The 72,089-nt window shown below is 35.4% G+C and overlaps 1 protein-coding gene and 1 pseudogene across 1 annotated transcript; both read right to left on the bottom strand.

The window, feature by feature from the left end:
- Positions 1-496: 496 nt before the first annotated feature.
- Positions 497-44,519, bottom strand: LOC139901444 (disease resistance protein RUN1-like; annotated as a pseudogene).
- An 11,104-nt stretch (positions 44,520-55,623) lies between these two features.
- Positions 55,624-60,218, bottom strand: LOC139897837 (formin-like protein 3). Its single transcript, XM_071880549.1, has 6 exons — positions 59,741-60,218; positions 58,971-59,637; positions 58,241-58,838; positions 57,953-58,155; positions 57,026-57,261; positions 55,624-56,681 (listed from the first exon to the last, which is right to left on the bottom strand). Exons 1-6 carry the CDS (start codon positions 59,879-59,881, stop codon positions 55,833-55,835), a joined length of 2,694 nt encoding a protein of 897 aa, XP_071736650.1. The 5' UTR covers positions 59,882-60,218; the 3' UTR covers positions 55,624-55,832.
- Positions 60,219-72,089: the final 11,871 nt, after the last annotated feature.

Raw genomic sequence — 72,089 nt, forward strand, 5'->3', positions numbered from 1 at the left:
TAACAATAACAATACCCAATCCCGCGCAAGCAGGGTATGGGGAGGTGAGATGTAGACAATCATTCCTCTAGCCGAGAATAAAAGAGGAGTCGTCTCTCTACCCACGGATTGGGAGAAAATCCCACCCACCGAAAGAGAAAGTCATCCCCCCCTCTACTCCAGGGTAGAGAGATTGCTTCCGAGAGAACCTCCGGCCCAAAAAAAAAAAAAAAAAAAAAGGCCATGGAAACGGTGGGATCCAATTTTCATGGGTTTCAAAAACCTGTCTGGGGTTCAATTTAGGCTCCACGCGGCAGTCAAGACGTCAATAAGTCGACGCTTGTTGTTGCCTCGATAAATAGAGCCAGAAGTCGTTTAAAAAAAACTCAAAAGGCATGCCAGGTGGAAGTTGTTGCGCAAGCAAAGAGCCAACCACCTGTGACAAACCAAACACCACTCATGCACCTTTACGGTAGACATCCCCGAAATCACACAACTAAGTGAAAACCAACCAAGCTCAGAGGCAAGGAGGATCATCCTCAGCCATAGTGACCCCAAGATGCACCGAACGATGCGAGGCACCTGCTCATACAAACATACATACATACATACATACGTACGTACGTACGTACGTACGTACGTACATACATACATACATACATACATACATACATACATACATACGTGCGTACATGCATACATACATAAGTACATACATACTTACGTACATGTATCCGTCGATAAAGCATACCTGCAAACAAACATACGAACATGCAAACATATAACCATACATATATACCATACATACCTACAAAGCATACCTACCTACGTACCTACATAAATACAAGAATACATACATACATATCTACATAGGCAAATATAAACATTCATGAATGCATAACACATACATACATCCTACCTACCTGCACACATACAAACACATGCCAAGAAGGCTAAAACACAGAATAAATAATAATATATAAAATTTTATACGAACCTGTGGGGACTAAAACGGGTTCAAGAGAAAAGCAAAAAGACTACAATAGAAAGAACGATATCCATGTATATGCATATATAAACATACGTACACAAACATACAGAAACAAACATACATGCATACCATACATACTTACATACCTACATACATACATAAACATCTATACATACATACATGCATACATACATACACCTATAAACAATACATGCCTACATACATTTTATATATATATATATATATATATATATATATATATATATATATATATATATATATATATATATATATATATATATATATATATATATGTACATATACATACTTATACATAGGTAATCATACACACGGACATCCATAAAGCATACCTACATACAGACAGTCGCAAACATAACATACAAGGGCATGCAAAGATATAAGACATAAGCAAACATAAAGAGAAAAGACTGCAATAGAAAGAACGCTAACCATGAATATGCATATATAAACATACGTACACACACATACAGAAACAAACATACATGCATACCATACATACTTACCTACCTACCTACCTACATACATAAACATCAATACGTACATACATGCATACATACAGACAAACATACACCTATAAACAATACATGCATGCATGCATGCATACATACATACATACATACATATAAGACATATAACCAAACTTAAAACATGCATGCATACATACATACATACATACATACATACATACATACATACATACATACATACATACATACATACATACCAACACGACAAAAAACCAAACTTAAACATGCATACATACATACACATTACATGCCATCCTAAACAATAAAATAAACATACAGAAACACATACATGCCCATGCCAACACATACAAGCCCTTCTCTAAAGACTCTACTCTACTATTCTAATTCTAGTCCTCCACGCGTCCCTATCAGAAGTTATGTCCTCGGTCAATAAAATCTCCTTCATGTCTAGCTTTAGTTTATCCTCCCACCTACGTGTTGGCCTACCCCTTCTCCTTACGCCGTCCACCGTGAGTGCCTCGACTCTCCTAACCGGGGCGATACGTGATCGCCTCATCACATGCCCAAACCATCGAACTCGTTCTTCTCTTAGCTTGTCGATGATGCTTCTAACTCCAAGGTTCTCCCTAAACACCCCATTTGGGATCATATCTAACATGGTATTACCACACGTTCACCTAAGCATCCTCATTTCCGCCACCTCCATCCTTCTTTCCTGGGCCTTTGTCATTGGCCAGCACTCTGATCCGTACAACATGGCAGGTCTAATTGCCACCTTGAAGAATTTTCCTTTCAATTTAAGCGGTATCTTCTTGTCGCACAGGACCCCTTTCGCTGCTCTCCACTTCAACCAACCTACCTTAATACGATGAGTCACATCATCGTCTATCCTCCCCGATTTGTAGAGCACCGAGCCTAGGTATCTAAATGACTCTTGTGGATGCAAGATCTGGTCTCCAATGCTGATATTCACTCCAACATTTTGTTCAACACCAAGCCTGTTGAAATCACATCTAAGATATTCCGTCTTTTGTCTACTGATCCGTAGGCCATTTCGTTCTAAGGCCTCCCTCCATTGCTCTAGTCTCCTATTAAGCTCCTCCTTGGATTCTGATACAAGCACAATATCATCGGCAAAAATCAAACACCAAAGGATGCTCTCTTGTATTTCTCGAGACAGCTCGTCCAGGATCAAAGCGAAAAGGAAAGGGCTGAGGGCAGATCCTTGGTGTAGGCCTACTTCTATCGGAAAATACTCTGTGTTTCCCACAGGCGTCCGAACACAAGATTTCGCTCCTTCGTACATATCGATAATAGCTCTAATATATGTACTTGGGATACCTCTACCATTAAGGGTCTTCCAAATCAGCTTTCGTGGAACACAATCAGAGGCTTTCTCTAAGTCTAAGAAAACCATCTCTAGGCTCTTTTGCTTTTCCCTATACTTCTCCATAAGGCTCCTTATAATATGGATTACCTCAATCGACGAGCGCCCCGGCATGAAACCAAATTGGTTCTCTGAGACATATGTTTTGCGTCGCAGTCTAGTCTCAATCACTCTCTCCCAAAGTTTCATAGTATGACTAAGTAGTTTTATGCCTCTATAGTTGCCGCAAATTTCTGCATCCCCCTTGTTTTTGTAGATGGGGATAATCTCACTGAGTCTCCATTCAGTAGGCATTTTATAACTTCTAAACGTCTTTTTGAAAAGACACGTCAACCACCTAACACCATCCTCCTCGCCAAGGCATCGCCACGCCTCTATTGGAATCTGATCTGGTCCAACAGCTTTATTCTTTCCCATCTTTCGTAGTGCCAATCTTACTTCTTCATGGCTTATCCTCCTACAGAAACAGTTGTTCTGGAATTGTCCTATTATCGAGTCTTGCAGATCCTCACGACGCTCGGATCCTCCACCGATGAAAAGAGATAAGAAATACTCATCCCATCTTTTTCTAATTTCATCTTCCTTCACTATGGTTTGACCCAATTCATCTTTGATAAACTTGACGTTATCTATATCTCTCCTTCTACTTTCCCTAGCCTTTGCAATCTTATAGATATCATTTGCTCCTTCTTTGGAGTCTAGTTTCCTATAAAAATCTTCATACGCTTTTTCTTTTGCACGTGCAACAGCCTTCTTAGCTTCTCTTTTAGCTTCTTTATATCTATCTTTTGCTCTAGTCGCATCCTCAGGTGTCCCCTCTCGACAAGTACAGAGCTCCCTAAACCTCAGTTGCTTAAGCACGACTTTGGTTTGAACCTCGTCACTCATCCACCAATGTCCCCACTGCCACGCCTAGGGATTCCTTGGCTACATCTCTAATAATGGACGCCAGACTATTCCACATGTGACGCCCCATACAAAACCATCGTGTACAGATCATCAACAACAGGATCATTACAAGGTCAAACACTATATGCTGTTCGAAAACCAGTTTAGCGTTCATAAAAAAATAGCGTTTTACAAAAGATAACGTGCTTCCTATAAATAGAAGCATAAACATAAGTACGTGACCCAAAGGTCGTTACAAAGCCATTGTTTGAAAATAACGTAAGTTACGAATGCAAAATAAAAGTTCCATGATTGAGACATCTCTAAGTAATGCAGTGGAAGTCTAACACAGCAAGTCTGTAACACCAAGACAACAAGTCTAACAGCGGAAGCAACAACGTGTAAGCACCTGAGAAATACATGCTTAAAAAGTCAACACGAATGTTGGTGAGCTATAGTTTGTTTGTAACCAGTAATGTAGTGTAGGCCACGAGATTTCAGTGCTTCAACCAGCAGTTTAAATCAGTAATTCAAATCAGTATGATAAAGTATATGCTTTTCCGTGGGCACCCGGTAACTAACTTAACGTAATAATACCCCCTAAAAGTGCACTTGGAGAGTGCGTATGTTCACGAAGTATTAAACACCCATTAAATACTAGCGCGACTAGCCCGAGTGGGGATGTCAAACCCTATGGATCCATATCTAAGATTCGCGTTCACCGGTTCAAAGACCAATGACTAAACGTTACCGAGCTAAGGGGAAAGTTTATGCCGTTGTATCACCCACACATATATAAAGTTTAAGTACTTGTGCCTAGTATGTAAAACATAAAATGCGCAAGTATTCTCAGTCCCAAAATAGTTAAAGTAAAAAGGGATGCTATAACTCACAGTGGAAAGTAGTTAAGTTGAGACGAGATAAGTGAGCAAGTAGTTTGTCCGAAAGGTCCTCAACCTAAGTCAAAAGTTACTAAGTCAGTAAATCCTTCCCAAAGGTTTAAAAGTATGTAGATTAGGTCTTAAGTATCATCATCATTCATCATAAGTCAAAAAGGGTAAAGTAAGTTTCATTCAAGAATAGAGACCGAAGCAAAGGCTAACTTTGATCAGCTGCTACGACCTCTACATAAATTGAAAAGATGCGTAATCAGTGGCTATGGCTCCATATGTGAGTCCACTAGTTGCTGACCAAAATTCAGATCCAAACTCGTCTTTGTTTGACCGTGCCGACGGTTTAAGTGCGAGTAGGTCGGAAATTTCAGTACAACGTTAAAAGGGTGTAGTGACTTTCGGAAGGCTATAATTCCTAAACCGTAAATCGGATTAACACGAGTCTTAAACGAAAAGTCATCTACTCGAACCCAACTATCTGGAAATTAACTTTTCCAGTAGCCCAGGTTACTGATCAGTTCCCAAAAATAGTAAGAAAGCTGTTCCGGTGGGTTCTTGGTGCTTGATGCTCATCACGGTTCTCATCCTTGATGCTTGTAGCTTCAAGTGTACAACTCGTTGATGTGTTTGCATCATCTTAACCAAGGTTTGACCATCATAACACTAGTGTATGTCTAAGATAAGTAGCACAACTCATTTAAGGGTTATAAGTAGGTTGATGAACCAAAGTTACATCAAGATCTTAGATCCGACACATACATGTGTTCTAATAGTAATATTAAGCTATAAACTTGAAAGTAAAATAAATAAACAAGATCTTAAGTTGTAGAACTTATATCTTAGCTAGATCTTAAAGATCCTAGACTAGAAAGTCTAGATCTAGTGTTCTTAAGTTAGATCCTAAGTTATAAAACTTGGATCTTTACTTTAATAAAACCATAAGTTATGAAACTTAGATTTTTGTCTTGTAAAATGTACATAAGCTTGTAAGCTCTTGTTTACAACAAAATTGGAAGACCATAAGCTATAGAAACTTAGATCCAACATAAGTGTATGAAGTTATAACTAGAAAGTTATACTTCCATGTTCTTGAACTTACAAAGTTTAACTTTAGTTTCAAGAATAATGAGATCAAGATTAACTAGTAATACTTGACCAAGAATAATACATCACGAAATATATATACATACAAAAGAATGACCTAAATTAAATCTACAAGTAACAAGTTCATGTTTGTTTCTAACTTAAGAAGATTCAAGCCAAGGCTTGGATCTTTAAGAAAGTAAACCTTAAGTTAACAAAACATGAACACAACCAACAAAACAAGGTTTTCGAGTTAATGAACTTTTCTTTTTAACAAGTTTTATGGAGGAATCAAACTATAAACTTGATCCCCCTTGGTTCTTGTATAAACAAGATAATATGAAGAATAAACTAGAAGTTTGATTCTTAACAACTAGTAAGTAAACAACAACAAAAAGAACAAGTAAATTGATGATGATGATGGCAGTTTTGGAACAAGAAAAAGAAGAGGAAAAAGTCTTGTAAGAACTCACCACTAGAGAGAAAACTTAGAGTAAGAAAGTAGAGAAATGTTTGTGTGTAAAATGAAGTAAAGACTAGTGAATAAGTAGCAAAAAAAAATTTGAAAAATGAACTCCCTCCCTCCCATTCAAAACCGACGGTTGGAGGTCTCCAAAAAGGAAAGTCAAGTGCTCACTTTCAAGTGTTGGAGAGTGTTATTTGCTAAGAATGTGTATAAGTTAAATGAATGGGAAAGAGGTGCTAGCATGCTTGAACATTTTTGTCTCCAACTTAAGTTAATTAACCTTGCTTTTCCTTAATAAATCACTAGTAATAAAAGTGGGCTTACTAGTCCATTAAGTGGTGTAGGGTGGGCTTCCAAGTCCATTAACATGAGTCCATGTAAGTATGCAACAATTAAATAAATAAAGCCCAAGTAATTAACTACTTGCACTAGTTAATTAGAAATGATTAATAATAATTAATCATGAACGTAAATAATATTCGAAATATTATTCGTGAAGAGCGTGTGTCACAAAGACAAGTCGGGACATGGAAAGTCCATTAAGGTGTTAAGTCCATTAAGGTAACTAGCAATCATTAGTAAACACTAAGCTTAATTAAATAAGCCCTTAAGCCAAGTAATTGTTATAATAAATAAAAATAAAGTTTACGCAGTTCATAATATTCCAATTACGACAAAAGTTTAACGTGTACCAAGTACGTATCTCGTTTAAATCGATAAGTGACACCAACGGTCGTAAAAGCATTCGGGAATCAAATTAAGTGATTACACACTTAATAGCACGTTGTAAGATATTAACGAAAGTAATTTATCATGATTAAAGATTCCAGAGCATAAGCTAGCTCAGTACGCACAAATACGCAGTTTTGCGAAAGCACAAAGCACAAAAGCAAGTCGAAAAAGCCGGGTCGTTACATTACCCACCTGTTAAAGAAAATTTTGTCCCGAAATTTTGAGGAGTGACCGACAATGGTACCATATTTGAATAAGAAGGAGCGTATCAAAGTTTCGTGAGACTCGTGGGCTCAGAAGTGAGTTATTTACCTTGAAAGGTACCTTGGCGTATGAAAGTAAGAATGAGTATATGCCATAAATTAAGTCTCTTGTCCTAAGAGATCGACAAATTGATTTCGTTTCTGTCTAACATGAGTATGTCATCTGAATATATATCCACAAATGGAAAGATGGTGTTTTTAGCCTTACAGGCATCTTCAGTACGCTGGATGTGTGAAATGAATCATGAATGTTTCTAAACTCACCTAAAACATTGAGCGCTTATGTCGCAATACAAAGCTGACAGGTAGGATGGAAAACATGGTGATCACAACCATGCGATTTGATGTCTGGATAGTGTTAGCCACAGATTTTACTAACCCCTTGATTTCGGAGGGAGGCCATGGGCATAAAGAACCCGATTCTTAAGAATGTTTGCAATCCATAATTACTTATAGTGCCTTCAGAATGGTCTGAATGAATAATGAAAGATATCACCAAGTTTAACATACAACGTGTGAACTTATCCTTGGATGAAATAAAAACACAGTTCCATAATGTAACTTTATCCTTTCAGTTACATGTTGAAGTTAGGGTTAACGTTAACTAGAGCAACATATAGTTGCAACCAACGGAGGAAGGAATGTGTAGAGTAACCACATCAGTGTCGTAGATGTTAAGCAGTCCCCTTCTAAGAGGATAACAAGATTCATAGATTATCAAAGTATCTTACATTACATTTTCGAAAGAGAATCGCACGGAAGGTGTGATCTTTGAATGAGAGTGAACTCTTCAAGCTGTTCGTTTTGAATTTATCCTTATACTTAAGGGGATGCGCGAATGAGAAGATACGTGAACCCTTGCTCCTAGAGAACGGTTTACTCCAAGTGAAAAGAATTTCCTAAAATTAATTTCTTGTACCTCAACATAGAGATTCATAGAGATGAGGTTTACGAGAGTGTTATGATTCGCCGTGAAGTATTGAGAACAGAAACCCACCTAGTGCCTTTCCTACAATAGGGTGACCACTGAGTGTACCTCAGAAAACTGATTCATTGGCCCGCGTTTTGTCATGTCTAACCTTAAAAGGAACATTTTATGGGTGCAAAGATTTTTGTAACAAATTTTATAAAACTGCCATCCAAAGTGGCTCAATAGTTTTTTTTTAACAAAGATCTTAATGATAATCTTCATCCCTAACGGAGAGCGAGAAGAAATGTGATCCATACATGGTGTAGTCTAATACGAAAACCTTCAATAAAATTAACGAAGGAAGTTTTGAAAAATCTTTAAACGTTTGATGCGACAACATAAACGGAACGAAGTTCCTGGTAAGTTTAGAAGTAGGTACAACGTGTACCATTTTGCACAAAACTATTTGACTTAAGTTGAATAACTCGATAAAGGAGCGATTTTTAAATAATTTGAAGATATAACTTAGTATGTGCTAACCAAAATAAGTAAAGGTAAATTTATTAACTTAATTATATACATACATATATGATTTTATAAATCGCATAAGTGACAGAAAATTTTTATTACTTTCATTTGTCCATAAATCCCGTGAGGACCGCACGAATAATCAACGTGTAAAAATCAACGTGTAAAAATTTTGATTAACATAGCTTTCGTATTTCAGGGGTTGCGATTTGAAAAAGATTGAGTGGAAAATCTTTAAATCATCGGGTGACAAGTTACTAGGTAATGAAAATTAATGAATTAAATGTAGTTTTGATAATTATTAGGACATAAGTCTTTGGGCCAAAAATGTTCACGTGCGAAGCCGTTGCTAAAAAGTGAGGTATGAAGGGTGGAGCATGAGGACTAGAAGTTAATCACTTCTTAACTTTGCTAAATGCCAAACAGGTTATGACTAATATCAAAGTCGGAATACTGATGGTGCTAATATCACTAAAAGAGAATCTCTTGAAATAAGTCAGGCCTTAGAGTTATGCAAGAAAGAGCATTGTTCCAACAGGTGTGGCGAATAAGATCCATGGGGTAATGCAATAATTTTGAATGGTTTAAGTGTTAGTGGATACCCGAAGGCCTTGCATGACGTGGTAGTAAGTGCCTTCATCACATACACATGAATCTCTCGATTTTGATGGTTGTAAAATCTTCATGATGACTTGAATACGGACAAGAAACAAAAAAAATTGTATAGAAATCGTTTAAGGTGACAATGTAAGAAAAGAAACGAAGTTCTTAGTAAACATAGGCTACTCCAAGTAAAATGTCTTTTGATTAAAAGAATTGATTTGTAAAAGTGAAAGTAAAATTTCACATGTACTAGTCAAAAGTAAGTAATCATTTACTTTATTATAGATAATATATACAGCTTCTAAAATTTGTACGAATGGCAATAAAATAAATTTATTTTTATAAAACTTTGAGAGGATAGCACAGTAAAATAATGTGTGTAAAATTTTGGAAAACAAAATTTTCATATTTCGGAGGTTACAAGTTGGAAAAAGATTGATGAGGATTGAGTAAAAGATTTTGAAAATTTCGAGTGATATTTGAGATAATAAAAACTATTGAATTTAAATGTGGCTGATGACTATTAGTAGGGCATACGTCCTTTGACCAAAAATGCTTAAGTATGAAGTTGTTGCTTATAAGTGAGATACGAATGGGAGAGTATGAGGATGAGAATTAACCACCCATTGATTTTTGGAAAATTTCGAACTGGTATGACTAATATCGAAGTAAGAAGGATGATGTTGTGATTATCATCGAATAAGAAATTTCTCGTAATAAGTTAGGATTTAGAGTTGCGTAAGGATGAGTATCAAATAAGATTCTTGGGTAATCTTTAATATAGAATTTGAAATGCTGAAGTGACGGAATACAATTTCCTTTAAGTATGGTTGTGCAAGTTTGTCCATTGCATCGGTTTCTTTCATGGCTAGGAAGTGAACAGATTTGTTGAGATGGTCAATAATAACCCAGATAATGTTCTAACCGCCTATCGTTTTCGGTAGCTTCGTGATGAAATCCATTGTTATTCCTTCCCATTTCCATTGTGGGATTTCAGGTTGTTGTCATGCAACTAATAAGGTTCAGCTTCGAGCTACTTCTCTCTTTGTAAGCTATTAATGGCTCACCATTCTCGCGAGGTATATAAAAAGTTTCTCTCTATAAATAACTTTCGCTTCCATCCTTGAAAGCCAGTCCATCCAAACTATTACATCAAAGCCTCCTAACTTAATGGGTGTTAGGTTAACCTTAGAGTCCATTCCAACTGAATCTTATTATACTACCGTGAAAATTTTTATCGATCTTTTCAAATAACATCTGCTTGTGCGTAGGTAACTAATCCTTTCCAACCACTACTTCAAAACTTCCAAGTTTTGTTGTCATGAGGTCATCTCCAAATGACCCACCTGTTAATTTTAAGGTACTACCTTAAATTATTCCTCTATCCCTTCCAGCTTACCATTAGCTTGTCCTATAGAATACTTAACTCTCATGGTTGTTAATGGCTTATTATTCATTACGCTAAGGTTCTTAGATATAAGGTTTCTATTGTTCTAGTATTAAACAACTCCGAAACAACAAAACGTTGTGACGAAACGCACCCTAACTAAAATCAGGATCCATGCGAGTCTCCATAACTGAGATAACGATTGTTCTACCGCAAGTAAGTCCAAAGTTCTTCATATTTGAAAACTTTCCTCTTAAGTGTCTAGGGTGTCTATATCTATAACAAATTTTTGGGTCATCAATTCTGCAATCAAGGCCCTTCTTGTACAGTATCTGGCTAAGTGGTTATTCTTTCCCTACCTTGAACAGACCATAATGCGTATACTCAAGTGGTCCCTACCAAAATTTCCTTTGAATCGCTTCATATTCCTTATATAGTAACATTGGGACTTCTGCATGATTTACTTCAATATAATCACGCTGACCTGGCGTCATTATATTGTACTAAATCGTACGTTCATTCCAATATCACTTCATATGGTCAATGTAACGTGATCACTTCCAGTTCTACTCAATTTCATCTAACGGTGCTTTATCTATGCTATCTCAAAACAGAATCTACATAATTAATCTCACGATTTCTCGGTGTGGGTGCGTAGGTTCCGTAGGTCATGCATCAATGCCTAAATATCCCGAAATTTCTTTAAAATGTTCGGGTTCAAGTAACGTTTTTAGGTTCCTTTCTAGAAATTCAATCTGGGTCTCATGTCGGGTTGTACGTGTAGCAAGTAGTAATACGATATGTTTCGAGGAGACTCCCGAGTCTTTGGGTATGGCTAAGCATCAGTGGAAGACACTATGAGCTTGTGAAAGGAGATGCCTTCCCGACTTCTCCAATGCCTAAGAGTGTTAGGGACCTAAGTCCAGAAGTGTCGTTAGATCGTCGAGTAGTGGTGAAGAATGAAAGAGATAAGTGACAGTCATGAAAGCGTATGGGATACGAGTCAACTTGCGAGAACTGAACAACCTTCTAATGTTCATACGTTGTACGTGGCTAATTAGGGCGAGCTCGGGGTGCGGTTACTCTGACAAGTCCTCACATATCTCCTCCCCCGAGGATCAACTTTAGTGGGTGCGTAATCCGAGGAGTACTCCTTCTAGATTACGTGAAGTAATGTTTCGATCTCTGGAACGGTGGAACAGTAGTAACAGGTAGATTACACTACTAGTTCTTAGGGTTAGACGAGTGGAAGAGTAGTTCAGAAAAAAACATCTGAACTGGGAAGGATAAGTTCTCCAAGTCGGTACAGCGAATAGCAGTCATGTAGCAAGAGCGTAATCAGGCATATCAACTACAGCAGCCTAGATCGTCTACAGCAGTACGTAGCATGGCAATAGTAACAGTATTACACCGAAGTAACATACTAAAAGCAGATAGTAGTATGTAGTAGCGAGAATAAGCAAAAGCATACAGCGAGTTTACATAGCAGTAAAAGGAAACGGTAGCATGCAACAAGTTCATACAGCAGTAGAAGTAAGTGGTGGCATGCAGTAGTAGTAAGCAGTAATATGCAGTAATATAACACAGTAGCATGCAGCAGGTTCCGCAGTAACAAGTAAATGAGCAAGTTGTAGATTAGTCCTATTAGCGAATCCTACTCGACTCGGTCAAGACTCACCAATGCAACCTAATTCCATACAACCAATGCTCTGATACCAAATGTGACACCCCGTACAAAACCATCGTGTACGGATCATCAACAACAGGATCATTACAAGGTCAAACACTATATGCTGTTCGAAAACCAGTTTAGCGTTCATAAAAAAAATAGCGTTTTACAAAAGATAATGTGCTTCCTATAAATAGAAGCATAAACATAAGTACGTGACCCAAAGGTCGTTACAAAGCCATTATTTGAAAATAACGTAAGTTACGAATGCAAAATAAAAGTTCCATGATTGAGACATCTCTAAGTAATGCAGCGGAAGTCTAACACAGCAAGTCTGTAACACCAAGACAACAAGTCTAACAGCAGAAGCAACAACGTGTAAGCACCTGAGAAATACATGCTTAAAAAGTCAACACGAATGTTGGTGATCTATAGTTTGTTTGTAACCAGTAATGTAGTGTAGGCCACGAGATTTCAGTGCTTCAACCAGCAGTTTAAATCAGTAATTCAAATCAGTATGATAAAGTATATGCTTATCCGTGGGCACTCGGTAACTAACTTAACGTAATAATACCCCCTAAAAGTGCACTTGGCGAGTGCGTATATTCACGAAGTATTAAACACCCGTTAAATGCTAGCGCGACTAGCCCGAGTGGGGATGTCAAACCCTATGGATCCATATCTAAGATTCGCGTTCACCGGTTCAAAGACCAATGACTAAACGTTACTGAGCTAAGGGGAAAGTTTATGCCGTTATATCACCCACACATATATAAAGTTTAAGTACTCGTGCCTAGTATGTAAAACGTAAAATGCGCAAGTATTCTCAGTCCCAAAATAGTTAAAGTAAAAAGGGATGCTATAACTCACAGTGGAAAGTAATTAAGTTGAGACGGGATAAGTGAGCAAGTAGTTTGTCCGAAAGGTCCTCAACCTAAGTCAAAAGTTACTAAGTCAGTAAATCCTTCCCAAAGGTTTAAAAGTATGTAGATTAGGTCTTAAGTATCATCATCATTCATCATAAGTCAAAAAGAGTAAAGTAAGTTTCATTCAAGAATAGAGACCGAAGCAAAGGCTAACTTTGATCAGCTGCTATGACCTCTACGTAAATCAAAAAGATGCATAATCAGTGGCTATGGATCCGTATGTGAGTCCACTAGTTTCTGACCAAAATTTAGATCCAAACTCTGTTGGAGATATGGAGAACTTTAAACAATAAGGAAGATTCCAGGAAACTCACACGAAGCTTCCACGAAGTTGTTAGGAAACTCACATGTAGCTTCCACGAAGTTGTGAGGAAATTCACATGTAGCTTCCGCGAAGCTGTCAGGAAACTCACATGTAGCCTCCATGAAGCTGTCATGAAACTCACATGAAGCTTCAAGGAATTGTTTTTAGCTTACTCCTTAAACCATTCTATAAATAGAACTTCTTGTAACTCATTGTAAACACACCACAAATATTCAGTAAATACATTCTCTAGTTGGTCCGTGGACTAAAGCAATCACAACGAATGCATATAACCACGTTATCTCTTGTGTCGATTTACATTTCTTGCATTTATAATCTTTCGTTCATTAAGTGGGTTAGTAATCTTGTAGAATTACTATCGGTGAGTGATCTTGTTGAATCACTTGCGTTGTTTTGGGTCCTAATATCCTTACAACTGGTATCAGAGCACAAGGTTTCGACTTTGGGAACGATGGCGAAAGACGGAAAGTTTAGAATCGACCGATTCGTTGGGAGAGACTTTGGCTTTTGGAAGATGCAAATTGAAGATTACTTGTATCAAAAGAAGCTACATCAACCTCTGTTAGAGACCAAGCCCAAAAGCATGAGCGATGACGATTGGATGCTTTTGGATCGTCAAGCTTTGGGTGCAATTCGTCTTTCACTTGCTAAGAACGTTGCATACAACGTTGTGAATGAGAAGACGACGTTTGCTTGCTTGAAATCACTCTCTAACATGTATGAGAAACCTACCGCTTCTAATAAGGTTTTTCTCATGCGACAATTGTTCAATACGAAGATGAAGGAAGGTACGAGTGCAACGGATCATATCAACGAGTTCAACAACATCATATCGAGGTTAGCATCAGTAGATATTGTGTTAGATGATGAGTTAAAGGCACTAATCTTGCTTTCATCATTACCGGAAAGTTGGTCGGGTACGGTTACCGCAGTTAGTAGCTCTACGGGAACTACTAAGCTAGCGTTTGAAGCAAAAAGGGATTTGATTCTTGGTGAAGATACTCATAGGAGAAACTCGAGGGAATCGACATCCGGTTCTTTGTTAAGTACCGACAACCGTGGTAGGAAATTTGAGTACGGTGAGAAGAAGGGTAGAAAGAAGTCTAAGAAGAGGTATCTATCGAAAGATAGAAGTGAAGCTATTTGTTGGGGTTGCAATCAAAAAGGACACTTTCAAAGGAATTGTAAAAATGGTCCGGCGAAAGGTGTGAACTTGACCGAGGAAGAAAGTGATGATGCACTTTTATGTAGTGTTGAAAATTCTATGGAGTCTTGGATTTTGGATTCGGAAGCTTCGTTTCATGCTACTCATGTCAAAAGCATGATGAAGAATTTTCGTTCATATCAAGGCATGGCGAGATTGGCGGACGACAAACAACTCAACATAGAGGGCATTGGAGATGTTGTTTTAAAGACTACTCTTGGTTCTAATTGGACTTTGAAGAACGTAAGGTACATTCCTAAATTGAAAAGGAAACTTATTTCGGTTGGTTAATTAGATGATGAAGGTAACGCGGTTACTTTTGAAAACCGCCAATGGAAGGTGGTTAAGGGTAGTAGTATTGTGGCTCGTGGACATAAAAGGGGAACACTTTATATGGTTGAAGTGTTTGATGAAGACACGGTGGTTGGTATGGTTAATGTTGAGTCCGAATCAACTCGATAGCACCGAAGACTCGGGCATATGAGTGAGAAGGGTATGAAGATGCTTGTTTCGAGTGGGAGAATTCCGGATTTAAAAAAGGTGGAACTTGGGTTTTGCGAACCATGTGTATATGGGAAGCAAAAGAAGGTGACTTTTGGGAAATCGGGGAATGCACCTAAGTTGTAGAAATTGGAGCTCGTTCATACGGATGTTTTTGGTCCAACCAATGTAGAATCACATGGAGGTTCTCGCTATTATGTCACCTTCATTGACGACTCCACTCGAAAGGTATGGGTTTATTTTCTTAAAGCTAAATCCGATGTATTTAATACTTTTGTGAAGTGGAAAGCTATGGTAGAAAATGAGACTAACTTGAAAGTCAAGTGCTTGAAGTCAGATAATGGAGGAGAATATGGTAGTCTTGAGTTTAAAGACCATTGTGCAAAGCTCGGTATTAGAATGTTGAAAACGGTACCGGAGACACCGCAACACAATGGGGTCGCCGAACGTATGAATCGTACGTTAAATGAAAGGGCTAAGAGTATGAGACTACATGCTGGTGTGCCTAAGATGTTTTGGGCGGATGCGGTTAACACGACGGCTTATTTGATAAATAGGGGACCCTCAACACCGTTGGGTTTCCGAATTCCCGAGGAAGAATGACAAGGTAAGAAGGTGAGTTATGGTCACCTTAGGATCTTTGGGTGTAATGCATATGTGAAGACCAAAGATGCGGATAAAGACAAGCTTGAAGCTAAGTCAAAGAAGTGTATTTTCATAGGTTACGGGTCGGATGAAATGGGTTATCGTTGTTGGGATAATGAGGCTAGAAAAGTAATTCGTTTTCGCGATGTTACTTTTGATGAAGATTCGGTCTATGGCAAACCGGAAACGGGGAGTCCTATACCGGGTCATGTTACTTTTGACGATGTTTCTATTGATGATCTTGCAGGTTCTAGTGGGAGTACGGGAAACAATGAATTGCCAATTAACGGTGAGGCATCAGAAAATGCTAATGATGGAAATGATTCGGAAAGCGGTGATGATTCCGAACATAGTGCGAGTTCTAGTGATGAGGAGGACACAAATGAAACCAGTCCAACCATTTCGGTTGCTCCTACACTAAGACGCTCGACTAGAGTGCCCAAACCTAATCCTAGGTATTCTCCATCAGCAAACTACTTGCTCTATACCGAGAATGGTGAACCCAAAAGTTACTTTGAGACAAGGAAGACAAAAGAATTCATACAATGGGAGCTTGCCATGAAAGAAGAGATGGGGTCACTTGAGAAGAATAAAACTTGGTCACTAGTGAAGTTACCTCATAATAAAAGGGCGTTGCAAAGTAAATGGGTGTATCGAATCAAGAATGAGTTGGATGGCAAGAAAAGGTACAAGGCTCATTTAGTAGTCAAAGGCTTTCAACAAAAGGAAGGGGTTAACTACAAAGAGATATTTTCACCAGTAGTTAAAATGACTACTATCCGTTTGGTACTTTTTATGGTTGCATCCGAAGACTTACATCTAGAACAACTAGATGTGAAGACCGCATTCTTACATGATAACTGATAAGGCTAAAAAGGAACATATATTTCATAGCAATATCCCTCCTAAATAATAGGTTTTCATATGTAATTGTATTATATTTTCATTGTAATTGTTTAAATAAATAAGTGCGAAGACAAAAGGCGAAAACGAAGATTTGAAGACACAAACGTCCAAAAAGCTCAAATGTTCAAGATACAATTCAAAAGGTTCAATTTATTGATGAAAAACGTCTAAAAATGACAAGAGTACAAGTTACAAAACGCAAAGTACAAGATATTAAATTGTACGCAAGGACGTTCGAAAATCCGGAACCGGGACATGAGTCAACTATCAACGCCCGACGCAACGGACCAAAAATTACAAGTCAACTATGCACAAGAATATAATATAATATTTAAATAATTATATAAATTATTTATATATTATATATATTTAAAAATTATGTCGACAAGCTATGAGACAAATGATCCTGAGCTGGATTTTCAAACTCCGCGACTCGCGGAGTTTGAAGGCTAAAAACTCCACGACTCGCGGAGCTGTCAGAAATCAAAACTCCTATAAAAGGTCACGAATTTTGCGAGTAAAAAATAGATAATAATAATAATACTCCCTAGTATAATATAAATAAATATATATATGTATATATAGTATAGATTAGTGTTATATTAGATTAGTTTGGGTTATGTAAAGTTATTTTTACGGGTTTTTAAAGTCGGAGCTCTGTCCGTGTAACACTACGCGATAAATAATCAATGTAAGCTATGTTCTCCTTTTTAAATTAATGTCTCGTACTTAAGTTATTATTATGCTTATTTGAGCCAAAGTAATCATGATGTTGGACTAAATATTAAAGACGGGGTAATTGGGTTTTGTACCATAATTGGGGTTTGGACAAAAGAACGACACTTGTGGAAATTAAACTATGGGCTATTAATGGGCTTTATATTAAATTAACGATACCTCGTTAATTTAATATAAAGGTTATGATTTGAAGTATCTATATATAACCACATACGCTTAATCGGACACGATGGGCGGTATATTTATAAGTACGAATTATTGTTCATTTGACCGGACACGGGGATGGATTAATAGTCAATGGACTCATTAAAACAGGGGTGGATTACATTCAAGGGTAATTGGTGTAATTGTTAACAAAGTATTAAAACCTTGGTTTACACACAGTCGATAACCTGGTGTATTCATTAAGCAAAGTATTAAGACCTTGTTACAGTTCGAATCCCCAGTTAGTTGGAATATCTGACTTCGGGTATAAGGTTAAATTTGCCGAGCAGTTTATAATTATGACCGATGAACTATTATGGACAAAAACCAGATAGGTTTCAAATACATCCAGGACAAAGGACAATTAACCCAGGACAATAAATTAAAATCAAAACGTCAAACATCATGGTTACGGAAGTTTAAATAAGCATAATATATTTTATTTCATTTTTCCTCGTACTTTTATTTATTGTCATTTTAATTATTGTTATATTGTTATTTAAATATCGTCATTTACTATACGCTTCGCTTAAAATATAAATCGACAAACCGGTCATTAAACGGTAAACCCCCTTTTATATATTATTATATATAATTATATATATTTTGTACAAATATAGTTGTTTAAAAATATAGTGTGCAATAAGCCCGCTCCCTGTGGAACGAACCGGACTTACTAAAAACTATACTACTCTACGATTAGGTACACTGCCTATAGTGTTGTAGCAAGGTTTAAGTATATCCATTCTCTAAATAAATAAATATCTTGTGTAAAATTGTATCGTATTTAATATTATTTTCTTAAAATTTAATAGTATTTTTATACCACTCTGCTACGACATCAAGTTTTTGGCGCCGCTGCCGGGGAACTTGGCGAAACGCTATATTTTTAATATATATTTGTATAAATATATTTTTAGAAAAACAATATCAAATAAAAAAAATAAAACCGAAAAAAAAAATAAAAAAATAAAATATATATATAAATCTAGTTTTACGATTTTTATTTATAAAATTATAAAGTAGTTCTATTTTTATTTTAGTTTTTAAATATAAGTTTTTATTATATAAATATTTAGATTTTAAAACAGAAAAAAAAAAACGCGTCAGTTTTAAACTGTTCCAGGGTTGAATTTTGAAACCCCGCGACTCGCGGGGTTTGCTGCTTGAAATACCGCAACTCGCGGAGGGGACCTGACACCGACAGAAACCCTAACTGCAATTAATTACGGAGTAATTATTAATTATTATTATTATAAACCCTAAATACTTATTATTATTATAATTAGTTTTATTTTAAAGTTTTACTTTTTATTTAATTTATATAATTAGTTAAATTAGTTTAATTAAATTGTAAAATTAATAGTTTTAATAAATAAATAATATTTTTATAAAAATTGTACTTTTTACAACTTTTTGTATATTTTTATATTTTGTCCCTTTTTAATCGTTTTAGCGTAATATTTGTATTTTTAGCTCATATTTAGTTTTAAACTTAGTTTTTGCCATAGTTATTTTTACTTCTAGATTTTTAGGCTTTGCCGTAAAATCCCTTAAGTGCTTTTTCTTTAGACTAAGATCTAGGTGCTTTAGAATTTTGCGACGCCTTTTTAAGTTTTAGTACCTTTTTAAGTTATTGTCATTTGGGATATAGTTTTACTTGTAAGCTTTAATATTTTTAGACGCAACTTTTAATTTTTTAGTTTTTAGTACCTTTTAAGTTACGACGCACTACTTTCTTTTTATTTTCAACCTTTTATTTTTCGACATTTTTCGACGCGCAATCTTTTTCTTTCTTATTTCTCGACACGCTAGTTTTTAGGACTTAGAATTTTCTCTATTTCTTCTCTATAATTTCTTTAAAATTTCAACGAAAAATTATTTTAAGCGATTAAATTGATAGACATCCAAATTTTCTGCTTCGTAGTAATAGTTGGATTTGTTAGTGGCTGAGTTGTGAGCTTCCGATTTAAAGGGTTCTGGCTCCCTGCTGCATCTTTTGGCTATTCGAAACGTGGGCAAAAGCAGAAAAGTCTATTAATTGGACAACTTATATAAGTTTTTCTATTTTTATAACTAATAGGATAATTAGTAAATGCACCACATTGTAGCTAAAATTTGGTCATCGCAATAAAATGGAAAATTTTGAAAACAAGGCTATGGAAACTCTTTTTGATATCCAAAATCAATTAAATCAATACTCTCAAACGAGTGTTGATGACAATTCGATCAGTCAATCTTGGATCACGAACGACGAAACAATAACTGGTTATGAAATCTGTGGAGATTATCACTTAACATGGGAATGTTACTATTACATTCCTATGGAAAATTACGCACCCACGGAACCTGAATGGAACGATTATGAAGAATACAATTCAAATTGGGATTATTCCCAAGAATATTTCCAAATTCAACAACCAGTAGACGAGGAAAATTACGTGTCGGAAAATTTATTAGACAATATGAAAATCAAACTCGAAGAACTCAATGCTCAAAATGAACAAATGAGAGAGTTTGTAAACCGGCAAGCTGAAACTCTATCAGACTACACACCTGTTGATCTAAGGAGTCGTGTGCAAGAAAATCTCATATCATCGAATTTTGATAAATTCGAGAGCTCCGAAATCACCAACTATCCCGATGATACTTTTTATTCAGTCTTACCAATTTCACAACATATCGACACATTAGCCTCTACCGACGAAATCATCGATCCATCAATGGATAAAGAAGAAGTAAGGGTAACAAATTGGTACTCTTGGGAATACGATAACGTTGAAAATTTTACCCCCAAGGCCAAACCGAACTTCACCATTCCACAACCTTCCAACCCAATATTCTCAATAGACGAGTCATCCACCGGAAATGAACTACGAGCTGTAATAGATAATGACACCTCGAATTTCACCCAATTGGGTAATAGAGGTGAAAACTTTGACGTCGAGAATAAAAGGAAGGAAACGTTAGAAATTGTCCACCCTATAATATGTATGTCGGTGTATATCGATCCATTTGACCAAGAACCAGAAAAGAGACATATCCATTTACTAAAAGCTACACTTAAAAAAGAATTAAGTAGTGACGATCGGGTGGGTCTAAACTTTAAACCCATTAATATATTTTATACCACCCGAGATGTAAATAACTGGCTCACTATTTTAATTCGTGGAACTTATTCTACCGACTTCACATGTCGTCAGCTAAGTGTGGGGAAGTTTAACCCCACTTAACGTTAAATTAGGGGTTCGGGTTAGTGCATAACTCGTTAATAAACATGCATAATAAATTAGGGTAAAAGACGCATTTTTAAAGATTAGCAAACAGTTCAGAAAAGCAACCATTTTTGAAGAAAAATATGTGTGATAAAACAAGAAGGAATGAACGATGAGCCGCGCCATCTATCATTCGACGAGCTTTGTAATTACAAACTGGGTATTTTCAATCACTTTTCTACACTAATCACCCTCATGAATTTATAATTAGAGTCTGATTTCATGCAAATGAGGGCATTGCATGATCTCAAGTGTGGGGAAGGGTTATAAATTCTCTCGGGTTTATACTTGGCTTATTTTCTAAATTTTATGAAAATTTGAAAAATTTTAAACTAAATGAATTTAAAATCATGTTTATATATATTTATGAACGGTGAAAACTAGGTGTTAATACCGAAATTATCGTTACCTCGGAAAGGACATAAATTGAGAAACTCCCTAAAACGATTGAATTCATTTAAAATGGAATAAAGGAGAATAAAAAGGCAAAGAAAGAAACTAAGTGTGGGGAGAATGTGCCAAGTTATTCAATTAAAAACTATCTATCACATGTTTCTGTAAAGTTTATTGCAGGTGCTTTTGTTTTGGACTAAATTAACTATTTTACCCGATGAAAGAAAAGAAAAGATGGATCTACACGATGAATCAATTCCATCATTAAAAGGAAGTAAAGTCTTCCGAAAAAGACATGCGGTTCTTGATTTAGGTCAAGAAGTTGTCGTCCAGACCAGCTGTAGGTTGACGAAAAATCTAGAAAAGTCATCACTAAAATCAGCAGGAAATCCACGGACCTCAGCATCAAACAGGGTCGCCAAGTGGTCAGACTTATCCTAACCATGAGAGGATCTGTCTCGTAAAATGGGGAGGGCACCGTGAAAATTAGCTTGATAAGACTAATGAATCAGACCCCCAGAAAGGATAATCTCCTTAAAGATTAAAAATCAGCTTTTAAGACTGATATTACTCAATCCTTGAGATTGACCTTAAAGATTGAGAATTCAAACTCATGGAATTCAATGATATCTAAACTCGAGCTTGAACGAGAAAATATTTTGATCAAAATTACAAACCGATTTGTTTTCTGAAAAACCATTTTCAATGCGTTCATTACCATTGAACGTAAAATCCTAGGAATTCACCTGGAATTCATTAGGTCACCTGAATCAAATCGGGTGTCAACCGTAAGAACGGTGGTTGCATAGCATGGTCAGAGACAGGACCTTGTGCCAGACCGAAAAAATTATAGGATGATCTTTACTATTGCTCCTACAAAGGATAGTACTAGCATCCGACACGTTTGTGGACCATAATCAAATGCATGTCATTAGACATTGCCTTAACAGTTTCTTGTTCATCGCTTTCCTTTACAACCGGACGGTAGTTTACCGAAAGGTAATATACGAAGCAAGTATACTGGACGTGTTGCTTTCCTAATACAAGGTTAGCAAGTGGGTGACACAAAACCATAAGTTTTGAGCTAAAATTTTCAAATCTGAAACCCACAAAACCCACAAAAATATTTTGCAACACCGGTGAAGGATTATTCCGGAAAACTTATCTAGGGTAAAAGCTAGATTGAATTTTCAAAGATTAAATGTTTTCATAAAGATCCAATTTCCTTAAGGATCTACATTTTCATAGTCAGGTGGGACTGTAAACCGCCTTTCAAATGTGCACTTTGCTTTGGAAACCGAAAGTAAATCAGCTATTTGATTGCAAGTGTCGTTGACCTAAACCCGAGGCAACTGTGGATGGCACACCCACCTTTAACCATGGTTCTATCGTTACTATCATTGTTTATACCACCGTATCAAAATCACTGATGTATAAAGTGTGAGAATAAAATAGTGATTCGAGTGAAGTGTGATTTTATTTCAAGTTATGTATTGCTTGAGGACAAGCAACGCTCAAGTGTGGGGATAATTGATAAGGCTAAAAAGGAACATATATTTCATAGCAATATCCCTCCTAAATAATAGGTTTTCATATGTAATTGTATTATATTTTCATTGTAATTGTTTAAATAAATAAGTGCGAAGACAAAAGGCGAAAACGAAGATTTGAAGACACAAACGTCCAAAAAGCTCAAATGTTCAAGATACAATTCAAAAGGTTCAATTTATTGATGAAAAACGTCTAAAAATGACAAGAGTACAAGTTACAAAACGCAAAGTACAAGATATTAAATTGTACGCAAGGACGTTCGAAAATCCGGAACCGGGACATGAGTCAACTATCAACGCCCGACGCAACGGACCAAAAATTACAAGTCAACTATGCACAAGAATATAATATAATATTTAAATAATTATATAAATTATTTATATATTATATATATTTAAAAATTATGTCGACAAGCTATGAGACAAATGATCCTGAGCTGGATTTTCAAACTCCGCGACTCGCGGAGTTTGAAGGCTAAAAACTCCACGACTCGCGGAGCTGTCAGAAATCAAAACTCCTATAAAAGGTCACGAATTCTGCGAGTAAAAAATAGATAATAATAATAATACTCCCTAGTATAATATAAATAAATATATATATGTATATATAGTATAGATTAGTGTTATATTAGATTAGTTTGGGTTATGTAAAGTTATTTTTATGGGTTTTTAAAGTCGGAGCTCTGTCCGTGTAACACTACGCGATAAATAATCAATGTAAGCTATGTTCTCCTTTTTAAATTAATGTCTCGTACTTAAGTTATTATTATGCTTATTTGAGCCAAAGTAATCATGATGTTGGACTAAATATTAAAGACGGGGTAATTGGATTTTGTACCATAATTGGGGTTTGGACAAAAGAACGACACTTGTGGAAATTAGACTATGGGCTATTAATGGGCTTTATATTAAATTAACGATACCTCGTTAATTTAATATAAAGGTTATGATTTGAAGTATCTATATATAACCACATACGCTTAATCGGACACGATGGGCGGGATATTTATAAGTACGAATTATTGTTCATTTGACCGGACACGGGGATGGATTAATAGTCAATGGACTCATTAAAACAGGGGTGGATTACATTCAAGGGTAATTGGTGTAATTGTTAACAAAGTATTAAAACCTTGGTTTACACACAGTCGATAACCTGGTGTATTCATTAAGCAAAGTATTAAGACCTTGTTACAGTTCGAATCCCCAGTTAGTTGGAATATTTGACTTCGGGTATAAGGTTAAATTTGCCGAGCAGTTTATAATTATGACCGATGAACTATTATGGACAAAAACCAGATAGGTTTCAAATACATCCAGGACAAAGGACAATTAACCCAGGACAATAAATTAAAATCAAAACGTCAAACATCATGGTTACGGAAGTTTAAATAAACATAATATATTTTATTTCATTTTTCCTCGTACTTTTATTTATTGTCATTTTAATTATTGTTATATTGTTATTTAAATATCGTCATTTACTATACGCTTCGCTTAAAATATAAATCGACAAACCAGTCATTAAACGGTAAACCCCCTTTTATATATTATTATATATAATTATATATATTTTGTACAAATATAGTTGTTTAAAAATATAGTGTGCAATAAGCCCGCTCCCTGTGGAACGAACCGGACTTACTAAAAACTATACTACTCTACGATTAGGTACACTGCCTATAGTGTTGTAGCAAGGTTTAAGTATATCCATTCTCTAAATAAATAAATATCTTGTGTAAAATTGTATCGTATTTAATATTATTTTCTTAAAATTTAATAGTATTTTTATACCACTCTGCTACGACATCAATAACCTTGATGAAGAGATCTATATGAGGCAACCCGAGGGCTTTGAGGTAAAGGGTAAAGAGAAGTAGGTTTGTAAGCTAAAGAAAAGTTTGTATGAATTGAAGCAAGCACCTCGGCAATGGTACTTGAAGTTTGACGAGTTTATGAAGAAGATTGGTTTCTTAAGATGTGAAGCGGATCACTGTTGCTACTTGAATAAATTCAAGTCTTCTTACATAATCTTATTGTTGTATGTTGATGACATGTTACTTGCAGGTTCCAACATGTCCGAAATCAACAAGTTGAAGGGATTACTTTCCCATGAGTTCCAGATGAAAGATCTTGGTGGTGCTAGGAAAATACTTGGCATGAGTATTGTGCATGATTGTGTGAAGGGTACTCTATACTTGTCTCAATCCAAATATATTGAGAAAGTTGTAGAGGGGTTTAACATGGAAAATTCAAAGGCTCGTTCTATGCCTTTGGGTAACACGATAAAGCTATCGAAAAGTCAATCAGCTAAAACGGAAGAAGACAAAATGGAGATGGAAAAGGTTCCATATGCATCAGCCGTGGGTAGTGTTATGTATGCCATGTTTGTACAAGACCCGATATTGCTCACGCAGTGGGAGTTGTAAGTTGTTATATGTCTAATCTGGGGAAAGAGCATTGGGAAGCGGTTAAATGGTTACTTCGTTATCGAAAGGTACTTCTAATATGGGATTGTGCTTCTCTAAAACCAATGTCATACTTAGAGGTTATGCGGATGCTAATTTGGGTGGATGTGACGATTCGGGAAAAAGCACTATGGGTTATGTTTTCACAATAGGAAAGACGGCGGTTAGTTGGATGTCTCGACTACAAAAGAGTGTTGCTTTGTCAACCACCGAGGCCGAATATATGGTTATTGCAGAAGCTTCTAAAGAGCTTGTTTGGTTGAAGAACTTCTTAGGTGAGTTGGGTAAAAGACAAGACTATTGTGTCTTGTATTGTGATAATCAAAGTGCAATACATCTTGGGAAGAATCCGGCGTTTCATAGTCGTACGAAACACATTAAGTTAAGGTATCATTTTATTCGACAACATATAAATGATGGTACTTTAGCATTGGCAAAAGTCCTTGGTACGAAGAATCCTGCTGACATGTTTACTAAGATTGTTACGACAGAGAAATTGAGGTTTTGCATTACCTCAATTGGTCTTCTAATGAAATGATGAGAGAAGACCCTAACTAGAGAATTAGAGAGTTTGTAACGACCTGACTTTTTCGACTTGCTTTTGTGCCTTGTGTTTTTGTGAAACTGCGTATTTGTGCGTACTGTGTTAATTTATACTCTGGAAACTTGATTTATGTGGTTTACTTCCATTTATATGTTAAAACGTGCCTTAGAGTACGTAGGATACATAACTTGATCATTGGAAGCCTTTATAACCGTTAGTGTTATTTGACGTTTCGAATAAACCGCGAACTTGCGCGCACGTTTAACTTTTGTCATAATCGGAATATTATGACTGCGAAATATTAATTATTATTTTATAATAATAATTACCTGGGTTTTTGGATGCTTAATTACGCGTAGTAATTTAATTATGCACAATAGTTAGTCTTGTTGGACTTTCTACCTTGTTGGGCTCAAGCCCACCCTACTCTAGCTAGTGACCCAATTAATTAGCCCTTGTCCATGTCATCAATCCTTGTCAAATTTCTTGCTTATAAATACTAGCCCTTGTCCATGTCATCAATCCTTGTCAAATTCCTTGCTTATAAATACTAGCCCTTGTCCATGTCATCAATCCTTGTCAAATTCCTTGCTTATAAATACTAGCCATTTACCTCTCATTCAAATCACTTGCTCATTTGGTTTTCACACACACTTGTTCTTTCTTTATTCCCTTTCTATCATTGCTTGTAAGTCTTCTTTTTCTTCTTCTTTTCCTTTCATTTTCGTGGCCATCATCATCATATTATGGAGATCAAAGTTCCTTTTAGCTTTGATCTTGCTTATATCTTGTTGATTCAAGCATGAATCTTTCAAGAACATGGAAGACTCAAGCTTTCTAGCTTTGAATCTTCACCAACTTTGTAAATTCATCTTTCTTTTACTTTAATCTTGTTATTTTGTGATAAAGATTCAAACTTTTGTTTGTTATCTTCATATATCTTAAAGATCCAAGCTTTATGCTTCAAGATCTTCAAGAACACTAAAGGTTCAAGCTTTCTAGCTTTGTGACCTTATAAATTGTGTGAAAGGGATCCAAGCTCTCTATCTTAGGGTTCCATAACCTCTTTTGACGTGGATCATGTTCATACTTGTTTGATTGATGTAAAGTTTGTAACTTTGTTTGTAAATAGGACTTGTAATTGTGTTAAGACTAAGGATATGATGTAACCTTGGTTCATCATCCATCTAAGACTCTTAAATGAGTTGTGTTACCACTTGGTCTTAACATATTGTGTATTGATGGTAGAATCTTGGTCAAAAATGATGCTAAACCATCAACGAGTTGTACACTTGAAGCTACAAGCATCAAGGATGAGAACCGTGATGAGCATCAAGCACCAAGAACCTCACCGGAGCACTTGTCCACTGATTTTCATATCTGATCAGACCACCTGGGCTACTGGAAAGTTTATTTTCAGTTATTTCGGTTCGAGTAGATGATTTTCCATTTAAGCCTCGTCTTAATCCGAGTTACGGTTTAGGATTTATGGCCCTCCGAGAGTCACTACACCCTATTAACGTTGTGCTGAAATTTCTGACCTACTCGCACTTAAACCGTCGCCACGGTCAAACGAAGACGAGTTAGGTTCTGAAAATTAGTCAGCGGTTAGGGGACTCACATACAGAGGCATAGCCACTGACTATGCATCTTTTCGATTTACGTAGAGGTCGCAGCAGCTGACCGAAGTCAGCCTATTGTTTCGATCCCTATTCTTGTCGAACTTACTTAGCTTTTATGATGATGAATGATGATGATGATGACACTTAAACTTATTTTATGCACTATTAGAATTTATAAAAACAACCTACTGACCTAGTAACCCTTGATTTAGGTTGACGACCTTTCGGACCGACTTACTACTTGCGTACTTTCATTACCGACTTTACCGCTTTTATCACTGTGAGTTATAGCATTCCCTTTTTACTTTAACTTATTTTGGGAACTGAGAATACATGTGGATTTTATGTTTTACATACTAGGCACTAGTACTTAAACTTATATATGTGTGGGTTATACAACGGCATAAACATTCCCTTTAGCTCGGTAACGTTTAATCATTGGTTTTTGAACCATGAACGCGAATCTTAGATATGGATCCATAGGGTTTGACATCCCCACTCGGGCTAGTCGCGCTAGCATTTAACGAGTGTTTAATACTTCGTAGACATACGCACTTTCCAAGTGTACTTTCAGGGGGTATAAACGTTAAGTTAGTTACCGATTGCATACGGTTATACATATACTTTATCATACTGATTTGAATTACTGATTTGAAATGCTTGTTTGAAGCACTGAAATCTTGTGGCCTACATTACATTACATTACTGAATACAAACAAACTATAGCTCACCAACATTCGTGTTGACTTTTTAAGCATGTATTTCTCAGGTGTTTAGACGTTGTTGCTTCTGCTGTTAGCCTTGCTGTTCTAGTCTCGGTGTATAGACTTGCTGTTACAGACTTGCTGTGTTAGACTTCCGCTGCATTACTTAGAGATGTCTCAAGCACGAAACTTTTACTTTTCATTCCCAACTTATGTTATTTTCAAAACAATAGCTTTGTAATGACCTTAGTATCATGTACTCATGTTAATGTTTCATATTCATCTTTTGTAAAACGTTATCTGTTCATGAATGCAAAACTGGTTTTCAAACAGCATATAGTGTTTGACCTTGTAATGATCCTGTTGTTGATGTACCGTACACGATGATTTTGTACGGGGCGTCACAGTTGGTATCAGAGCATTGGTTGTAGGGAATTAGGTTGCATTAGTGAGTCTAGGACCGACCCAAGTAGGATTCACTAATAGGACTAATCTACAACTTGCTAGTTTACTTGTTTCTGCGGAACCTGCTGCATGCTACTGTGTTATATTACTACATGTTACTGCTTACTACTACTGCATGCCACTGCTTACTTTTACTACCGTATGAACTTACTGCATGCTACCGTTTCCTTTTACTGCTATGTAAACTCGCTGCATGCTTTTGCTTATTCTAGCTACTGCATGCTACTATCTGCTTTCGATTGCATGTTACTTCTGTTTAGTACTGTTAATATTGCCATGCTATATACTGCTGTAAACGAGCTAGGTTGCTGTAGTGCCTGATTACGTGCTTGCTTCATGCCTGCTATTCGCTGCACCGACTTGGAAAAACTTACCTTTCCTAGTTTAGATGTTCTTCTGAACCCATTTCCCACACGTCTAACCCTAAGGATTAGTATTGTAATCCACCTGTTACTACTGTTCCACCGTTCCAGAGATCGAAATGATTCTTCACGCAATCTAGGAGGAGTACCCCTCGGATTACACGCCCACTAAAGTCGATCCTCGTAGGAGGAGATATTGGAGGATTTTTCGGAGTAACCGCACCCTGAGCTCACTCTAAATAGCCACGTACGACGTGTGAACATTCGAAGGTTGTTCAGTTCCTGCAAGATGGCTCGTATCTCGTACGCTTTCATGACCGTCACTTATCTCTTTCGTTCTTCACCACTGCTCGACGATCTGACGACATTTCTGGATTTAGTACCCTAACACTCTTAGGCATTGGGGAAGTCAGGAGGACATCTCCTTTCACAAGGTCAGAGTGCCTTCTACTGATGCTCAACCATACCCAAAGACTTGGGAATCACCTCAAGACATATCGTACTACTACTTGCTACACATACAACTCGAAGCGAGACCCAGATTGAATTTCTAGAAAGGAACCTAACGATGTTACCTGAACCTGAACATTTTGAAGAAATTTCAGGACATTTAGCATTGGTGCATGACCTACAGAACTTACGCACCCACACCGAGAAATCTTGAGATTAATTATGTAGATTTTGTTTTGAGATAGCATAGATAAAGCACCGTTGGATGAAATTGAGTAGAACTGAAAGTGATCACATTACATTGACCATATGGAGTGATATTGGAATGAACGTATGATTTAGTACAATATAATGACGCCAGGCCAGCGTAATTATATTGAAGTGAATTATGCAGAAGTCCCAATGTTACTACATAAGGAATATGAAGCGATTCAAAGGAAATTTTGGTAGGAACCACTTGAGTATACGCATTATGGTCTGATAAAGGCAGGAATAACCACTTAGTCTAGATACTGTACGAGAAGGACCTGGACTGCAGAATTGATAACCCGAAAATTTGTTATAGATATAGACACCCTGGATACTTAAGGAAAAAGTTCTCAAATAGGAAAAAAAAATAAAAATTGGACTCACATACGATAGAGCAATCGTTATCTCAGCTATGGAGACTCGCATGGATCCTGATTTTAGTTAGGGTACATTTCTTCACAACGATTTATTGTCTCGGAATTGTTTAATACTAGAGTGATAGAAACCTTATATCTAAGAATCCTAGTGTGATGACTAATAAGCCATTAACAATCATGAGAGTTAAGTATTCTATAGGACAAGCTAATGGTAAGTTGGCAGAGATAGAGGAGTAATTTACGATAGTACCCTAAAAATTAACAGGTGGGTCATTTGGAGATGACCTCATGCCAACAAAACTTGGAAGTTTTATAGTAGTAGTTGGAAAGGATTAGTTACCTGCGCACAAGCAGATGTTATTTGAGAAGGTTGATAAAAATTTTCACGGCAGTATAATAAGATTTGGTTGGAATGGACCTTAAAATTAACCTAATACTCATCGAGTTAGAAAGCTTTGAGGAAATAGTTGGAACGGACTGACTTTCAAGGACGAAAGCGAAAGTTATTTATAGTAAGAAGATTATTCGTATACCTCGCGAGAATGGTGAGCCAAAAGCCATCCGGATTACTTCAACAACCCGAGATCCCACAATGGAAATGGGAAGGGATGACGATGGATTTCATTCTGAAACTACCGAAAACAGTCGGCAGTTATGACACTATCGGGGTTATCGTTGATCGCCTCACTAAATCTGCTCACTTTCTAGCCATGAAAGAAACCGATACAATGGACAACGATACATAAAGGAAATTGTATCCCGTCACTTCAGCAATTCAAATACTATACTACCCAAGAATCGTATTTGATACTCATTCTTATGCGACACTGAATCCTAACTTATTCCGAGAGAATTCTAAATCAATGATAATCACACCTTCACCCTTCTTACTTTGATATTAGTCATACCAGTTCGGAATTTCCAAAATCAATGGGTAGTTAATCCCCGTCCTACTCTCCCTTTCGTTTCTCACTTATAAGCAACAACTTTATACTTAAGCATTTTTGGTCGAAGGACTTATGCCCTACTAATAGTCATCAACCACATTAAAATTCAACAGTTTTCATTACCTCGTAACATTTTTGCTCAAATATCACCCGAGATTTTCAAAAGTCTTTTACTCGATTCTCATCAATCTTTTTTCAACTTGTAACCTCTGAAATATGAAAATTTTGTTTGCCAAAATTTTACTTACACTATTTTACTGTACGATCCTCTCAAAACTTAATAAAAATAAATTTATTTTATTTGCCATTCGTGCAAATTTTTGAAATCGTATACGTTATATAAAATAAAGTAAATAATTACTTCTTTTTGACAAATACATATGAAATTTTACTTTCACTTTTACAAATCAAATCGTTTATTCAAAGGATATTTTACCTTGAATGGTACGTGTTGTACATAACCCTAGTTTGCTAAGAACTTAATTTCTTTTCTTACATCGTCACCTTAAATGAATTCTATAAAATTTTCGTTGCTTGTCAATATAAAATTTTTCATTGCTTATTCGTATCCAAGTCATCATGAAGACAGACAACTGTCGAAACTAGGAGATTCATGTGTGTGTATGTGATGAAGGCACTTACTACCACGTCATGCAGAGCCTTCGGGCATCCACAAACACTTAAACCATTCAAAATTACTGCGTTACCCCAGGGATCTTATTCTTCACATCTGTCGGAGCGATGCTCTATCTTACATAACTCAAAGTCCTGACCTATTCCAAGGAAATTCTCATCTAGCGATGTTAACATCATTAGTATTCCGACTTTAATATTAGCCATAACCTGTGTGGCATTCTGCAAAGTTAAGAAGCGATTAACTTCTCATCCTCATGCTCTATCCTTCATACCTCACTTTTTAGCAACAGCTTCGGACGTAAACATTTTTGGGCCAAAGACTTAAGTTCGGATAATCATCAAAACTACATTTAATTCATTAGTTTTCATTACCTAGTAACATGTCAACCGATGATTCAAAGATTTTTCACTCGACCTTTTTCAACTCGTAACCTCTGAAATACGAAAAACTATGTTTATCAAAATTTTTACACGTTGCTTATTTGTGCGGTCCTCACGAGATTTATGGACAAATGAAAGTACTAAAAACTTTTCTATCACTTACGCGATTTATAAAATCATATATGCATAAATTTACCCTTACTTATTTTGGGTTAGTACATACTAAGTTATACCTTCAAGATGATTAAAAATCGCTCCTTTATTGAGTTGTTTTAAGTCAAATAATTTTGTGCAAATGGTACTCGTTATACATACTTCTAAATTTACCAAGAACTTCGTTCTATTTATGTTGTCGCATCAAACGTTTAAAGGTTTTTCAAAACTTCCTCGGTTGATTTTATTAAAGGTTTCCGTATTAGACTACACCATGTAGGGATCACACTTCTTCTCTCCCTCCGTTAGGGATGAAGCTTACTATTAAAATCCTTGTTAAAAACGCTTGAGCCACTTTGGGTGGCAGATTTATAAAAAAAAAATTTGTTAGGAAGTCTTTGTACTCGAAATATGTTCCTTTTAAGGTTAAACATGGCAAAATCGCGGGCCGATAAATCAGTTTTCTGAGGTACACTCAATGGTCACCCCATTGTAGGAAGGGCACTAGGTGGGTTTCTATTCTCAATATTTCACGGCTAATCGCAACATCCTCGTAAAAATCATCTCTATGAATTAGTAGGTTGAGGTATAAGGAATCGTTTTGAGATTCTTTTCACTTAGAGTAAACCGTTCTTTACGACCAAGGGTCCACGTATCTTCTTGTCCGCGCATCGCCTTAAGTATAAGGATAAATTCAGAACAAACCGCTCGAAGAGTTCACCCTGGTTCAAAGATCACACCTTTCGTGCGATTCTCTTTCAATAAAATGTAAAGTAACATACTTTAGGAATCTATGAATCTTGTTATCCTCTTGGAAGGGACTGCTTAAAACATCTGTAATACGGATATGGTTACTCTACACATTCCTTTCTTCGTTGGTTGAAACTATATGTTGTTCTAGTTAATGTTAACCCTAACTTCAACATGTAACTGAAAGGATAAAGTTACATTATGGAACTGTTCTTTCATTCCATCTAAGGATAAGTTCACCTGCAGTATGGTAAACTGGGTGATATCCTTCATTGTTCGTTCAGACCGTCCTGAAGGCACTATAGATAATTATGGCTTGCATTGCATATAAGTCCGATTATTCACTTTCAGCAAAAGTTTCAATTCATATAGTTAAATGAAACGTTCTTAAATATCGAGTTCTTTATGCCTATGGTCTCTTTCCAAAATCAAGGGGTTAGTAAAATCCGTGGCTAACACTATCCAGACATCAAATCGCATAGTTATGATCACCATGTTTTCCATCCTACCTGTCAGCTTTGTATTGCGACATAAGCGCTCAATGTTTTAGATGAGTTTAGTAACATTCATGATGTATTTCATGCATCCAGCTTACTAAAGATGCATGTAAGGCTAAAAACATCATCTTTTCTTTTGTGGATATATTCAGACAACATACTCTTGTTAACCATAAACGAAATCAATTTATTGATCTCCTAAGAGACTTAATTAATAGCATATACCTATTCTTACTTTTATACGCCAGAGTACCTTTCAAGGTAAATAGCTCATTTTTTAGCCCACGAATCTTTCGGAACTTTGATACGCTACTTCTTATTTAAATACGGTACCATTTTTTTTTGTCACTCCTCAAATTTCGGGACGAAATTTCCATTAACAGGTGGGTAATGTAACGACCCGGCTTTTTCGACTTGCTTTTGTGCCTTGTGTTTTTGCGAAACTGCGTATTTGTGCGTACTGTGTTACTTTATACTCTGGAAACTTGATTTACGTGGTTTACTTCCATTTATATGTTAAAACGTGCCTTAGAGTACGTAGGATACATAACTTGATCATTGGAAGCCTTTATAACCGTTAGTGTTATTTGACGTTTCGAATAAACCGCGAACTTGCGCGCACGTTTAACTTTTGTCATAATCGGAATATTATGACTGTGAAATATCAATTATTATTTTATAATAATAATTACCTGGGTTTTTGGATGCTTAATTACGCGTAGTAATTTAATTATGCACAATAGTTAGTCTTGTTGGACTTTCTACCTTGTTGGGCTCAAGCCCACCCTACTCTAGCTAGTGACCCAATTAATTAGCCCTTGTCCATGTCATTAATCCTTGTCAAATTCCTTGCTTATAAATACTAGCCCTTGTCCATGTCATCAATCCTTGTCAAATTCCTTGCTTATAAATACTAGCCCTTGTCCATGTCATCAATCCTTGTCAAATTCCTTGCTTATAAATACTAGCCATTTACCTCTCATTCAAATCACTTGCTCATTTGGTTTTCACACACACTTGTTCTTTCTTTCTTCCCTTTCTAGCATTGCTTGTAAGTCTTCTTTTTCTTCTTCTTTTCCTTTCATTTTCGTGGCCATCATCATCATATTATGGAGATCAAAGTTCCTTTTAGCTTTGATCTTGCTTATATCTTGTTGATTCAAGCATGAATCTTTCAAGAACATGGAAGACTCAAGCTTTCTAGCTTTGAATCTTCACCAACTTTGTAGATTCATCTTTCTTTTACTTTAATCTTGTTATTTTGTGATAAAGATTCAAACTTTTGTTTGTTATCTTCATATATCTTAAAGATCCAAGCTTTATGCTTCAAGATCTTCAAAAACACTAAAGGTTCAAGCTTTCTAGCTTTGTGACCTTATAAATTGTGTGAAAGGGATCCAAGCTCTCTAGCTTAGGGTTCCATAACCTCTTTTGACGTGGATCATGTTCATACTTGTTTGATTGATGTAAAGTTTGTAACTTTGTTTGTAAATAGGACTTGTAATTGTGTTAAGACTAAGGATATGATGTAACCTTGGTTCATCATCCATCTAAGACTCTTAAATGAGTTGTGTTACCACTTGGTCTTAACATATTGTGTATTGATGGTAGAATCTTGGTCAAAAATGATGCTAAACCATCAACGAGTTGTACACTTGAAGCTACAAGCATCAAGGATGAGAACCGTGATGAGCATCAAGCACCAAGAACCTCACCGGAGCACTTGTCCACTGATTTTCGTATTTGATCAAACCACCTGGGCTACTGGAAAGTTTATTTTCAGTTATTTCGGTTCGAGTAGATGATTTTCCATTTAAGCCTCGTCTTAATCCGAGTTACGGTTTAGGATTTATGGCCCTCCGAGAGTCACTACACCCTATTAACGTTGTGCTGAAATTTCTGACCTACTCGCACTTAAACCGTCGCCACGGTCAAACGAAGACGAGTTAGGTTCTGAAAATTGGTCAGCGGTTTGGGGACTCACATACAGAGCCATAGCCACTGACTATGCATCTTTTTTATTTACGTAGAGGTCGCAGCAGCTGACCGAAGTCAGCCTATTGTTTCGATCCCTATTCTTGTCGAACTTACTTAGCTTTTATGATGATGAATGATGATGATGATGACACTTAAACTTATTTTATGCACTATTAGAATTTATAAAAACAACCTACTGACCTAGTAACCCTTGATTTAGGTTGACGACCTTTCGGACCGACTTACTACTTGCGTACTTTCATTACCGACTTTACCGCTTTTATCACTGTGAGTTATAGCATTCCCTTTTTACTTTAACTTATTTTGGGAACTGAGAATACATGTGGATTTTATGTTTTACATACTAGGCACTAGTACTTAAACTTATATATGTGTGGGTTATACAACGACATAAACATTCCCTTTAGCTCGGTAACGTTTAATCATTGGTTTTTGAACCATGAACGCGAATCTTAGATATGGATCCATAGAGTTTGACATCCCCACTCGGGCTAGTCGCGCTAGCATTTAACGAGTGTTTAATACTTCGTAGACATACGCACTTTCCAAGTGTACTTTCAGGGGGTATAAACGTTAAGTTAGTGTAACACCCCAGCTTAACATGACCACAATATTGTCCGCTTTGCCCGCAGGCGCACGGCTTTTTCTTGGCGACCACACACGAGAAGCACTTTCCCAGGAGGTCACCCATCCTGGTAGTGCTCTCGCCCGAGCACGCTTAACCACAACGTACTCGCACTTCTACTCATCATGTGATCCTAAAACGCGTTGTGTCATTTAAGTGTGAGTATTACCTTATAATCCCATGATCACTCATGTTCGTGGGCGATGTGGGATTTGCCTAGGGTGTTACATTCACCCCCCCTTAGGGACTCATCGTCCTCGATGAGGTTTGCCCCACCACCCCCAAAGGCACATGAGTGGCTCTGATACCATTCTGTAACACCCCAGCTTAACATGACCACAATATTGTCCGCTTTGCCCGCAGGCGCACGGCTTTTTCTTGGCGACCACACACGAGAAGCACTTTCCCAGGAGGTCACCCATCCTGGTAGTGCTCTCGCCCGAGCACGCTTAACCACAATGTACTCGCACTTCTACTCAGCCTGTGATCCCAAAACGCGTTGTGTCATTTAAGCGTGAGTATTACCTTATAATCCCATGATCACTCATGTTCGTGGGCGATGTGGGATTTGCCTAGGGTGTTACAGTTAGTTACCGAGTGCCTACGGTTATACATATACTTTATCATACTGATTTGAATTACTGATTTGAAACGCTTGTTTGAAGCACTGAAATCTCGTGGCCTACATTACATTACATTACTGAATACAAACAAACTATAGCTCACCAACATTCGTGTTGACTTTTTAAGCATGTATTTCTCAGGTGTTTAGACGTTGTTGCTTCTGCTGTTAGCCTTGCTGTTCTAGTCTCGGTGTATAGACTTGCTGTTACAGACTTGCTGTGTTAGACTTCCGCTGCATTACTTAGAGATGTCTCAAGCACGAAACTTTTACTTTGCATTCCCAACTTATGTTATTTTCAAAACAATAGCTTTGTAATGACCTTAGTATCATGTACTCATGTTAATGTTTCCTATTCATCTTTTGTAAAACGTTATCTGTTCATGAATGCAAAACTGGTTTTCAAACAGCATATAGTGTTTGACCTTGTAATGATCCTGTTGTTGATGTACCGTACACGATGATTTTGTACGGGGCGTCACAGAGTTAATGTTTCAATTCTAACAAGTAGTGTTGAAGACCTTGTATCGATAGTCTGCTCATCCGAAGTATGTGTTGAGTGTGCGTGTCCAAATGGAGTTTGGCGGTATAATGGTGGTTTAACGTTCTTGGTTAGATCGTTGATATTTTGGGTTGACGAAGGTTGGGTTTGTTCAAAGTCTCCAAGTGGGAGATTGTTGGAGATGTGGAGAACTTTAAACAATTAGAAGGAAGATTCCATGAAACTCACACGAAGCTTCCACGAAGTTGTTAGGAAACTCACATGTAGCTTCCACGAAGTTGTGAGGAAATTCACATGTAGCTTCCGCGAAGCTATCAGGAAACTCACATGTAGCCTCCATGAAGCTGTCAGGAAACTCACATGAAGCTTCAAGGAATTGTTTTTTAGCTTACTCCTTAAACCATTCTATAAATAGACCTTCTTGTAACTCATTGTAAACACACCCTAAATATTCAGCAAATACATTCTCTAGTTGGTCCGTGGACAAAAGCAATCACAACGATTGCATATAACCACGTTATCTCTTGTGTCGATTTACATTTCTTGCATTTATAATCTTTCGTTCATTAAGTGGGTTAGTAACCTTGTAGAATTACTATCGGTGAGTGATCTTGTTGAATCACTTGCGTTGTTTTGGGTCCTAATATCCTTACAAACTCGTCTTCGTTTGACCGTGGCGACGGTTTAAGTGCGAGTAGGTCGGAAATTTCAGCACAACGTTAAAAGGGTGTAGTGACTTTCGGAAGGCTATAATTCCTAAACCGTAAATCGGATTAAGACGAGTCTTAAACGAAAAGTCATCTACTCGAACCCAGATATCTGGAAATTAACTTTTCCAGTAGCCCAGGTTAATGATCAGTTCCCAAAAACAGTAAGAAATGTGTTCCGGTGGGTTCTTGGTGCTTGATGCTCATCACGGTTCTCATCCTTGATGCTTGTAGCTTCAAGTGTACAACTCGTTGATGTGTTTGCATCATCTTAACCAAGGTTTAACCATCATAACACTAGTGTATGTCTAAGATAAGTAGCATAACTCATTTAAGGGTTATAAGTAGGTTGATGAACCAAAGTTACATCAAGATCTTAGATCCGACACATACATGTGTTCTAATAGTAATATTAAGCTATAAACTTGAAAGTAAAATAAATAAACAAGATCTTAAGTTGTAGAACTTATATCTTAGCTAGATCTTAAAGATCCTAGACTAGAAAGTCTAGATCTAGTGTTCTTAAGTTAGATCCTAAGTTATAAAACTTGGATCTTTACTTTAATAAAACCATAAGTTATGAAACTTAGATTTTTGTCTTGTAAACTGTACATAAGCTTGTAAGCTCTTGTTTACAACAAAATTGGAAGACCATAAGCTATAGAAACTTAGATCCAACATAAGTGTATGAAGTTATAACTAGAAAGTTATACTTCTATGTTCTTGAACTTACAAAGTTTAACTTTAGTTTCAAGAATAATGAGATCAAGATTAACTAGTAATACTTGACCAAGAATAATACATCACGAAATATATATACATACAAAAGAATGAAATAAATTAAATCTACAAGTAACAAGTTCATGTTTGTTTCTAACTTAAGAAGATTCAAGCCAAGGCTTGGATCTTTAAGAAAGTAAACCTTAAGTTAACAAAACATGAACACAACCAACAAAACAAGGTTTTCGAGTTAATGAACTTTTCTTTTTAACAAGTTTTATGGAGGAATCAAACTATAAACTTGATCCCCCTTGGCTCTTGTATGTTCTTGTATAAACAAGATAATATGAAGAATAAACTAGAAGTTTGATTCTTAACAACTAGTAAGTAAACAACAACAACAAAAAGAACAAGTAAATTGATGATGATGATGGCGGTTTTGGAACAAGAAAAAGAAGAGGAAAAAGTCTTGTAAGAACTCACCACTAGAGAGAAAACTTAGAGTAAGAAAGTAGAGAAATGTGTGTGTGTGTGTGTGTGTAAAATGAAGTAAAGACTAGTGAATAAGTAGCAAAAAAAAATTGAAAAATGAACTCCCTCCCTCCCTCCCATTCAAAACCGACGGTTTGGAGGTCTCCAAAGAGGAAAGTCAAGTGCTCACTTTCAAGTGTTGGAGAGTGTTGTCTGCTAAGAATGTGTATAAGTTAAATGCATGGGAAAGAGGTGCTAGCATGCTTGAACATTTTTGTCTCCAACTTAAGTTAATTAACCTTGCTTTTCCTTAATAAATCACTAGTAATAAAAGTGGGCTTACTAGTCCATTAAGTGGTGTAGGGTGGGCTTCCAAGTCCATTAACATGAGTCCATGTAAGTATGCAACAATTAAATAAATAAAGCCCAAGTAATTAACTACTTGCACTAGTTAATTAGAAATGATTAATAATAATTAATCATGAACGTAAATAATATTCGAAATATTATTCGTGAAGAGCGTGTGTCACAAAGACAAGTCGGGACATGAAAAGTCCATTAAGGTGTTAAGTCCATTAAGGTAACTAGCAATCATTAGTAAACACTAAGCTTAATTAAATAAGCCCTTAAGTCAAGTAATTGTTATAATAAATAACAATCAAGTTTACGCATTCATAATATTCCAATTACGACAAAAGTTTAACGTGTACCAAGTATGTATCTCGTTTAAAACGATAAGTGACACCAACGGTCGTAAAAGCATTCGGGAATCAAGTTAAGTGATTACACACTTAATAGCACGTTGTAAGATATTAACGAAAGTAATTTATCATGATTAAAGATCCCAGAGCATAAGCTAGCTCGGTACGCACAAATACGCAGTTTCGTGAAAGCACAAAAGCTAGTCGAAAAAGCCGGGTCGTTACATTACCCACCTGTTAAAGAAAATTTCGTCCCGAAATTTTGAGTGACCAACAATGGTACCGTATTTGAATAAGAAGGAGCGTATCAAAGTTCCGTGAGACTCGTGGGCTCAGAAGTGAGTTATTTACCTTGAAAGGTACCTTGGCGTATGAAAGTAAGAAGTGAGTTATTTACCTTGAAAGGAGCCTGTCCAAGGGTAAGGTTCCTTAACGTTGAAGATTTGAGGTTGAGGGATTTAAGCTTTGGACATTGGTCGGGCAAATGAAGTTCAAAAGAATCAAATTTTGTAAGAGTTAGTATCTCGAGATAGGAAGTCTGCCCGTGGTTAAGGATCCTCAGTTTTGAAGATTCAAGGTGAATGGATTTGAGCTTTGGACATTGGAAGGGAATGTGAATCTCTACCAAATTATAACAACAATTAAGGGTTAACGTCTCAAGATCTGGGGTCGGCCCAAGGTTTAAGACTCTCAAGGTTGAGCACGCGAGATTCAAGTACTTGAGTTTTGGAAATCCATTGGGGATATAAAACTCAACCATATCATAACAGTCTGCAAGAGCTAATTTTTCAAGGTTCGGAATGAGCTCAAAGTCAAAGGTCACAAATTTTGACAATCCGAGGTTAACATATCTGAGTTTGTTAAGAGCCTATGATAAGACATCTATTTTTAGAAAAAAACAATAATAATATGAATATAGGTGTACGTAAGGATGTATAGATAGCATTTAAATAATCATGATCTTACCTTTCTTTCTCCTTCTTCCCAAAGTCGTAAAGTATTGCTTCCAATCATTTGCAGTGTAACAAGATTATTTGCCGAAAATGTAAAGGGTAAGCATTCAAAGGGGTAATAATCCCAACTAAGATATTGTAAACTATTTGGAGAGTATTGGCCACATTTGTCAAATTTCCAACTGCTCCGATCACGCTGACTATAATCAAGTTAATGCTCCACGTAAAGAAATCGAAGGGCCTGTTTACTTTTTTTCACATTAAGTCCATTATGAATATAGATGGCAGTATATATATGGACGACTATATGTAATAATCAGTGAAATGATGAATGTTGTTTACTTTTTATGCTGAATAAAAAGTCTGAATGGCAAAATTGACTACTTTACCCCTTACTTTTATTGTTATTTTTTTAGTATATAAAAAAGCTTTCACCTGCTTGTTTTATTATTATCTCATAAAAAATACTCCATAAATAATACTCCTACTGTAAATATAAATAAGTAATAATAATTATACAAGTAACGCTGATCATAAGCAATTAAACAACAATAATTGTAAAAGAAAAAACATGAAATCCAGAATGTTCCTCCATCATTTTTACCTCTAAAATTGAATACAAGAGTTCACAATTCATTTTTTACATAATAATTTCAAACAAAATACAGATATAGAAATATCAACATAACAACGTTCTTGTTGTTCTTCCAATACTATAATTATTGATGATTTGTTCATAAAAGCGTTGGTCGCCGGAACCGTGGCGGTCGCCGGAACCGTGACGGTCGACGAAATCATGGCGGTCAACGGAAACATGGCGGTGGTCACCGGAGTATTAAGTGAAGGTTGTTTGATGATCTGTTGATTATGCATATAATAATAATAATTCTAGAAGATGGGAAGAAGATAGAAAGAAGATAGAAAAAGAGAATAAAGTGGGCGGGTAGTTGTGGAAATATGAGGTGCTATATGGATACTAGTGTGGTTTTTGGCCTGACCGAAACAAGCTTCTATGTAGACAATATTAATGATTAAGGTGTAAGTAAACAACTTCAAATTTGACCGAATAATCATATGGCTCAACACATCCCATTAAGTCATAAATAAATAAACAGGCCCTAAGTCCCTTCATGTTTCGAAAACCTCTCACTAGATTTTCGAGATCAAATTTCTCCTCTGTGTCTATATTGATGCCTCTTGTTGTTTTAGTGCCCTGTAATATAAAAAGTGATGATTATAAAATAAATTTGTTTCATAACAAATGAAGATGAGTTAGCTATCTTCACCTTAGTAACACACTTGATTCTTAATTACCTGGTCATTGGACAATATATCTTTAATTTCTTCTTTAATCCACAATCGACTATGTCCCCAAGGCTCATAACTCATAAGGGTGTAAACTACGAACAATATTCTTGCCCATTTCTTCTATATGGTCATGCATGTTCAAGAGATTACAATTACCCGTATTTATGAGTGATTTTTGCTCAAGAACTCTTAACCCAATTCTAGCATTAAATCCTTGACTTTCAAGTGCTTCGATTGCGACCTCTTTGTGCCAACCTTTAAGTAAGCACACAACATCTAGGAATATTTCTTTGTAGTCATCTTCTAAACCTATATAGCTTATTTCCAGTTTATCAATAGTTTCTTTCAACGGAATTGATTTTAACCTTTTTAACGCATCTATCCATTCATGATTATCTTTACCACGAAGAAACGAACCCAAAACCTTGATCGTTAGAGGAAGACCATCAGCATAATGTACAACTTTTTCCGATAGGTCTTCATAACCTTGAATTGGAATCTCTCCCTCAAACGCATACCTACTAAAAAGGCATATTGCTTCCTTATTCGATAATATATTGACATTAAGAGTAATTAACTTCACTCCGCGTACTTTGAGCACTTCCGCATCTCTTGTTGTAATGATAATTCTGCTTCCCGGCTTAAATGATTCAGGCTCAACTGCAAACTCTTCAAGCTGGTTAATGTGATCTACATCATCTAAAACAACATGAACCCTTATACTAGGCATCCTTCTTTTCATCAGTTTTTTCCCATCATAAACATTGTTTACCTTGATGCCTTCATCTTTGAACACATCCGAAAGGATTTGTTTTTGCAAAGAACTCAAACCATACGAAGATGCTTTTGAAACTTCCCTTACATTGGTAACAAAGCTCTGACCTTCAAAAGTATGAGATATTTTATCAAAAACAGCTCTGGCTAAAGTTGTCTTCCCACTACCTCCCATCCCCTTGATCCCTATAACACGAACATCATCGATACCAATTTCTAATCTTGAAACAACATCCTCGACCCGAGACTCCATGCCTACTAAATTTCCATCATCTGTGCTAGTCCAAAAAGGAAGTAACTCTAGTGAAATCTTTTCAACAATTTCGTTGATAAATTTAGCCTCGTGCCTATACGTTGCAAGAGAGTAAATTATCCATTTAAATTGCTCAAAACCACTACATGATTAATTAATTCAGATCTACACATAATATATGTGTGTGTGTGGCGGAAACAGAAATTTTTTTTCCCCGAGGGTGAAAGCTTTTTTAAAAACGTAGCAACTTTATTTGAGCAAAATATTAAGATTTTGGGGCAAAAATATGGTGATTTTTGGGCAAAATGTGCAGGCTTTTGGGCAAAATATGAAGATTTGAGACAAAATATGAAGGTTTTTGGGCAAAATATGAAAACTTTGGGGCAAAAAAATAAATCCACTAGGGGCAAAATCTAAAAATCCAAAATTTTTACACACAAATCGACTGGGGGCATCTGCCCCCGACCTATGATGTTTCCGGCACTGTGTGTGTATATGTGTATATATATATATATATATATGTGTGTATATGTGTAATTTGGCGTCCTCCCATTGCTTCGTATGAGACTAATAAATAAATTCAAAAAGAAAAATGGAAATATTCGCACTTTCTTTCAAATGCTGGCAATTGCCTCCCCCCCAAAAGGATAGCTGAAAGTGGGGAAAGTAGAGCTACTTACATTGATTTACAACCAAAAAATAAGTTTCAAACATCATTACCTAGCAAGAGGATCAAATTGGTCACGAGATAAGAGGGTTGAGTAAAAATAATCAGAAAAATCTCATTTGTTTACCCGATTGTACATAATATATATGTGTGAATTAATTACCCATTAAAATTGGCATTTAACTCCCAGCCAGACAGATCAGCAGCTTCTTTCAGAGCCCCACTCCATTTCCCAGCAGCTTGTGCATTTACATGTTTGGCAAATGCTTCTCCAACTGTACCTATTTGTTTGCGGACTTCGGTGGGTTCCACATGATAGAAGACAGGGTATGCAGTCTGGTCATGTGCCTTCTGGCACTCCATAATCTTGACAAGCTCATCCAAGCACCAAGACTGCATAATTCTTGGAGAAAACGATTATGTAGAATTTCTAGTCTTGTATGAAATTGATGAGCTCATCACTTATCTTTCTCCGTTGCTTGATCTCTTCATCGTCCTTGTATGTCAGAATGCTTTTTCGCTTAAGAGCAGAATAAAGATGATCTTCAAAGGTTTTACGTGTATCTTCTCCTTTAAACCTTAAAAACACATCATACTTAAAGCTCTTTTGAACTATTGAAGTTGAAGAAGATACCATTATTAAGTAGAAATTGAGAAGTAGGTTTAGACGATTCTATTGTATTTGAGAATAAAAGGATGTTGGGTGAAATTGCAAAGAAACTTCAAAAAGAAAGTGGCCCATTACTCATATGCGTGTTTGAACAACGGCTTCTATTTGTTTGACCTTATCTTATTACAATATTACTTTTATTATTTTCATAATTTTCTTATTTTCTTATTAGACTGTTTGTAACGGATGGAAGTAACGGCGTTACTTGCTGAGGTGTATCGAAAGAAACGCCGTTTTAGGCGGTAACGATGTGTTACTTGAAGGCGTCACTTTGGCGTTTGAGGGAAAGAAACATGGAAAGAAACGGGTGTCACTTGTATTTTTTATTTTTTTTATTAATTTATTATTATTTTTATCCTCTTTTAATACTTAACCCAATTATATTTTAATATATTGTAACGACCCGACTTTTTCGACTTATATTTTTGTGCTCTATACTTTCACGAATCTGCGTATATGTGCATACTGAGCTAGTTTATGCTCTAGGATCTTATTTCATGATAATTACTTTCGTTAATACCTTACAGCGTCTTATTAAGTACTTAATCACTTAACTTGATCCTCGAATGCTTTTATGACTGTTAGTGTCACTTGACGTTTAGAACGAGCTATGTACTTTGTACAAGTTAAACTTTTGTCGTAACTGGAATATTATGACTACGTAAAACTAATTGTTATTTTCTAATGACAATTACTTGGCTATTTAGTTGCTTAATTACGCTTAGTAATTTACTAATGCACACTAGTTAGTCTTAATAGACTCTTTACCTTAATGGACTTAAGCCCACTCTACTCTAGCTATTGGACTTTTAAGTTAGCCCAATTTTAATGGAATTATGACCCATTAAAATGTAAGACAAAAACCCATTTAGATGAGCCAACATACTAGCATTTTTGTTAACCATTACTACATATATTGCATGAGATCCCAACAATAAGCACCACCTTTAGACCACCACCATGCAAAAAGCAAAAGTTGTCCCCCCTTGTCCCCTCCCAACCTATGGCCTAGCTAGTACCACCACCACTATAAATATCAACCTTGGTTCTTCATTTCACACTTGATCTCATTCTCATTTTACACACACTTGCTCTCTAATTTTCTCTCTAGTCTTTCTCACACTAAAATTGTAAGTTCTTAAAGTTTTCTTCTTCTTCTTCTTCTTCTTCTTCTTCTTCTTCTTCTTCTTCTCTTCTTAATCACGACATCATCATCATCATAAGATCAAGTTTTTTAGCTTTTTGATCTTGCTATATTTTGTAGATTCAAACTTTGATTTGAATCCTTCAAGAACATGAAAGATTCAAGCTTTCTAGCTTTGAATCTTCATTACTTTGTTGGATCTAAGTTTTCTAGCTTATGATCTCTTTGTTTTTGTTAAAAGATCAAAACTTGTGTTTATAATCTTCGTGAAACTTGAAGATATAGCTTCTTGCTTTAAAGATCTTCAAGAACATAAAAGATTCAAGCTTTCTAGCTTTGGATCTTCATTACTTTGATGGATCTAAGCTTTATATCTTAAAATTACTTTGTTTTTGTTAAAAGATCAAAACTTGTGTTTATGATCCTCATGAAACTTGAAGATTAGCTTCTTGCTTTAAAGATCTTCAAGAACATAAAAGATTCAAGCTTTCTAGCTTTAAAATCTCATAATTATTGTTAAGGGATCCAAGCTTTCTAGCTTAGGGTTTCATTACTTTGTTTGATCTAAGTTATGTGACTTAAGGTCTTGCTTGATTTGAGTCAAAGTTTGTAGCTTTAATCTTGAATAGAACTTGTATTTGTGTTAAGACTAAAACATGATGTAACCTTGGTTCATCATCCTTCTACAACTCTTAAGTGAGTTGTATTTCTTCTTAGTCTTGACATTGTGTGTTGATGGTTTAAACTTAGTCAAAGTGATGCTAAAACATCAAGAGTTGTACACTTGAGGCTTATACGCATCAAGGATGAGAACCGTGATGAGCATCAAGCACCAAGGAAACCCACCGGAGTACTTGTTTACTGTTTTTGAGGGTCTGCTCAGACTCCTGGGACTTCTAGAAAGTTGATTTTCAGATAGTTCGGTTCGAAAAGATAACTTTTCGTTTAAGACTCGCCTAAATCTGATATACAGATTAGGATTTATAGCCTTCCGAAAATCACTACGGCTTTGTAACGACGTGCTGAAATTTATTACCTACTCGCGCTTGAACCGTCGCCACAGTCAAACGACATCCAGTTAGGATCTGAAAATTTGACAGCAGTAAGAGGACTCACATACGGAGCCTTGGCCACTGACCACGCATCTTTTCAGTTTGTATAGAGGTCGTAGCAGCTGTCCGAAGTCAGCCCTTTGTTTCGATCTATATTCTTGTTGAAGAATTACTTTATCTTTTACGAATCATGATGACGATGATGATAGTTAAGGCTTAATTTATTCACTTTTAAACTTTTGGGGACAATTTACTGACTTAGTAACTATTGACTTAGGTTGAGCACCTTTTGGATCGACCAACTTACTTGTTTGGACCGACTTACTACTTGCTTACATTTTCGTATCGATTTTACCGCACATTCACTGTGAGTTATAGCTCCCTTTCTACTTTACTATTTTTGGGACTGAGAGTACATGCACTTTTTATGTTTTACTTACTTGACATGAGTACTTAAACTTTATATATGTGTGGGTTATATAACGGCATAAACTTTCCCCTTAGCACGGTAACGTTTAACTATTGGTTTTTGAACAGGTAGACGCGAATCTTAGATATGGATTCATAGGGTTTGACACCCCCACTCGGGCTAGTCGAGCTAGCATTTAACGGGTGTTTAATACTTCGAGAACATACGCACTCGCCAGGTGTACTTTTAGTGGGTGATATTTATTTTACGTTAAGTTGGTTACCGGGTGCCCACGGGTAAGCATATACTTTATCATACTGATTTGAAATACTGATTTGAAATGCTGATTTGAAGCACTGAAATCTCGTGGTCTACATTACATTACTGATTACAATCAAACTATAGCTCACCAACATTCGTGTTGACATTTTTAAGCATGTATTTCTCAGGTGCTTAGACGTTGTTGCTTCCGCTGTTAGACTTGCTGTTATAGCCTTGGTGTTATAGACTTGCTGTTACAGACTCGCTGTGTTATACTTCTGCTGCATTGTTTAGAGATGTCTCAATCATGGAACTTTTACTTTGCATTCACAACTCATGTTACATTTGAACAACGGTTTTGTAATGACCTTTGTGTCACGTACTTATGTTAATGCTTTCTATTCGTGGAAGCACATTATCTTTTGTAAAACATTTGACGTTAGTAAAGATGTTATCTTTTGTAAAACATTTGACGTTGGTAAAGACGTTACCCTTTGTAAAACAATTGACGTTGGTAAAAACGTTGTCTTTTCATGAATGCAAAACTTGTTTTTAAACAGCATATAGTGTTGTAACCGTGTAATGATCCTGTTGTTGATGATCCGCACACGTTGATTTTGTACGGGGCGTCACACACATCATCACAATACTCCTAACTAACACCAAAAAGAGACACCACCACTACTCCACCCAAAAAAGAAACATGACCAACTCATCAAAAAAGTGCAAAAAGCAAGAAACGCCACAATCGTTACAAATGGTCTTACATATTCAACATTTACTAACAACCAAAGAAAAAAGTAGAAAACAACCAAAAAAAAGGTATGAAGAGTGTCAACTGACGTCATGCTGATATACTCAACTTTTTTATTTTTAATTTTAACCTTTTTACACATTTCAATTTATTTCTTTTCCTTCTATTTTTTTATTTTTTTTTATTTTTAACAATCGAATTTAGCATTCATACCTTTACTAACAACCAAAAATTGTGATCATGTCAGGTGACGTCGTGTTGACATCATCAACTTTTTTTTAACCTTGGGGTTTTTACACATATATTGTTATAATTCAGTAGGCTTATAACTACCTTTAATGGTTATAAGAACAAAGAGAGAAAAAGAGAGAAGAATGAGAGAAGAAATATTGATATTGATATTTCAAGAGAAATGGTGCACCTTAAATGGTTACCATACATGTCTATTTATAGTATAAAATATTACTATGCAAGAAATATAATAATAATAAAATTAACATCCAATCTAGATATTTTATAACACAATCTAGATATTTTATAACACTCCCCCTTGGATGACAATTTTATTAGAGAATAACTAGTACTGCCTCGTTAAAAACCTTGCTAAAGAAAATTCATTGGGATAAAACTTTAGCTAAGGGAAAAAGAGTGCAGCATAAAGTTGACTCCCCCTCAAGTAGGCAACGCCTGAGTTGTTACATCTTCTGAACATGCCTCATGCCAATATTATGAACGTGTGTTCTGAAAATAGCAGTTAGCAGTGCTTTGGTATAAAGATCAGCAGAGTTGTTGATTGAACGTATCTCATTTTAATCTGGTTGTCTTTTACGATATCTTGAGTATATGAGAAAAATCTGAGGTTTTCATCTGAAACTGTATCATCTAAATCTTTTATGTACAAGTTTGGCCCTCGTGATTTGTCTACAGTCTCCTTCATGGTTTGTTCAAACCGTTGTTTCAGTTCCTATTCCCTTTCAGTCTTTTTCTGAGCCTTACCAATATACCATTATTTTCCATAAAACTTATGACCGTTAAGACCGTTTATAGCTTTAGCGCCTCGTCAGCATTTATGTTTTGTTCTGTCATTTTTGATACTCTTCTTTCATTTGTATTATGTAAGCTGTATTATCTTCATAGATAGTTGTTACGCTTTTATAGCGTTCTAGTCCACAAGAATCAATAATGATTTGTATCATTGATCTTAACTAAAATCATTCCCGAGTAGCTTCATGTAATGCAATCACTTCGGCATGATTTGATGATGTTGCAACAAGTGTTTGTTTTGAGAACGTCATGATATTGCGGTGCCTCCATTTAGGAATACATATCCAGTTTGAGATTTAGCTTTATGTAGATCGGATAAATAATCTGCATCTGTATAACCAAACAAATCTTGTTTCGAGTTGTTAGAATAAAATAATTATAAATCAGTAGTTTCCCGAAGGTATCAAACTATTTGTTTGATCCCATTCCAATGTCTTTTGGTAGGGGCTGAGCTGAACCTTGTCAACAAATTAACTGCAAAAGAAATGTCAGATCTTGTATAATCTATAAGATACATAAGAACCTCAATTGCACTAAAATATAGAACTTCCGATCTGTTAAAATTTTCATGATCTTCGCAGGGATGAAATAGATCAGTGTCAATATTGAGTGATCTAACAACAATGAGTTTGTCTTTAAAAAAAAATGTTTTAAAATCTTTTCGGTATAAGTTGTTTGATGTACAAGTAAACCATTAGGCATATGCTCAATTTGCAATCCAAGGTAATACTTGGTTTTTTCAAGATCTTTCATTTCAAAATAATTCTTTAGAAGTTGAATGATTTCATAGATCTCTTTATTTGTTCATATGATGTTAAGAACATTGACATAAACAACTACGATCTCATATCCGAACATTGTTTTTATAAAACATACGTGCAAAATAAGTTTATATTTATACCCTTTTTTTTTATCAAGTAGTCATTTAATCGGTTATACCACATACGTCCCGTTTGTATAAACCCACTTAGAAATCTTTGTGATTTAATGGAATATATTCCCTTGGGTTTTACATTAGATGCTTATGATACCTTAACCCTTTAGGTATATTCATATATATCACTATTAAGTGATCCATACAGATAAGTAGTAACAACATTCATGAGATGCATTTAAATAACTACCAGGTTGATTAAGTATCTAATAAGTAATTGTATCCATTACAGGAGGATAATTTTTCCTCCTAATTCATTTCTGGTCTTTGTGGGAAATATTGAGTTACAAGTCTAGTTTTGCCTTGTAACTTCATTTGCACATTTCTTTTCGGATAAAAATTCATTTGTATCCCATACGTTTCACATCTTTAAAAGTGATAACGATTGATCCGAAAACTTTTCTTTTATCGAGCGATTCTAATTCAGCTCTTATTGCTCCTTTCCATTGAGCTCAATCATGTCCATTTTGTATATTCAATGACAGATTTTAGTTCCAGATCATCATCTTTATTCATGATGTCATTGTAACATTATATGAAAATATCTCATAGAGATTTTAGTTTCATTTCGGTTCCATAATATTGCATAATTTATCGCAATTTTAGTATTTACATTTATCAATATCCTCTACAGAAGGAATATTGATTTGTGGTTCTTCTTGAACACTTTCTCTTACCTCATTATCAGCTGATTTTCTTTTTCGAGGATTTTTATCTTCGGAACCAATTGATCTTCCACGTTTGATGCGTGGCAAAGACTCAACAGTGACATTATTGCCAGCTTTTGGAATTTCAGTTCGAGCTGGAGCATTTATCGCTGGTATATATGATTTAGTCACTTTTTTATATCTGTAAATGCATAAAGTAATTAATTTGCAAGTTCTTGCATATGCATTATTTTTGAACTTTCGTTTCACATTCTTTTGTGCGAGTTCAATATACCTTAATTGATGTTCACATCATGAAGCATCATTTTATTTTTTATTTTTATTTCTCCCCCTAATCTAGGGAACAATGTTTTATTAAAATGACAATCAGCAAAACGTGCTGTAAAAACATCACCCATCATGGGTTCAATATATCTTATGATTGAAGATGTTTTATATCCAAAATATATTATCATCTTTCTTTGAAGAACCATTTTATTGTGTTGTGGTGATACAATTGGAACATACACTGCACAACCAATGTTTTAATGTAGAAAATATTTGGCTCTTGGCCAAAATCAAGTATTAAGTGAAAATATTTACGACTTCCACATGGTATAATGCGAATTAATGTCGCAGCATGTAAATTTACATGTCCACATATAAATATTGAGAGATTTGTACTCATTATCAATTGTCTAGTTATTAGCTGTAAGCGTTTATCTATTGATTCAGCTAAACCAATTTTGTGTATGCACATGAGCAACTGGATGTTCAACAACAATCCCTGTAGATATATAATGATCATTAAATGCTTGAGATATTAACTCACCAGCATTATCAAGTCTTATCCTTTTAATGGTGTAATCAGAATAATGTGTTCTCAATTTAATAATTTGTGCAAGAAACTTTGCAAATGCCATATTACGGCTTGATAACATACAAATATGAGACCATCCGCTAGATGCGTCTATTAGAACCATGAAATATCAAAATGGTTCACATGATGGATGAATTGGTTCATATATCTTACCTTGAATTCTTTCAAGAAACATTTGTGATTCTTTTTCACAATATACTTTTCATTAATCACCATATGTGCTTTCCATTAATCACCATATGTGTTTTTTTTTTTTTTATAAATCACCATATGTGTTTTTTTTTTTTATCATATATCCTTTTCACCATATACGCTTTTAATCATATGCGCTGTGTTTTTCACCATATGCGCTTTTAATCATATGCGATTTTCATCATATGCGTTGTGCTTTTCATCATATTCGCTTTTTATCATATGCGCTTATCATATGCGATGCGCTTTTTATCATATGCGCTTTTTTATGTGAATAGTAAATTAATTAATTTCGTTTTACTATTCATATGAATTAATTTAGATTTACTATTTTGTTAATTGAGTAATATATATATACATCATATACTTGTGACTCCGAAGGCTCAAATGAATTTGACCATATAGTTATACGTTGTACCTTGCACATTAATTTTCAGTAGAAGCTTTAGATGCATATTATTTTCAGTAGAAGCTTTAGATGCACTTTTTTTTTAATCACCAAATACCACAAACACTTTGTTTGCGTTGTTCATAGTCATCAATGAAAACCATTTTCTTTAATTTTATTTTATACAATAAAATTAACGCATCATTATTCTTTTCAAAAACAATAATCTATTGTTATTGTTCACTTGTGCCATGTTTAACAACAAAAGTCAACAACCTCTGTCTTGTTTGTTGTGGCAACCAAAAACAACCTTTGCTTTTGTTACCGAGAATCCAAGACCAAAAAACAATTAATTTTTAATTAATCTTTTATCAAAACCATAAATGATTTTATTGATCTACGTTGATATGGCCATAAAGAATTGACGGCTGACCTACTTTTGTAAGTGTATTTCGGCTATCATCCCGAAAACGCACAACGACCTTTTTTTTTTTTTTTATGAACTATTTGTTTCATATCTAGCTTAGGCAATTATTGTGAACATTTGGTCCCTATAAGAGCATTTATTTTTTAGACTTTTAGTTGATTTGTACTTGTCACAATTAGGGATAACACCCGCGGGTCGTGAATGCGGATCCATTGGATCCATCACCCGTACCCGCGGATTTTTTTTTAAGAGACATCCAATTGAACCCTTGTTCGTTGAAACAATTTGACTATATTTTTACTCCCCATTATTAAACGGGCCATTTTGATGCACACTCTTAAAAAAATAATTTGTTTTTTAAGTTTTATTATTCAACCTCCTTTTTTCAACGGTCACGTTTTTAACAAAACATTTGACAAGTTTGGAAAAAAGTTTTTTATTGATTATCATCAAAAGTTTTCTATTGTCACTCTACTGGATGGAATTATGGCATACAACCAAAATTGCAACCCAACACTACATAAGAACAAAAAGGTTGTTTTTAATTAACATATGTATATGTGTTAAACTCGGAATAATAATAACTTATTTTAGAAAATTAACATAAGACATGTTGAAACATTTTTGTCACATTTAGCTCATCAAGTCTAATACTTATCATTGATAGATTTTATCACGTCTAGGAGATGTTTACTTTTTTCTTGTATTAAGTCCTACTTTCATTTACCTTTGTTTGGAAAAAAGTTTTTTTTTTTACTTTGTTTTCCCCCTTTCTGTAAAACTCATTTAAACACTTTCTTTGTTTTTTTTTTTTTTTAAAAAAAACTTCCTTTTTTTTACGTTACCCGTAAATTATAAATATATAAAAAAAACTTTTTGTTTAAATTTTTTTTCTAGTTTTTAAAAGGCCACTTGACCAATTTTTTAATTCTTTCACAACACCTGATATCGTGATCGTGACCTTTCACCAAAGCAAGAGATATTCTTGATAAACTAAACACGGACTCGTGTTTGAAATTGTCGGCCACAAAAAAATTCATTTGATAAAAGCATATATTTTTTTTTTAGTTATAGAAGGAGACCACTTCATTTTCAATACTTCATTTTTGACAAAAAACTATTCCATTTTACCATCCCTTTTTTTTCTTACTTTAACTTTTAAGATATACTTTTAATAAAAATACAAACTACTTTTTCTTATTTTAACTTTTAAGATTTACTTTTAATAAAAATACAAACTACTTTTTGTATTTTAACTTTTAAGATTTACTTTTAATAAAAGTACAAACTACTTTTTCTTATTTTAACTTTTAAGATTTACTTTTAATAAAAATACAAACTATTTTTTTATTTTAACTTTTAAAATTATAAATTTAAGAATAAACATTAGTATGCATGAAATAAATAATGATTAATTGCATAAGTAATCATAAATGTTAGATAACATATAAAGACCCCGTCGTATTCGTATTGATCGGAATTAATCTCGACCCATGGTACCGTGTTGTCAAATGACGTGTTGCGTACATAAAGTACCGTGTTGTCAAATGACGTGTTGCGTACAATCATGAGGTCTTATTAACATAAATATAAATGTTAGTGAAGTTAATAAGAGTTAGATTACAGAAAATATAATTCAGGTGGTATAACCGACCATATATAACTTAAATAACATAAATATAAATGTTAGTGAAGTTAGTAAAAGTTAGATTACAGAAATATAATTCAGGTGGTATAACCGACCATATATAACTTAAATAACATAAATATAAATATTAGTAGTCCAAAATTTGATATATTCGAGTCTGAAAATTATTAATAATTTCATACCTTGATTAGTGATTCGTGATCGTTTGAGATATCTTTTAATTACACTAAGCTTTTCGTACTGATAACGTGTTATAATTCAGTAGGCTTATAACTACCTTTAATGGTTATAAGAACAAAGAGAGAAAAAGAGAGAAGAATGAGAGAAGAAATATTGATATTGATATTTCAAGAGAAATGGTGCACCTTAAATGGTTACCATACATGTCTATTTATAGTATAAAATATTACTATGCAAGAAATATAATAATAATAAAATTAACATCCAATCTAGATATTTTATAACACAATCTAGATATTTTATAACATATATCAAATTATTATTATTTTCTTCTATTTTTCTCTTCTTTTTCACAATTGAATTTAGCGTGAACAGTGTCACTTGACGTCATACTGACATCATCAACTTTTTTCTAACCTTGGGGTTTTTACACATTTCAATTTATATATTTTCCTTCTATTTTTTCTCTTCTTTTTGACAATTGAATTTAGAAAACTTTCCCAGCCGCAAAGCGAGGCTCCTCAACTCGTATAAATCCAATGTAAGAATATAGTGAACACTAATTGGCGGATAAATCCAGTCGTTTTTTAGTAGATAACTACGTGTAGTTCGAATTCTATAACAACTGCATCAACGGTGAAGTTGTTTGGGGCGACTCATGGTTACTTGAAGGTTGTGGGTTTGTGACACTGACGCTAGTTCTTAAGGATTAAGAATATGGAAACGGTGGTGCTTATAGTTGCGTCATCTTCACCACATTTTGTTTGTAATTATCGTAATCGTCTTTATCATCATCGTTAAGTTGGTGCTAATCATAAATAACTGTTACAATGTTTATATATGATGGATGTAGGGTGGAATATTTTGACATTTGACAATTTTATAAAGTTTACCAGATACCTTGAATGGAGAAACAACTAAAAGAAGGAAAGTAATTAAATACTTTGAACGTTTGAAACGTAATTACAGAGTATATGAAGGTAATATTCAGCACTAACTCTCGTTAGTGATAGTAGGGAAATCTCATAAAAGCCCTTTTGCCCCTTACAATTTAATACATGATCAACGGTATGTATATATGCATGTATAGATACAATCTCTCATGTTCATGTATTTGGTAATCAGATCAATGCACATAGAATTACATTTTTGGTGAGATACAATTAGTATTAATCATTTCATATACAACATTAACACCTACACCCTGCAATGCCACCATCACCATTAAACATCCATCCATCCATCAAGTAGATTAAAAACATAAAAAATAAAAATAATCAATCTATCTTTTATCTTATATATAACAGAAAACCCTACGAGCTAATCTTCATCAGAACTAGAACTGTCCATTCGCCGTCCTACAATTGCCGGAAACAGCCGCTGACGTTGTTCAGCAAACGCTGACTGTTCATTTTTACTTTGAACCTGCACATCGTCGTTTTTATGTGTTCTTGGTGTTCTTACAGGATCACTTTTAACTTCTTTACATACTTTATCTAAAATTATCAAGAAATCGCGAACAATCACGAATAATCTCAGCCCTTCATCTTTACCCGAATTTCCATGAAAATAATCCGCCGTGCTCTTAATCAACGTCATAATTCTCTTCTCTTCTTCAATCATCCACATAATCTCCTTATCAGCGTTCGTTACAAAATTCACTAAAACATTATTAAACCCTTCACCGTTTGCTTCAACCTTCTTCAAATCCGAATTCATAAATTCGCGAGCTTTTACTAAGGCCCGGCCCAATCTTGAAACCAAGCTGGTCAGCCCATCAGCATCAATTATAGCCGCTTTCTTCACGTTTTCGAGCTCACTACTCAAACCCGACACTACTTGCAGCCCGAGTACGCGGTAACGTTCCTCGGTTTCTTCGGAAGTAGAAGAAGTTTCTTTGAGAAGATCGTCGGTTTTGAAACTTTTTGATTCCCGGGTTGTTCTGACAGCTTTTACACCTTCTGACCGAATAATCTCTTGAACCACAAAGTGCAAAAGTGTCGTTTTTCCGTCGATTCCTTTAACGTCTGATAGTTTCAAGAGTGTATCAAGTTTAAACGCTTGTGCACTGCCACGAAAAGTCCCATCGTTCATACGATTCCCAGTTTTCAAAACGGCTTCCAAAAGTTTCAGGAACAATCGGCTTTTTTTAAGTTCGACACACGCAGACTGCAGAGTATTTAATAAATACCAAAAATATTAGCAAAAAACAGTCAAATCTCTTATCCCAAAATTATACTCCCTCCGTCTCAATTTAGTTTAATAGTTCACATAAAATCACACAGTTTAAGTTTAAGAGAGGCCATTATCACATGGTAACTTCTTTTAACTTTACAGTTTTACCCCTATTTTTTACATACCTTTTTGTTTTGCATGCGCAAAGTAATGGTATAATAGAACTTTACCCAATTATTTTTGGATTATGGAAGTGGACTATTAATGGGAAAATTCAAAAAGGAAAACTGGACTATTAAAGTTAGACGGATGGAGTATTTATTAGTCCAACGATTTACCTCTAAAGTTGCAAAGGACTCTTTGATCATCGATTCTTCCTCTTGAAACGTGCACATAAAGAGCAACGATTCTAGTCTTTTGAATGCGAACGGTATTTCAATCAACGTTTTTAAGAACCGTTCTGCGGTTCCTAAATGAGAAATGTCCCCGTTGTACATTCGAAGCTTCTGTTCTTCATCAGTAGTCGGTGCCATTTTTATCAATGTTTGAACAAGTTCTGCAGGCAGCTCATTTCCTAACACAATTTATACAAATTAGAACTTAATCTACGTCTCAAATGACATCACAAATATACCTAAAATCAAGGTTTCAAAAATCGGGGAGTACTTGTTCGGGACTTTTATGAGAGTAATCGGATTGAACTTTTTGTACATTTATACAAAAGTTCAAATTTTTATGTGTAAATATAAAAGAAATCCATAAACATTAACATAAACGTAAATATAACTGTCTAGAAACATAAACATAATCTTCATTTGTTCAAGAACTCTAAAATATTAACTTAAACTCATATTAAAATGTTAATCGATATTAGCTTTGACTGACTTAATCCGACTTTGACCCACTGACCGATGTTGACCAAGTGACCAACTAATTACTCAGATTTTGGAAAATCAGATTGTCTGGTTCCTAAAAAGGAGTAATCGGCATTAATCGGGGAGTTTTACAATACTGCCTAAAATCTCTTAGGCTAGAAATGACATTTTGACTGCACAATTTTTGTCCATAGATACCACATTTATTATAAAAACAAATCTGTCAAATATGACTGCACAAATTATGTAATTTAGCATTGAACTAATTCTTGAAAAATAGTAGTAAGATTTAACAGATTAATGGGTCAAAGCAGCCACCTCTAATATTCAACTATTTATATACATCCTGTAGAACTAAAAATAAAAGCAGAACTTATTAGAAAGAGTTACCTTCTTTTAATGCATCACATATTTCTTCAGTTGTGACATTCAGTGCTTTTAGAAGAATAGACAAATTTTGCGCCTTTTTTGGATCGATAATTTGAACATACTGAAAAGTTGGATCTTGAGAATTTTTCCTACTGTGATCATTGCTTTTATCGGCTGCTGCGTTATTATACCCAAATAAAGTTTCAATCATTTCTTCACTGAACCTGTTAATTAACAAACATTTCATATTAAAGAATCTTTCCACAGCTGCGTAAAAATTATAAAGCTAAAAAAAAAGTATATACTTACTGAAAAGATCCCGATTTAATCTGATGCCAAACCATCGATTGATCAGGGTTAGCCATAACCTTATCCCAGAAGAACGGTTTCAGTTTAGCTTTTGAAGCTTCATCACCATTTGAATTACTGGGTCCCGCTGCAAATGGGCGTGGCGGTCTTAGGTTTGCACCTGGTGGCCGAGGAGGAGGTGGACCACCACTTGGTAACAGAGGCGGTCGTGGTCCACCACTTGGTGGTGGCGGCGGGCGGGGACCGCCACTAGGTGGCGGAGGCGGGCGTGGACCGCCGCTTGGTGGCGGTGGCGGGCGGGGACCACTACTTGGCGGTGGAGGGGGCGGTGGACGGGCGGTAGGAGGTTTAGGTGCAGGAGGCGGTACAGGGGGAGGTGGAGCTGTGTTTACGGGCAAGCGTTTGGACGATTCTACCCTTCCTGGAGGAGGGCGTAATGACGATTCTACCCTTCCTGGTGGAAGTTGTAAGGGAATACCTAATGGAATGCTTGAATCCATATTGTGTATATTTGAGTTAGCGTATAGTGCTTCATTTCCCATACTCCCAACTTTGTGCATCGAGTTACTTAAATTGTATGACGGTTTATACGACCCACCTGAAACATACTACTAACTCAATACAACAATAAACAAATAAAGTACGTTCCTTATTACTCTTGTTCAATAAACATGAACATACAACAGATAAATATAATTCACAAATCATGATATATAGAGTATATACATACCATTTATAGAATAATCGCTCATACTCAAGCTAAGAAGAGGCCTTTCATCATTTTGCCCCCGACGTTTACCACATGTTCGAGTATAACAACAAAAGATCAACGCAGCAAGAAAAAACGTTGTGGTTGCAGTAGTAACAACAGCAATAATAATCTTCTTATGTGTATCATTATTTCCATTATTCGACTGTTGATTTGCACTCGAACCAATAGGTGCTTCTGTAGCCTCACCCGAACCAGGATCACGAGGCAATACAGGAAAAAATGGTGCACTCGGTGGCACCATAAAACTTGGAGCCGCACTAGGACTAGGACCAGGACTAGGGCTAGGGCTAGGACTAAAGCCAGGACTAGGTGCAGGTGCAGGTGCATTTGTTTCGGCTAGCCTACGGGTTCTATGAGATTGATTCGGGTCGAGGGAAAAATAGTGTAAATACTCCATATACCATTTTCTAGGGGGGTTTTCTTGACCCGATTCAGGGAAATTGATACTTTTAACATTTAAGCAATCAAATATGGTTTTCTTGATATGAAGATCATCTAAAGCTAATGAATTTAATCTTTTGTCCTGTTCTAAATGGGTTTCTTGATTGCTACTAAATTCAAGATCTTGAAAAGCTTCCATTAAATGTGTCAATTCTGTTCCGCAATTAGTCCATACTATTGCAGCCTGCAAGCAGCTAACTTTATCAGATCTAAATCACTATATGTATATTTTAAGTAAGACAAGATCAATTTAACATCATAATATTAAACAAAAAAATATGTATTACCGTTTCTTTATCCATTATATCCTCCAAATTGATCAAATTATCAACAGGCGGATACAGGGGATTGTTGTTGGTTCTTGAAACTGCTAATAAAGGGGAAGCTAAAACTATAATTGCTAGAAATGAAACCATTTGAATGCCCATTTTTTATTGAATTTGAAAACCTGATGGGTGTAAGAATAACTATGTTCATCTCACGAAACCATAACTCCAAATATTAAACACAAATACACAAAAAGATCTAATTTTTTTGAGGGCCAAAGTGATGGACTTGATCAAGAATCAAGAAAATGTCAAGAAAGCTTCTGATTGTGACTTTTTTAGTTTTTAATAGTAAAGCCCAAAACCTCAAAATAATTGAAATATTTGAATTAGGCAGATGAAGAAATAATCATGGGGTTGCTAGGGTTGATGTAGTTTGACCAAATATATCCGGTGAGAAAGCACAGAAAGATTGAAGAAGTCTTTTTTGGATCTTGAAAATTTTACTACCGCAAGGCGGTCAGTCAGAATTAACAAAGTTTTTGTTTTTTGATTTGTAAAGTGGAAGTTTTGAATTACAATTACTTCCCCTGGAGTATTGCTGGATTGCCATATTTTGTCATTTAAATGAAAACCTTAAAGATTTTGTTTTTTTATTTAAAAATAACGTATATACTATAAATAAATAAAGGCTTATTAATTGAAAATGTGAAAAAACCGAAAAAAAATAAATAAATTTGTTCACGTTCCAAACTTGAAAAGTTAGTGTTTCTTTGTGATGACTAGGCAAGAAACGTGCGTTTCTTTCCACTGATATTGATACAAGTGGTCTTATTATTTATTTAACCATATAGTTTAAGAAAAAACATACGGAGAAATACTCTACAAAAAATAACAAGGATGAAAGGAGTTTAAATATGTAAAGTGAGCAAAGTTGAAGGATAATAATCGTAATCTACTAGAAAAATGGACTTTTGAGATTGATCGTCTTTTTGAGTCATGAGGACGCGCTTTGTCTAAAAATGAAATTCCACAAACGCGTAATGGGGCCAGGCCAAAGTAGGTGTCCACCCTTGTTTTTGGACTATTGCCACTTTCGGGGGTAAAACGACAACGTATTACATGTGTTTCTAAGACCATCTTTATCTCTGAAGGGGCGTGTTGGCGTGTTGCTGGGTGGGGGTGAGGTGCTTGATGAGCGTGCTAGTAAACTGATAAATAATAGGGTGGAGTGTTAAGTGGCGTGTTGGGTGTTGTGTTAAAATCTGATTGGAAGTTAGGTAAAAAAGGTGATAAAAACTATTTAAAAAATGGGGAAAAATGCAGCACGCTTCCATTCTTCTACGTGCTAGTTGCACGCACGCCACAAGAAAAGCCCTCCAACACGCCTTGTTATGGCGTGTTGGGCAAGTGTTGGGCAACATATACCCCCTAACACGTTGCGATATAGATGGTCTAATTAGAACCCAAACTAGTTTAGAAAGATTTGCATACTGTAAAATAAACAATATTTTCAGGGCAAATTATATAAAAAAGTACTCCCTCCGTCCCATATTAATAGTACACAGACAAAAAATACATAGTTTAAGAAAATGTCATAAAAGTACTGTATTTTCTATTTACTTTCGAGTTTTACCCTTACTTTTTCTTTCTACTTTAATCCTATTCACATACATTAAGGGCATAATAGAACTTAAGTTTCTTATTTTTTTTCTATTTATGGAAGTGGACTATTAATTTGAGACATCTCAAAATGAAATACTAGACTATTAATATGGAACGGATGGAGTAACTATTTTACCTCACTTCTCTATTCTAATCTATTTTACTTTGGGGGATGATTCTCACACACTGTTTTTTGATCCTCACACATCAATTTACTTGAACTCCTCCCTAATAGGGTAAAAGGGTGTGTGAGGATCAAAAAACAGTGTGTGAAAATCATCCCCCTTTTACTTTTTAAGATTTAAATGATTATTTTATCAAAATTTATAAAAAAGAGAAGTGCCGTTAACAAATGTTAACTTTCTCTACCACAATGTCATTTCATGTCATCACCATGTGAGGGTAATATTGTCATTTTACTTGTATCCTAAATCACTTTCAACTTTATCCCTAAAAATGTGAACCCTAAACTTTTTAACCCTAACTTTGTTATCTTTTTCATAACAAATTAATTATTAATTACAATATAACAAACAAAAGAATCATTGTTGGTACCTTATTGAAACACTATCAAAATCTAAGTAAGTCCAGACACAAACAGATTAAAAACAAATCCTAATCAGATCTAAAACATTTTTGCAAATTCAATGGTTTCTACATAAAACTCAACAAACAATGTTTAATTGTTAGTTTTATACGTTTATTATTTTTGAACACGAAAAAAAGCAAAAGAAAAATGACTCGGTTAATATTTTCATTAAGAAATGTTACGTGCAACCAAAATAATGATGGTTATGAGAATAAAAGAAAAATTAGAAACAACTAGTTGTGGATCTCTCGCTTCGCGCCGGAGGCTCCGTTTTGAATGCGAGTTAAAAAAAAGTCTTGATATATTTTGTAAAAAAGAATTTTTTTCGACATCTAACATTGAAGGGTTGTTCCTTTTGTGAAAGTTGTTTCTTTTAGCGTTTTTTTTTTTAAAAAAAGTTAGTTGATCTATTTTGTAAAAAAGAATATTTTTCGACATCTTTTGGTAGCATTGAAGGGTTGTTTCTTTTATGAAAGATCCCTCCTTTATCGTTGAGGAAGAAAATGAAAAAAAAAAAAGTTAGTTGATTTGGGTAAAAAAAAAAAAAATTTCGACATCTTTTAGTAACATTGAAGGGTTGGTTCTTTTATGAGAGTTGCTTCTTTTATCGTTGGAGGCAAAAAAAAAAAGGTGAAATGACGAAAATACACCTGGTTACTATTGGTGAATAGTGGTACAGGTTTTGTCTATTAGATATATAGATAATATTGATCAGATAAATACGTAGATTTTTCTTTTAGTCTATTTAAATGAGTGTATATAGTGTTCTTAACAAATATTATGTAGTCTCTTTCTTAATCTTCTCATCTCATATTCTTTTCACTCATAATTCGAATGACTATTATATTTTAATTCATTCGAACTCTTTTTCTTTTCACTTAAAAAAATTAAGAACGCAAAATAAAATTTTTTAGGGAGTATCACATTATACATATTACCAGTGTTGTAAAAGTCGGCTGATTTGGCCGACGCGTCGGCCGACGCGTCGTTTTTTAGGCATGACCGATGTGTCGTTGCTAAAAAGTCAGTCAAAGGTAAAAAGTTGGTCAAAGTCGGAAAAAGTCGGTCAAAGTCGGAAAACGTCGGTCAAATTCGGAAAAAGTCGGTCAAAGTCGGTCAAAGTCAGTCAGAGTCGGTCAATTTTTATTTTTATTTTTTGTAATATTGTTAATAATTGTTAATTGTTCATGTTATTGTAAATATAGTTTATATTTTAAGATTCAATTTATATAATATTATATATAAATATATATATTTAATAAAACTATTTTAAAAAGTCAACGTTAGTCAACGCTCGTTGCGTCTCCGTTGCGTCACTGTTGCGTCAGACGCGTCGCTTTTTAGGCATGACCGATGCGTCCCCGACTCGCGTCTTTTACAACCTTGCATATTACAATAGAATTTATAACTACTGAGTATAATTTTTAATGGAGTCTTTATCCAATATGAACGGGTAACCTAATTATCGACCCCACATTTTTAATTTCCAATATATTACTTCCTCGCTCTCAATTTCATTGTTCACTATTATTTATTTCATTTTGGATATTATTATTATTATTATTATATTATTATTATTATATTATCTAATAGACAAATTTGGTAAATAGTAATTAGGGTCATTTTCGTCCTCTCACTTTTTTTTTAATTCTAATTAAATTTCACTACACCAACAAAGACCCCACACTTTTTCAAATACTCAAATCGACCCCTCAAAAGGAGGTAAAGTATCAAATAACCATTTTCATAAAAAAATCTTAAATAAACTCCACCCAAATATTCAACGGCTCATATCTTCTCGCTCGCAAAGAGTTAAATTTTTCCGACACCATCGTTAAACTCGAAATAATTTTAGGAACACAATGTCACTAACTATGAAATGTCCCGTTCATATTGATTATAAACGTTCCATATTAATTGATTTCGTTGCGAGGTTTTGACCTCTATATGAGACGTTTTTCAAAGACTGCATTCATTTTTAAAACAACCATAACCTTTATTTTATCAATAAAGGTTTTAAAAACATTACGTAAATTATCAAATAATGATAATCTAAAATATACTGTTTACACACGACCATTACATAATGGTTTACAATAGAAATATATTACATCGACATACGTTTCTTGAATACAGTTTTTACACAATATCATACAAACATGGACTCCAAATCTTGTCCTTATTTTAGTATGCAACAGCGAAAGCTCTTAGTATTCATCTGAGAATAAACATGCTTTAAACGTCAACAAAAATGTTGGTGAGTTATAGGTTTAACCTATATATATCAAATCGTAACAATAGACCACAAGATTTCATATTTCAATACACATCCCATACATAGAGATAAAAATCATTCATATGGTGAACACCTGGTAACCGACATTAACAAGATGCATATATAAGAATATCCCCATCATTCCGGGAAACCCTTCGGATATGATATAAATTTCGAAGTACTAAAGCATCCGGTCTTTGGATGGGGTTTGTTAGGCCCAATAGATCTATCTTTAGGATTCGCGTCAATTAGGGTGTCTGTTCCCTAATTCTTAGATTACCAGACTTAATAAAAAGGGGCATATTCGATTTCGATAATTCAACCATAGAATGTAGTTTCACGTACTTGTGTCTATTTTGTAAATCATTTATAAAACCTGCATGTATTCTCATCCCAAAAATATTAGATTTTAAAAGTGGGACTATAACTCACTTTCACAGATATTTCCTTCCTCGGAAATAAGACTTGGCCACGGATCGATTCACGAACCTATACAAATATGTACATATATATCAAAGTATGATCAAAATATAATTACAACCATTTTTATTATGTTTTAAAGATTTGAGTGTATTAAGTCAGCTGTCCTCGTTAGTAACCTACAACTAGTTGTCCACAGTTAGATGTACAGAAATAAATCGATATATATTATCTTGAATCAATCCACGACCCAGTGTATACACGTCTCAGGCTAGATCACAACTCAAAGTATATATATTTTTGGAATCAACCTCAACCCTGTATAGCTAACTCCAATATTACTGCATATAGAGTGTCTATGGTTGTTCCAAATAATATATATACATGGGTCGATATGATATGTCAAAACATTTGCATACGTGTCTATGGTATCCCAAGATTACATAATATTTTAGAATACATGTATAATACAATATAAGTTAGCTAGGATATGATTTGTATAGATTTGTTAAACATTTCCCGTAGCTAAAGAGATCAAAAATATCCAATCTTGTTTTACCCATAACTTCTTCATTTTAAATCCGTTTTGAGTGAATCAAATTGCTATGGTTTCATATTGAACTCTAATTTAAGAATCCAAATAGAAAAAGTATAGGTTTATAGTCGGAAATTTAAGTTACATGTCAATTACTAAAGAGGTAGTCATTTCCGTCGAAAGAACGACATCTTGATGACCATTTTGAAAAACATACTTTCACTTTGAGTTTAACCAAGATTTTTGGATATAGTTTCATATTCATATGAAAAATAATTTTCTCAGAAGAACAACTTTTAAATCAAAGTTTATCATAGTTTTTAATTATCCAAACCAAAACAGCCCCCGGTTTCACTACGACGGCGTATATCCGATTTTATGGTGTTCATCGTGTGTTCATCGTGTTTCCAGGTTTTAAATCATTAAGTTAGCATATCATATAGATATATAACATGTGTTTAGTTGATTTTAAAAGTCAAGTTAGAAGGATTAACTTTTGTTTGCGAACAAGTTTAGAATTAACTAAACTATGTTCTAGTGATTACAAGTTTAAACCTTCGAATAAGATAGCTTTATATGTATGAATCGAATGATGTTATGAACATCATTACTACCTCAAGTTTTCTGGATAAAACTACTGGAAATGAGAAAAATGGATCTAGCTTCAAAGAATCCTTGGATGCCTTGAAAGTTCTTGAAACAGAATCATGACACGAAAACAGTTCAAGTAAGATTTTCACTCGAAATAAGATTGTTATAGTTGTAGAAATTGAATCAAAGTTTGAATATGAATATTACCTTGAATTAGAAAGATAACCTACTATAAATAACAAAGGTTCCTTGATCTTAGATGATTACTTGGAATGGATTAGAAAGCTTGGAAGTAGACTTGCAAACTTGGAAGTATTCTTGATTTTTATGAAACTATACTTATGGAATTTATGAAGAACACTTAGAACTTGAAGATGGAACTTGAGAGAGATCAATTAGATGAAGAAAACTGAAGAATGAAAGTGTTTGTAGGTGTTTTTGGTCGTTGGTATATGGATTAGATATAAAGGATATGTAATTTTGTTTTCATGTAAATAAGTCATGAATGATTACTAATATTTTTGTAATTTTATGAGATATTTCATGCTAGTTGCCAAATGATGGTTCCCACATGTGTTAGGTGACTCACATGGGATGCTAGGAGCTGATCATTAGAGTGTATATACCAATACTACATACATCTAAAAGCTGTGTATTGTACGAGTACGAATACGGGTGCATACGAGTAGAATTGTTGATGAAACTGAACGAGGATGTAATTGTAAGCATTTTTGTTAAGTAGAAGTACTTTGATATGTGTCTTGAAGTCTTTCAAAAGTGTAAGAATACATATCAAAACACAACATGTATATACATTCTAATGGAGTCGTTAAGTCTTCGTTAGTCGTTACATGTAAGTGTTGTTTTGAAACCTTTAAGTTAACGATCTCAATTAATGTTGTTAACCCAATGTTTATTATATCAAATGAGATGTTAAATTATTATATTATCATGATATTATGATGTATGAATATCTCTTAATATGATATATACATTAAAATATCGTTACAACGATAATCGTTACATATAAGTCTCGTTTCGTAATTCTTGAGTTAGTAGTCTTGTTTTTACATATGTAGTTCATTGTTAACACACTTAATGATATATTTAAATATCATTTTATCATGTTAAATATAGTGTATCAATATCTTAATATGATACATATGTATTTAGTAGACGTTATCATAACGATAATCGTTATATATATCATTTCGAGTTTCTTAACTTAGTAAACTCATTTCTTATGTATATCACACATTGTTAATATACTTAGTGAGATACTTACTCATCATAATCTCATGTCAACCATATATATATGTCTATATATACCACAACATGTAGTTTTTACAATTTTGTAACGTTCGTGAATCGCCGGTCAACTTGGGTGATCAATTGTCTATATGAAACTTATTTCATTTAATCAAGTCTTAACAAGTTTGATTGCTTAACACGTTGGAAACATTTAGTCATGTAAATATCAATCTCAATTAATATATATAAACATGGAAAAGTTCGGGTCACTACAGTACCTACCCGTTAAATAAATTTCGTCCCGAAATTTTAAGCTGTTGAAGGTGTTGACGAATCTTCTGGAAATAGATGCGGGTATTTCTTCTTCATCTGATCTTCACGCTCCCAGGTGAACTCGAGTCCTCTACGAGCATTCCATCGAACCTTAACAATCGGTATCTTGTTTTGCTTAAGTCTCTTAACCTCACGATCCATTATTTCGACGGGTTCTTCAATGAATTGAAGTTTTTCATTGATTTGGATTTCGTCCAACGGAATAGTGAGATCTTCTTTAGCAAAACATTTCTTCAAATTCGAGACGTGGAAAGTGTTATGTACAGCCGCGAGTTTTTGAGGTAGCTCTAGTTGGTAAGCTACTGGTCCGACACGATCTATAATCTTGAATGGTCCAATGTACCTTGGATTTAGTTTCCCCCGTTTACCAAATCGAACAACGCCTTTCCAAGGTGAAACCTTAAGCATGACCATTTCCCCAATTTCAAACTCTATATCTTTTCTTTTACTGTCCGCGTAGCTCTTTTGTCGACTCTGGGCGGTTTTCAATCGTTGTTGAATTTGGATGATTTTCTCAGTAGTTTCTTGTATTATCTCCGGACCCGTAATCTGTCTATCCCCCACTTCATTCCAACAAATCGGAGACCTGCACTTTCTACCATAAAGTGCCTCAAACGGCGCCATCTCAATACTAGAATGATAACTGTTGTTGTAGGAAAATTCTGCTAACGGTAGGTGTCGATCCCAACTGTTTCCGAAATCAATAACACATGCTCGTAGCTTGTCTTCAAGCGTTTGTATCGTCCTTTCGCTCTGTCCATCAGTTTGTGGATGATAGGCAGTACTCATATCTAAACGAGTCCCCAATGCTTGTTGCAACGTCTGCCAGAACCTTGAAACAAATATACCATCCCTATCAGAGATAATAGAGACGGGTATTCCATATCTGGAGACAACCTCCTTCAAATACAATCGCGCCAACTTCTCCATTTTGTCATCTTTTTTCATTGGAAGGAAGTGTGCTGACTTGGTGAGACGATCAACTATTACCCAAATAGTATCATAACCACTTGCAGTCCTTGGCAATTTAGTAATGAAATCCATGGTAATGTTTTCCCATTTCCATTCCGGGATTTCAGGTTGTTGTAGTAGACCTGATGGTTTCTGATGTTCAACTTTGACCTTAGAACACATCAAACATTCTCCTACATATTTAGCAATATCGGCTTTCATACCCGGCCACCAAAAGTGTTTCTTGAGATCTTTATACATCTTCCCCGCTCCAGGATGTATTGAATATCTGGTTTTATGTGCTTCTTTAAGTACCATTTCTCTCATATCTCCAAACCTTGGTACCCAAATTCTATCAGCCCTATATCGGGTTCCGTCTTCCCGAATATTAAGATGTTTCTCTGATCCTTTGGGTATCTCATTCTTCAACTTTCCTTCTTTTACAACCCCCTGTTGCACCTCCTTTATTTGAGTAGTAAGGTTAGTACGAATAATTATATTCATAGCTTTTACCCGTATAGGTTCTCTGTCCTTTCTACTCAAAGCGTCGGCTACCACATTCGCCTTCCCCGGGTGGTATCGAATCTCAAAATCATAATCATTCAACAGTTTAATCCACCTGCGTTGTCTCATATTCAGTTGATTCTGATTAAATATATGTTGGAGACTTTTGTGGTCGGTATATATAATACTTTTGACCCCATATAAATAATGCCTCCAAGTCTTTAATGCAAAAACAACAGCACCCAATTCCAAATCGTGAGTTGTATAATTTTGCTCGTGAATCTTCAATTGTCAAGACGCATAAGCAATCACCTTCGTTCGTTGCATTAATACACAACCGAGACCTTGCTTTGATGCGTCACAATAAATCACAAAATCATCATTCCCTTCAGGCAATGACAATATAGGTGCCATAGTTAGCTTTTTCTTCAATAACTGAAACGCCTTCTCTTGTTCATCCTTCCATTCAAATTTCTTCCCTTTATGCGTTAATGCAGTCAAGGGTTTTGCTATTTTGGAGAAATCTTGGATGAATCTTCTGTAGTAACCAGCCAATCCTAAAAATTGACGTATATGCTTCGGAGTTTTTGGGGTTTCCCACTTTTCAACGGTTTCGATATTTGTCTGGTCCACCTGGATACCTTCTTTGTTCACTATGTGACCGAGGAATTGAACTTCTTCCAACCAAAATGCACACTTTGAAAACTTAGCGTACGGTTTTTCTTTCCTCAATACTTCTAGCACTTTTCTCAAATGTTCTTCGTGCTCTTGATTATTTTTTGAGCAAATAAGTATGTCATCGATGAAAACAATGACAAACTTGTCAAGATATGGCCCACACACTCAGTTCATAAGGTCCATGAACACAGCTGGTGCGTTAGTCAATCCAAACGGCATAACCATAAACTCGTAATGACCATAACGCGTCCTAAAAGTAGTTTTTGGAATATCATCCTCCTTTACTCGCATTTGATGATATCCAGATAGTAAATCGATTTTCGAATAAACCGACGAGCCTTGTAGTTGATCAAATAAGTCGTCAATTCTCGGCAGTGGATAACGGTTTTTGATGGTAAGTTTATTCAACTCTCTGTAGTCAATACACAACCTAAATGTACCATCCTTCTTCTTGACAAACAAACAGGAGCTCCCCATAGTGATGTGCTTGGTCGAATGAAACCACGTTCTAATAGTTCTTGCAGTTGGCTTTGCAGTTCTTTCATCTCGCTGGGTGCGAGTCTGTAAGGAGCACGAGCTATTGGTGCAGCTCCTGGTACAAGATCTATTTGAAATTCAACAGATCGATGTGGAGGTAGTCCCGGTAATTCTTTCGGAAATACATCGGGAATTTTTTTTGCGACGGGAACATCATTGATGCTCTTTTCTTCAGTTTGTACTTTCTCGACGTGTGCTAGAACAGCATAGCAACCTTTTCTTATTAGTTTTTGTGCCTTCAAATTACTAATAAGATGTAGCTTCGTGTTGCCCTTTTCTCCGTACACCATTAAGGGTTCTCCTTCTTCTCGTACAATGCGAATTGCATTTTTGTAACATACGATCTCTGCTTTCATCTCCTTCAGCCAGTCCATGCCAACTATTACATCAAAACTCCCTAACTCTACTGGTATCAAATCAATCTTAAATATTTCGCTACCCAGTTTAATTTCTCGATTCCGGCATATATAATCTGCTGAAATTAATTTACCGTTTGCTAATTCGAGTAAAAATTTACTATCCAACGACGTCAATGGACAACTTAATTTAGCATAAAAATCTCTACTCATATAGCTTCTATCCGCACCCGAATCAAATAAAACGTAAGCAGATTTATTGTCAATAAGAAACGTACCCATAACAAGCTCCGGGTCTTCCTGTGCCTCTGCCGCATTAATATTGAAAACTCTTCTGCGGCCTTGTCCATTCGTGTTCTCCTGGTTTGGACAATTTCTAATAATGTGGCCCGGTTTTCCACATTTATAACAAACTACATTGGAATAACTTGCTCCGACACTACTTGCTCCGCCATTACTCGTTCCGACAGCATTTGTTCCTTTCGTTCTGTTAACCCCTGGTCTGTAGACCTCACACTTCGCAGCGCTATGACCATTTCTTTTACACTTGTTGCAAAATTTGGTGCAGAACCCCGAGTGATACTTTTCACACCTTTGGCATAGCTGCTTCTGATTATTGTTGTTGTTGTTGTTGTTGCGGTTGTTATTGTTGTTGGGATGATTGTTGTAGTTGTTGTTGTTGTTGTTGTGTCGTTTGTTGTAGTTGCGATTGATGTTGCGATTGTTGGGATAGTTGTTGTTGTTTTGGTGACTCTTATCACCGTTTTCCTCCCACTTTCTTTTGACTAGCTTCACGTTGGCCTCTTCGACCGCCTGTTCTTTAATTCTTCCCTCAATCTGGTTCACTAGTTTGTGAGCCATTCTACATGCCTTTTGTATGGAGGCAGGCTCGTGTGAACTTATATCTTCTTGGATTCTCTCCGGTAACCCTTTCACAAATGCGTCGATCTTCTCTTCCTCATCTTCAAATGCTCTCGGACATAATAGGCACAATTCTGTGAATCGTCTTTCGTACGAAGTAATATGGAATCCCTGTGTTCGTAACCCTCTAAGTTCTGACTTGAGCTTATTGACCTCGGTTCTCGGACGGTACTTTTCGTTCATCAAGTGCTTGAATGCTGACCACGGTAGCGCGTAAGCAGCATCTTGTCCCACTTGCTCTAGATAGGTATTCCACCATGTTAACGCAACACCTGTGAAGGTATGCATAGCGTACTTCACTTTGTCTCCTTCAACACACTTACTTATGGAAAACACCGATTCAACTTTCTCGGTCCACCGTTTCAATCCGATTGGTCCTTCGGTCCCATCAAATTCTGAAGGTTTGCAGGCAGTGAATTCCTTGTAGGAGCATCCTACACGATTTCTTGCGCCGTTAGCTGTATTGCTAGATTCAGAGTTATTGTTGGTATGTAGCGCAGCCTGTACTGCGGCTATGTTTGAAGTAAGAAAGGTACGAAATTCCTCTTCGCTCATATTCAAGGTGTGTCGAGTAGTCGGTGCCATTTCCTTCAAAATAGTCAAATGAAACAAGTTAATCATACAGAATATTAAGAGTAGTCAATAGTATCTCTTAGCATAATATGAACTCATTTATAAAAGCTTTTTCTTCATATTAGCGTTTTATAAGTTTAAATTCGGGTACTACCTACCCGTTAAGTTCATACTTAGTAGCTAATATACAA

Source organism: Rutidosis leptorrhynchoides, chromosome 3 (assembly GCF_046630445.1).
Source record: "Rutidosis leptorrhynchoides isolate AG116_Rl617_1_P2 chromosome 3, CSIRO_AGI_Rlap_v1, whole genome shotgun sequence".
NCBI classification, from domain to species: Eukaryota; Viridiplantae; Streptophyta; class Magnoliopsida; order Asterales; family Asteraceae; genus Rutidosis; species Rutidosis leptorrhynchoides.

Coding starts and splice junctions, on each gene's coding strand:
- LOC139897837 (XM_071880549.1), bottom strand. CDS start 59,881: ATGGGCATTCAAATGGTTTCATTTCTAGCAATTATAGTTTTAGCTTCC. Junction 59,638..59,740: donor ATATAATGGATAAAGAAACG/GTAATACATATT, acceptor AGCTGCTTGCAG/GCTGCAATAGTATGGACTAA. Junction 58,156..58,240: donor ATTAAATCGGGATCTTTTCA/GTAAGTATATAC, acceptor GTTAATTAACAG/GTTCAGTGAAGAAATGATTG.